We start from the raw sequence: 72,089 nt of genomic DNA, 5'->3' as shown, positions 1-72,089 counted from the left end.
CAGGGGTGCTAGTATACTCAGTCTTGCATGAGCGGAACAGTTGCCAGGGCGCTAGTATGCTCAGTCTTGCATGGGCGGCACAGTTGCCAGGGCGCTAGTATGCTCAGTCTTGCATGAGCGGCACAGTTGCCAGGGGTGCTAGTATGCTCAGTCTTGCATGAGCGGCACAGTTGCCAGGGTGCTAGTATGCTCAGTCTTGCATGGGCGGAACAGTTGCCAGGGGTGCTAGTATGCTCAGTCTTGCATGGGCGGAACAGTTGCCAGGGGTGCTAGTATACTCAGTCTTGCATGAGCGGAACAGTTGCCAGGGCGCTAGTATGCTCAGTCTTCCATGGGTGGAACAGTTGCCAGAGGTGCTAGTATGCTCAGTCTTGCAAGAGCGGAACAGTTGCCAGGGGTGCTACTATGCTCAGTCTTGCATGGGCGGAACAGTTGCCAGGGTGCTAGTATACTCAGTCTTGCATGGGCGGAACAGTTGCCAGGGGTGCTAGTATGCTCAGTCTTGCAAGAGCGGAACAGTTGCCAGGGGTGCTAGTATGCTCAGTCTTGCATGGGTGGAACAGTTGCAAGGTGCTAGTATGCTCAGTCTTGCATGGGCGGAACAGTTGCCAGGGGTGCTAGTATGCTCAGTCTTGCATGGGCGGAACAGTTGCCAGGGGTGTTAGTATGCTCAGTCTTGTAAGAGCGGAACAGTTGCCAGGGGTGCTAGTATGCTCAGTCTTGCATGGGTGGAACAGTTGCCAGGGTGCTAGTATGCTCAGTCTTCCATGAGCGGAACAGTTGCCAGGGGGCTAGTATGCTCAGTCTTGCAAGAGCGGAACAGTTGCCAGGGGTGCTAGTATGCTCAGTCTTGCATGGGTGGAACAGTTGCCAGGGTGCTAGTATGCTCAGTCTTCCATGAGCGGAACAGTTGCCAGGGTGCTAGTATGCTCAGTCTTGCAAGAGCGGAACAGTTGCCAGGGTGCTAGTATGCTCAGTCTTGCATGGGTGGAACAGTTGCCAGGGTGCTAGTATGCACAGTCTTCCATGAGCGGAACAGTTGCCAGGGGTGCTAGTATGCTCAGTCTTGCAAGAGCGGAACAGTTGCCAGGGTGCTAGTATGCTCAGTCTTCCATGAGCGGAACAGTTGCCAGGGTGCTAGTATGCTCAGTCTTGCATGGGTGGAACAGTTGCCAGGGTGCTAGTATGCTCAGTCTTCCATGAGCGGAACAGTTGCCAGGGTGCTAGTATGTTCAGTCTTGCAAGAGCGGAACAGTTGCCAGGGTGCTAGTATGCTCAGTCTTGCATGGGTGGAACAGTTGCCAGGGTGCTAGTATGCACAGTCTTCCATGAGCCAAACAGTTGCCAGGGGTGCTAGTATGCACAGTCTTGCATGAGCGGAACAGTTGCCAGGGTGCTAGTATGCTCAGTCTTGCAAGAGCGGAACAGTTGCCAGGGTGCTAGTATGCTCAGTCTTGCAAGAGCGGAACAGTTGCCAGGGTGCTAGTATGCTCAGTCTTGCATGAGCGGAACAGTTGTAAACACTCTAATATCACCTGCCAACGACACTTGCCGTAACAAGGGATCTTGATTAGACTTACACTTCTACACCCACATAACAATCACCAACATGAGAGACAAAAACTATTAAGGAACCTAAGTATACAAACACCATTTTTTCTCCACTATAGCACCCAGAGACGCCATAATAGGTTCTTCACAACATTCACTGACTCTTTCCTCTTCAGGGAGGGAGTCGAGAAATTCCATTCTCTCACAGGTTGTGATTGCTAATAATAATTTAATGTGATACTCCTTATTAGAATCAATAATTTAATGAGAATTATGCAAAATTAATTCTTGCCGACTACATTCCATTTCTTTAAGCAAGTGATAATTGTTGAAACAAGATCACTACCAATTTTGATATTTCTTTTAATCGTAACTCCAACCCAAACTGTGTCTCTTTATTTTCCACCACTCGTCCCCCAATCTTGTGTGCACCAGCGATCACACACTTTCATAACTAGACTGCGGACGTCTGTTCACATAATTAACAACTTTAAAACCTGTGAAAAATAGGAAGGTTTTTCTTCCTATTTTAAAATAGGAATCACAATAGGAAGAAAACTATCGATGTGACATTAACATCTTACCTGAAGGATCTGTCATCACAGAGCTCTTGTATTTTGTAAGTATTTAAACCATGTGGAAAAAGACTCTATTCTCTTTACATTCAAAACCAAATATTTGTTAGGTTATTGTTAAATATTTCAGTGTTGCGACACGAGGAATGTTTGTGCTGTGTATATCATACTTGTGTTGTGTATATCATACTTGTGCTGTGTATATCATACTTGTGCTGTGTATATCATACTTGTGCTGTGTATATCATACTTGTGTTGTGTATATCATACTTGTGCTGTGTATATCATACTTGTGCTGTGTATATCATACTTGTGCTGTGTATATCATACTTGTGTTGTGTATATCATACTTGTGCTGTGTATATCATACTTGTGCTGTGTATATCATACTTGTGCTGTGTATATCATACTTGTGTTGTGTATATCATACTTGTGCTGTGTATATCATACTTGTGCTGTGTATATCATACTTGTGCTGTGTATATCATACTTGTGCTGTGTATATCATACTTGTGCTGTGTATATCATACTTGTGCTGTGTATATCATACTTGTGCTGTGTATATCATACTTGTGCTGTGTATATCATACTTGTGCTGTGTATATCATACTTGTGCTGTGTATATCATACTTGTGCTGTGTATATCATACTTGTGTTGTGTATATCATACTTGTGCTGTGTATATCATACTTGTGCTGTGTATATCATACTTGTGCTGTGTATATCATACTTGTGCTGTGTATATCATACTTGTGCTGTGTATATCATACTTGTGCTGTGTATATCATACTTGTGCTGTGTATATCATACTTGTGTTGTGTATATCATACTTGTGCTGTGTATATCATACTTGTGCTGTGTATATCATACTTGTGCTGTGTATATCATACTTGTGCTGGGTATATCATACTTGTGCTGTGTATATCATACTTGTGCTGTGTATATCATACTTGTGCTGTGTATATCATACTTGTGCTGGGTATATCATACTTGTGCTGTGTATATCATACTTGTGCTGTGCATATCATACTTGTGTTGTGTATATCATACTTGTGCTGTGTATATCATACTTGTGCTGTGTATATCATACTTGTTCTGTGTATATCATACTTGTGCTGTGTATATCATAATTGTGCTGTGTATATCATACTTGTGCTGTGTATATCATACATGTGCTGTGTATATCATACTTGTGCTGTGTATATCATACTTGTGCTGTGTATATCATACTTGTGTTATGTATATCATACTTGTGCTGTGTATATCATACTTGTGCTGTGTATATCATACTTGTGTTGTGTATATCATACTTGTGCTGTGTATATCATACTTGTGATGTGTATATCATACTTGTGCTGTGTATATCATACTTGTGCTGTGTATATCATACTTGTGTTATGTATATCATACTTGTGCTGTGTATATCATACTTGTGCTGTGTATATCATACTTGTGCTGTGTATATCATACTTGTGCTGTGAATATCATACTTGTGCTGTGTATATCATACTTGAGCTGTGGATATCATACTTGTGCTGTGTATATCATACATGTGCTGTGTATATCATACTTGTGCTGTGTATATCATACTTGTGCTGTGTATATCATACTTGTGCTGTGTATATCATACTTGTGCTGTGTATATCATACTTGTGCTGTGAAAATCATACTTGAGCTGTGTATATCATACTTGGGCTGTGTATATCATACTTGAGCTGTGGATATCATACTTGTGCTGTGGACATCATACTTGTGCTGTGTATATCATACTTGTGCTGTGTATATCATACTTGTGCTGTGTATATCATACTTGTGCTGTGAAAATCATACTTGAGCTGTGTATATCATACTTGGGCTGTGAATATCATACTTGTGCTGTGTATATCATACTTGTGTTGTGTATATCATACTTGTGCTGTGTATGTCATACTTGTGCTGTGTATGTCATACTTGTGCTGTGTATATCATACTTGTGCTGTGTATATCATACTTGTGCTGTGAATATCATACTTGTGCTGTGTATATCATACTTGTGCTGTGTATATCATACTTGTGCTGTGAATATCATACTTGAGCTGTGTATATCATACTTGTGCTGTGTATATCATACTTGTGCTGTGTATATCATACTTGTGCTGTGTATATCATACTTGTGCTGTGTATATAATACTTGTGCTGTGGATATCATACTTGTGCCGTGGATGTCATACTTGAGCTGTGTATATCATACTTGAGCTGTGTATATCATACTTGTGCTGTGGATATCATACTTGAACTGTGTATATCATACGTGTGCTGTGTATATTATACTTGTGCTGTGGATTTCATACTTGAGCTGTGGATATCATACTTGTGCTGTGTATATCATACTTGTGCTTTGTATATCATACTTGTGCTGTGTATATCATACTTGTGCTGTGTATATCATACTTGTGCTGTGGATATCATACTTGTGCTGTGTATATCATACTTGAACTGTGTATATCATACTTGAGCTGTGTATATCATACTTGAGCTGGGTATATCATACTTGTGCTGTGGATATCATACTTGAGCTGTGTATATCATACTTGTGCTGTGTATATCATACTTGTGCTGTGGATATCATACTTGTGCTGTGGATATCATACTTGAGCTGTGTATATCATACTTGTGCTGTGAATATCGTACTTGAGCTGTGTATATCATACTTTTGATGTGTATATCATACTTGAGCTGTGGATATCATACTTGTGCTGTGGACATCATACTTGTGCTGTGTATATCATACTTGTGCTGTGTATATCATACTTGTGCTGTGTATATCATACTTGTGCTGTGTATATCATACTTGTGCTGTGTATATCATACTTGTGCTGTGTATATCATACTTGAGCTGTGGATATCATACTTGTGCTGTGGACATCATACTTGTGCTGTGTATATCATACTTGTGCTGTGTATATCATACTTGTGCTGTGTATATCATACTTGAGCTGTGGACATCATACTTGTGCTGTGGACATCATACTTGTGCTGTGTATATCATACTTGTGCTGTGGATATCATACTTGTGCTGTGTATATCATACTTGTGCTGTGGATATCATACTTGTGCTGTGTATATTATACTTGTGCTGTGAATATCATACTTGAGCTGTGTATATCATACTTGTGCTGTGGATATCATACTTGTGCTGTGGATATCATACTTGAGCTGTGGAAATCATACATGAGCTGTGTATATCATACTTGTGCTGTGGATATCATACTTGTGCTGTAGATATCATACTTGAGCTGTGTATATCATACTTGTGCTGTAGATATCATACTTGTGCTGTGTATATCATACTTGTGCTGTGGATATCATACTTGTGCTGTGGATATCATACTTGAGCTGTGTATATCATACTTGTGCTGTGGGTATCATACTTGAGCTGTGTATATCATACGTGTGCTGTAGATATCATACTTGTGCTGTGTATATCATACTTGTGCTGTGGATATCATACTTGTGCTGTGGATATCATACTTGAGCTGTGTATATCATACTTGTGTTGTAGATATCATACTTGTGCTGTGTATATCATACTTGTGCTGTGGATATCATACTTGTGCTGTGGATATCATACTTGAGCTGTGTATATCATACTTGTGCTGTGTACATCATACTTGAGCTGTGTATATCATACTTGTGCTATGTATATCATACTTGTGCTGTGGATATCATACTTGTGCTATGTATATCATACTTGTGCTGTGGATATCATACTTGTGCTGTGTATATCATACTTGTGCTGTGGATATCATACTTGAGCTGTGGATATCATACATGAGCTGTGTATATCATACTTGTGCTGTGGATATTATACTTGTGCTGTAGATATCATACTTGAGCTGTGTATATCATACTTGTGCTGTAGATATCATACTTGTGCTGTGTATATCATACTTGTGCTGTGGATATCATACTTGTGCTGTGGATATCATACTTGAGCTGTGTATATCATACTTGTGCTGTGGGTATCATACTTGAGCTGTGTATATCATACGTGTGCTGTAGATATCATACTTGTGCTGTGTATATCATACTTGTGCTGTGGATATCATACTTGTGCTTGGATATCATACTTGAGCTGTGTATATCATACTTGTGTTGTAGATATCATACTTGTGCTGTGTATATCATACTTGTGCTGTGGATATCATACTTGTGCTGTGGATATCATACTTGAGCTGTGTATATCATACTTGTGCTGTGGGTATCATACTTGAGCTGTGTATATCATACTTGTGCTATGTATATCATACTTGTGCTGTGGATATCATACTTGTGCTATGTATATCATACTTGTGCTGTGGATATCATACTTGTGCTATGTATATCATACTTGTGCTGTGGATATCATACTTGTGCTGTGTATATCATACTTGTGCTGTGGATATCATACTTGAGCTGTGGATATCATACATGAGCTGTGTATATCATACTTGTGCTGTGGATATCATACTTGTGCTGTAGATATCATACTTGAGCTGTGTATATCATACTTGTGCTGTAGATATCATACTTGTGCTGTGTATATCATACTTGTGCTGTGGATATCATACTTGTGCTGTGGATATCATACTTGAGCTGTGTATATCATACTTGTGCTGTGGGTATCATACTTGAGCTGTGTATATCATACGTGTGCTGTAGATATCATACTTGTGCTGTGTATATCATAATTGTGCTGTGGATATCATACTTGTGCTGTGGATATCATACTTGAGCTGTGTATATCATACTTGTGTTGTAGATATCATACTTGTGCTGTGTATATCATACTTGTGCTGTGGATATCATACTTGTGCTGTGGATATCATACTTGAGCTGTGTATATCATACTTGTGCTGTGGGTATCATACTTGAGCTGTGTATATCATACTTGTGCTATGTATATCATACTTGTGCTGTGGATATCATACTTGTGCTATGTATATCATACTTGTGCTGTGGATATCATACTTGTGCTGTGTATATCATACTTGTGCTGTAGATATCATACTTGCGCTTTGTAATTCATACTTGTGCTGGGTATATCATATTTGTGCTGTGTATATCATACTTGTGCTGTGGATATCATACTTGTGCTGTGGATATCATACTTGAGCTGTGTATATCATACTTGTGCTGTGGGTATCATACTTGAGCTGTGTATATCATACTTGTGCTGTAGATATCATACTTGTGCTGTGTATATCATACTTGTGCTGTGGATATCATACTTGTGCTGTGGATATCATACTTGAGCTGTGTATATCATACTTGTGCTGTAGATATCATACTTGTGCTGTGTATATCATACTTGTGCTGTGGATATCATACTTGTGCTGTGGATATCATACTTGAGCTGTGTATATCATACTTGTGCTGTGGGTATCATACTTGTGCTGTGTATATCATACTTGTGCTGTGGATATCATACTTGTGCTGTGGATATCATACTTGAGCTGTGTATATCATACTTGTGCTGTGGGTATCATACTTGAGCTGTGTATATCATACTTGTGCTATGTATATCATACTTGTGCTGTGGATATCATACTTGAGCTATGTGTATCATACTTGTGCTGTGGATATCATACTTGTGCTGTGTATATCATACTTGTGCTGAGTGTATCATATTTGTGCTGTGTATATCATACTTGTGCTGTAGATATCATACTTGTGCTGTGTATATCATACTTGTGCTGTGGATATCATACTTGTGCTGTGGATATCATACTTGAGCTGTGTATATCATACTTGTGCTGTGGGTATCATACTTGAGCTGTGTATATCATACGTGTGCTGTAGATATCATACTTGTGCTGTGTATATCATACTTGTGCTGTGGATATCATACTTGTGCTGTGGATATCATACTTGAGCTGTGTATATCATACTTGTGTTGTAGATATCATACTTGTGCTGTGTATATCATACTTGTGCTGTGGATATCATACTTGTGCTGTGGATATCATACTTGAGCTGTGTATATCATACTTGTGCTGTGTACATCATACTTGAGCTGTGTATATCATACTTGTGCTATGTATATCATACTTGTGCTGTGGATATCATACTTGTGCTATGTATATCATACTTGTGCTGTGGATATCATACTTGTGCTGTGTATATCATACTTGTGCTGTGGATATCATACTTGAGCTGTGGATATCATACATGAGCTGTGTATATCATACTTGTGCTGTGGATATTATACTTGTGCTGTAGATATCATACTTGAGCTGTGTATATCATACTTGTGCTGTAGATATCATACTTGTGCTGTGTATATCATACTTGTGCTGTGGATATCATACTTGTGCTGTGGATATCATACTTGAGCTGTGTATATCATACTTGTGCTGTGGGTATCATACTTGAGCTGTGTATATCATACGTGTGCTGTAGATATCATACTTGTGCTGTGTATATCATACTTGTGCTGTGGATATCATACTTGTGCTTGGATATCATACTTGAGCTGTGTATATCATACTTGTGTTGTAGATATCATACTTGTGCTGTGTATATCATACTTGTGCTGTGGATATCATACTTGTGCTGTGGATATCATACTTGAGCTGTGTATATCATACTTGTGCTGTGGGTATCATACTTGAGCTGTGTATATCATACTTGTGCTATGTATATCATACTTGTGCTGTGGATATCATACTTGTGCTATGTATATCATACTTGTGCTGTGGATATCATACTTGTGCTATGTATATCATACTTGTGCTGTGGATATCATACTTGTGCTGTGTATATCATACTTGTGCTGTGGATATCATACTTGAGCTGTGGATATCATACATGAGCTGTGTATATCATACTTGTGCTGTGGATATCATACTTGTGCTGTAGATATCATACTTGAGCTGTGTATATCATACTTGTGCTGTAGATATCATACTTGTGCTGTGTATATCATACTTGTGCTGTGGATATCATACTTGTGCTGTGGATATCATACTTGAGCTGTGTATATCATACTTGTGCTGTGGGTATCATACTTGAGCTGTGTATATCATACGTGTGCTGTAGATATCATACTTGTGCTGTGTATATCATAATTGTGCTGTGGATATCATACTTGTGCTGTGGATATCATACTTGAGCTGTGTATATCATACTTGTGTTGTAGATATCATACTTGTGCTGTGTATATCATACTTGTGCTGTGGATATCATACTTGTGCTGTGGATATCATACTTGAGCTGTGTATATCATACTTGTGCTGTGGGTATCATACTTGAGCTGTGTATATCATACTTGTGCTATGTATATCATACTTGTGCTGTGGATATCATACTTGTGCTATGTATATCATACTTGTGCTGTGGATATCATACTTGTGCTGTGTATATCATACTTGTGCTGTAGATATCATACTTGCGCTTTGTAATTCATACTTGTGCTGGGTATATCATATTTGTGCTGTGTATATCATACTTGTGCTGTGGATATCATACTTGTGCTGTGGATATCATACTTGAGCTGTGTATATCATACTTGTGCTGTGGGTATCATACTTGAGCTGTGTATATCATACTTGTGCTGTAGATATCATACTTGTGCTGTGTATATCATACTTGTGCTGTGGATATCATACTTGTGCTGTGGATATCATACTTGAGCTGTGTATATCATACTTGTGCTGTAGATATCATACTTGTGCTGTGTATATCATACTTGTGCTGTGGATATCATACTTGTGCTGTGGATATCATACTTGAGCTGTGTATATCATACTTGTGCTGTGGGTATCATACTTGTGCTGTGTATATCATACTTGTGCTGTGGATATCATACTTGTGCTGTGGATATCATACTTGAGCTGTGTATATCATACTTGTGCTGTGGGTATCATACTTGAGCTGTGTATATCATACTTGTGCTATGTATATCATACTTGTGCTGTGGATATCATACTTGAGCTATGTGTATCATACTTGTGCTGTGGATATCATACTTGTGCTGTGTATATCATACTTGTGCTGAGTGTATCATATTTGTGCTGTGTATATCATACTTGTGCTGTAGATATCATACTTGTGCTGTGTATATCATACTTGTGCTGTGGATATCATACTTGTGCTGTGGATATCATACTTGAGCTGTGTATATCATACTTGTGCTGTGGGTATCATACTTGAGCTGTGTATATCATACTTGTGCTATGTATATCATACTTGTGCTGTGGATATCATACTTTTGCTATGTATATCATACTTGTGCTGTGGATATCATACTTGTGCTGTGAATATCATACTTGTGCTGTAGATATCATACTTGCGCTTTGTAATTCATACTTGTGCTGAGTATATCATATTTGTGCTGTGTATATCATACTTGTGCTGTGTATATCATACTTGTGCTGTGTATATCATACTTGTGGTGTGTATGTCATACACGGAGCGTTGAGACTATTACCTGTGACCGGCCACCCATATCAATTTAATTATTTCTAATAATTATCAGTAATGACGACACTGAAAACATGCTTTGTTTCAGCACTTTACTGCTGATTGAGTCCCATGAAGGTTTTAAAGCGCACAGCAAATAACATTGCAGAATAAATTTGATTTCTTTATATTCTGTGATCAATAATTTCGACACAATGTTCTGCCAACGTGAAAAAGTTTGTTCCAGAATTTATTGGAATTAGTCAAACACAAAAAATGAAAAATGGAACACTTTAAGCTGAGCAGAGCAAGGGCAAATACGTACATTTACCGTAATGAAATATTCAGAAACAAGTAAACAAACTTTAAGACTCACAAGTGAGTTAAAATGCCAAAAAAAATAAAAGTGAACGAGATGTTATTTATATCGGATATATATATATATATATATATATATATATATATATATATATATATATATATATATATATATATATATATATATATATATATATATATATATATATATATATATATATATGTCGTACCTAGTAGCCAGAACGCACTTCTCAGCCTGCTATGCAAGGCCCGATTTGCCTAATAAGCCAAGTTTTCATGAATTAATTGTTTTTCGACTACCTAACCAACCTAACCTAACCTAACCTAACTTTTTCGTCTACCTAACCTAACCTAACCTATAAAGATAAGTTAGGTTAGGTTAGGTAGGGTTGGTTAGGTTCGGTCATATATCTATGTTAATTTTAACTCCAATAAAAAAAAAATTATCTCATACATAATGAAATGGGTAACTTTATCATTTCATAAGAAAAAAATTAGAGAAAATATATTAATTCAGGAAAACTTGGCTTATTAGGCAAATCGGGCCTTGCATAGCAGGCCGAGTACGACGTTCTGGCTACTAGGTACAACATATATATATATATATATATATATATATATATATATATATATATATATATATATATATATATATATATATATATATATATATATATATATATATATATATATATATATATGTCGTACCTAGTAGCCAGAACGCACTTCTCAGCCTACTATGCAAGGCCCGATTTGCCTAATAAGCCAAGTTTTCCTGAATTAATATATTTTCTCTAATTTTTTTCTTATGAAATGATAAAGCTACCCATTTCATTATGTATTAGGTCAATTTTTTTTATTGGAGTTAAAATAAACTCCCTGTGGCCCGCGGGTCACACGGGCCACAGGGATAAGAGCCTCGTTGGACGTAGAATCGCTGTTTACCAACGTACCTGTGGACGAGACAATCGGAATGATAGCCGACAGAGTGTATCGTGATCCAGCCTGTACTCCTCTTGACATGCCAGAAAGTATTCTGAGGAAACTACTCCAAGCTTGTACTAAAGAGGCACCCTTCTTGAGCCCGGATGGGCATATGTATAAGCAAGTAGATGGGGTCGCCATGGGTTCTCCCCTAGGTGTCCTGTTTGCAAACTTCTACATGGGTACCATCGAGCAAAAAGTCTTAGTCGACATGAACTTGAAACCGGCCATATACTGCAGGTATGTTGACGACATTTTTACACAGGTACCTGATGTCAGACATCTGCAGAAGGCATTTGAGCAGAGTTCCGTGCTGCGTTTCACTTACGAGACGGAAAAGGATGGGAAGCTGCCTTTTCTAGATGTAACAGTCATGGAAAAGGGCGGAGGTTTCCACACTGCAGTCTACACTAAGGAAACAAACATAGGAATGTGCCTAAATGCCAACAGCGACTGCCCTGACAGGTACAAGAGGAGTGTTGTTAACACATACGTCGACCGTGCTCTCAGCCACAGCTCAGAATGGAAGCAAGTCGACGAAGAACTCTGTAGGGTAAGGCAGGTCCTAGTCAATAACGGCTTCTCCAATGGTTTCATCGAAGACATCATAAGAAGGAAAGTGAAAAGCCATGCAACCTCTGAAGAGACAACTAACACAACACCTATACCCCCTATTAGACTATTTTACAGGAACTTCTTTTCCACAGCTCATAAAACGGAGGAAAGGGTCCTGAAAGATATTGTTAATAGAAACGTTATCCCTACAGACAAAAATCAGAAGATACAACTGACGATTTACTATAAAACCAGAAAAACGGCCAGCCTACTCATGAGAAACTCTCCAGACACAAAACAGAACGCTTTAAAAGAGACTAATGTCGTCTATGCCTTCAAATGCCCACTTGGGGACTGTAAGCTCCAAAAAACCCAGTATATAGGCAAGACAACAACATCTCTTTCTAGGCGTTTAACGATGCATAAGCAACAGGGCTCCATTAAGGAACATATAATCTCTTCCCATAACCAAACCATCGCCAGAGAAATCCTAGTAAGCAACACAGAAATCATCGATAGATACAGCGATAGCAGGCGGCTTGACGTTTGCGAGGCACTACACATCAAGAAGTCAACACCAGCAATCAACAGCCAATTATTGCACAACTATATTCTACCCACCTCAAAACTCCGCTCCAATATAGAAGCATCAAGAAATATGGACCAATAGGCTTTCTACAAACACTTCTATTCAATACCCATTGTTTCTGTTCTGTCTTGTGTTGATACTTTTAATACCCTATTAATATCCCCTCCTGTTCTGTCTTGTGTTAATGCCACATCACCCTTCCCACCTCACTCAAATGTAGATATAAAATCAGAGATACGTTCTAATCAGTTGTGTATTTGTGAAGTCTTTGAAAATGTAATAAGTTTTACGAAACGCGCCCGTGTCGCGTCAGACAGACTAGAAATAAAAATGAATTTTGGAGAAGTGATTTTTGATTTACCTCCAACAGTGAAGCGTAATGTACGAAAGATTGAGAAAATTCGTGTTAGAATTATTAATCTTACTTTTTCGGTCATATTTAATAATATATATATATATATATATATATATATATATATATATATATATATATATATATATATATATATATATATATATATATATATATATATATATATATATATATATAGATATATATATATATATATATATATATATAGATATATATATATATACCTCTGGCTGGAAGAAGGGGGACCCATAGCCTCGGAGGAAACCACACATAACGCACTGGAGGGAATGTAGGTCCGCCTCCAATACAGTTTCTGTGTGCTTCTCTCCTACCACCCCCTTCCCTTTTTTTTTTTTTTTTTTCCTTTATTGTGTATTTAAAGGTTACAAAACATACAAGACAAATGCCTAAAGGTTATGGATCTCTTGAAGCTCCTCCGCTTCTGGACAGGAACCGAGGACGCAGCAAGCATTTCCCCTCTGGATCGCCACACTTAGACGCTGAAACAAAAAACTGGAAGCCCTTGGGTCTCTGGTGACGTCAATGAGCTTGGAACCCAATTCCTTGAGAAATCCCAAGGCACTCTTGTCCCAGGGGCCATGCGTCTCAGACGCTATGGGAACAAAGAGGTATTGACCTTCCAGTCGCCTGTACTTGAGTCATTTAGCTGTATATATATATATATATATATATATATATATATATATATATATATATATATATATATATATATATATATATATATATATATTTATATTTATATATATATATATATATATATATATATATATATATATATATATATATATATAAATATAAATATAAATATATAGATATTTATATATATATATATATATATATATATATATAAATATAAATATAAATATATATATATTTATATATATATATATATATATATATATATATATATATATATATATATATATATATATATATATATATATGTATATATGGCCAGGAGTAACTTGCATCATCGGATTTCCAATAAATAATTCAATCACAACTGGGAATATTAAAATAGTTAAACAAAATTATTTTCACCAAAATATAATCGAAAATATTAGTTAAAATTTCCTTAAAACAATTTACATATAAGACAAAATATATTTAAAATGTTTAGGTGATTCTGGAGTAAAAATGTATATAAAGGAGGAGAAGAACATCCAGGAGTTACTCGTGTTGATAAATATGTGGAGCAGAAATATAAGGTGAACAGTTTAGAGATGTCTGCTTGGTGACTGTGCTGTGGGCGAGCCTTGGGAGATGTCTGCTTGGTGAACTGTGCGGTGGGCGAGCCTTGGGAGATGTCTGCTTGGTGACTGTGCGGTGGGCGAGCCTTGGGAGATGTCTGCTTGGTGAACTGTGCGGTGGGCGAGCCTTGGGAGATGTCTGCTTGGTGACTGTGCGGTGGGGGAGCCTTGGGAGATGTCTGCTTGGTGCAGTGTGCGGTGGGAGAGCCTTGGGAGATGTCTGCTTGGTGACTGTGCGGTGGGCGAGCCTTGGGAGATGTCTGCTTGGTGAACTGTGCGGTGGGCGAGCCTTGGGAGATGTCTGCTTGGTGACTGTGCGGTGGGCGAGCCTTGGGAGATGTCTGCTTGGTGAACTGTGCGGTGGGCGAGCCTTGGGAGATGTCTGCTTGGTGAACTGTGCGGTGGGCGAGCCTTGGGAGATGTCTGCTTGGTGCAGTGTGCGGTGAGCGAGCCTTGGGAGATGTCTGCTTGGTGACTGTGCGGTGGGCGAGCCTTGGGAGATGTCTGCTTGGTGAACTGTGCGGTAGGCGAGCCTTGGGAGATGTCTGCTTGGTGCAGTGTGCGGTGAGCGAGCCTTGGGAGATGTCTGCTTGGTGAACTGTGCTGTAGGCGAGCCTTGGGAGATGTCTGCTTGGTGACTGTGCGGTGGGCGAGCCTTGGGAGATGTCTGCTTGGTGCAGTGTGCGGTGGGCGAGCCTTGGGAGATGTCTGCTTGGTGCAGTGTGCGGTGGGAGAGCCTTGGGAGATGTCTGCTTGGTGCAGTGTGCGGTGGGAGAGCCTTGGGAGATGTCTGCTTGGTGCAGTGTGCGGTGGGCGAGCCTTGGGAGATGTCTGCTTGGTGCAGTGTGCGGTGGGAGAGCCTTGGGAGATGTCTGCTTGGTGACTGTGCTGTGGGCGAGCCTTGGGAGATGTCTGCTTGGGGCAGTGTGCGGTGGGAGAGCCTTGGGAGATGTCTGCTTGGTGACTGTGCGGTGGGAGAGCCTTGGGAGATGTCTGCTTGGTGACTGTGCTGTGGGCGAGCCTTGGGAGATGTCTGCTTGGTGCAGTGTGCGGTGGGCGAGCCTTGGGAGATGTCTGCTTGGTGCAGTGTGCGGTGGGAGAGCCTTGGGAGATGTCTGCTTGGTGACTGTGCTGTGGGCGAGCCTTGGGAGATGTCTGCTTGGTGCAGTGTGCGGGGGGCGAGCCTTGGGAGATGTCTGCTTGGTGCAGTGTGCGGTGGGCGAGCCTTGGGAGATGTCTGCTTGGTGCAGTGTGCGGTGGGAGAACCTTGGGAGATGTCTGCTTGGTGCAGTGTGCGGTGGGCGAGCCTTGGGAGATGTCTGCTTGGTGCAGTGTGCGGTGGGAGAGCCTTGGGAGATGTCTGCTTGGTGCAGTGTGCGGTGGGCGAGCCTTGGGAGATGTCTGCTTGGTGACTGTGCGGTGGGCGAGCCTTGGGAGATGTCTGCTTGGTGACTGTGCTGTGGGCGAGCCTTGGGAGATGTCTGCTTGGTGCAGTGTGCGGTGGGAGAGCCTTGGGAGATGTCTGCTTGGTGACTGTGCGGTGGGAGAGCCTTGGGAGATGTGTGCTTGGTGCAGTGTGCGGTGGGCGAGCCTTGGGAGATGTCTGCTTGGTGACTGTGCGGTGGGCGAGCCTTGGGAGATGTCTGCTTGGTGACTGTGCGGTGGGCGAGCCTTGGGAGATGTCTGCTTGGTGCAGTGTGCGGTGGGAGAGCCTTGGGAGATGTCTGCTTGGTGACTGTGCGGTGGGAGAGCCTTGGGAGATGTCTGCTTGGTGAGTGTGCTGTGGGCGAGCCTTGGGAGATGTCTGCTTGGTGCAGTGTGCGGTGGGAGAGCCTTGGGAGATGTCTGCTTGGTGACTGTGCTGTGGGCGAGCCTTGGGAGATGTCTGCTTGGTGCAGTGTGCGGTGGGAGAGCCTTGGGAGATGTCTGCTTGGTGCAGTGTGCGGTGGGAGAACCGGGAATTCCAGAAATGATTACTAATAGCGAAGGAAAAACTGTATTTTGATTGCAAGGTTTAATTTAATTTTATGTATTCGTACAATTAAACATTACACAACTTCTCAGATCTCTCATTACCAGACTAAACTAATGATGTAATATTATCCGAGTGTAACATATATCATAATTTAATGGACTGTGACACAACAATGGAATGAGATGGTTTGTCATGTCGAAACGGATTTTTGGATGAAAATTCTTTTATGCTTTCAAATTTTTACTTTGAAATTACAAAATATACAATCACTTTAATTGACATTACAGGCTGAATAACTGAACTGCTTCACTCTATTTACATTTAACATTGCAGGAATAAAGTATGAAGACTTTAAATGTTACCCAAAAGTATTAAAGATACAATAAATTATTAAAATATTCATTTTGTAGGAAAATACATATATGTAAGTTGGCTGTGATAGATGTATGCATCTATACATAGTATTTGTAAGTATGATATATAGTGCATGGACGATGTCATGTCCCTGATTGGATCTGTAGATTATTTCCCAGTTGTTGGTCAGAAAATAAAATAAAATAAAATAAAATGTTTATTTAGGTAAGGTACATACATACAATAAATTTTTACAAAGATTGGTTGACTTATAGGTAGAGCTAGTACATACAATGCCTAAAGCCACTATTACGCAAAGCGTTTCGGGCATAATATCAGAGACATGTTGGCTTCTCTCCTAAGAGTTATGATGACTCGAGTTGACAGTCACCAAGTGGGTGTATAAGCACATTGAAAGCATTTGTCTAGTTCAAGGTCCAATGGTTGGTGTCTAGAACATTCTCCAAGAGCAAGTTGAAGGTGTTCTTTCTCTGTAATAAATTGACAGCTGTATTTTGTAGAGGCGGCAATCCTGTTATTTTGTATTATGTCTGTCAGGACTCTTTTCTTTGTACTCACCTAGTTATACTCACCCAATAGTGCTTGCGGGGATTGAGCTCTGGCTCTTTGAGCCCGACTCTCAACTGTCAATCAATCAACTGATTTTTTACACACACACACACACACACACACACACACACACACACACACACACACACACACACACACACACACACACACACACACACACACACACACACACACACACACACACACACAGGAGGTCAAGAGACACCTGCTGGATCTGGATGTTAGAAAGGCTGTTGGTCCAGATGGGATCTCACCATGGGTACTGAAAGAGTGTGCAGAGGCACTTTGCTTGCCACTCTCCATAGTGTATAGTAAGTCACTGGAGACGGGAGACCTACCAGAAATATGGAAGACGGCGAATGTGGTCCCAATATACAAAAAGGGCGACAGGCATGAGGCACTGAACTACTGGCCAGTGTCCTTGACTTGTATACCATGCAAGGTGATGGAGAAGATCGTGAGAAAAACCCTGGTAACACATCTGGAGAGAAGGGACTTCATGACAAATCGCCAACATGGTTTCAGGGACGGTAAATCTTGCCTTACAGGCTTGATAGAATTCTACGATCAGGTGACAAAGATTAAGCAAGAAAGAGAGGGCTGGGCGGACTGCATTTTCTTGGATTGTCGGAAAGCCTTTGACACAGTACCGCATAAGAGGCTGGTACATAAGCTGGAGAGACAGGCAGGTATAGCTAGTAAGGTGCTCCAGTGGATAAGGGAGCATCTAAGCAATAGGAAGCAGAGAGTTACGGTGAGGGGTGAGACCTCCGATTGGCGTGAAGTCACCAGTGGAGTCCCACAGGGCTCTGTACTCGGTCCTATCTTGTTTCTGATATATGTAAATGATCTCCCGGAGGGTATCGATTCATTTCTCTCAATGTTTGCGGACGATGCTAAAATTATGAGAAGGATTAAAACAGAAGAGGACTGTTTGAGGCTTCAAGAAGACCTAGACAAGCTGAAGGAATGGTCGAACAAATGGTTGTTAGAGTTTAACCCAACCAAATGTAATGTAATGAAGATAGGTGTAGGGAGCAGGAGGCCAGATACAAGGTACCATCTGGGAGATGAAATTCTTCATGAGTCAGAGAGAGAAAAGGACTTGGGGGTTGACATCACACATCAGCCCATTCAAGAGGATAACATAAGCGGCATATGCCAGGCTGGCCAACATAAGAACGGCATTCAGAAACTTATGTAAGGAATCATTCAGAACTTTGTATACCACATATGTCAGGCTAATCCTGGAGCATGCAGCCCCAGCATGGAGTCCATATCTAGTTAAGGATAAGACCAAACTGGAAAAGGTTCAAAGGTTTGCCACCAGACTAGTACCCGAGCTGAGAGGTATGAGCTACGAGGATAAGCTACGGAAATTAAACCTCACTTCGCTGGAAGACAGAAGAGTTAGGGGGGAAATGATCACTACATTCAAGATTCTCAAGGGAATCGACAGGGTAGATGAAGAAAGGTTATTTAACACAAGGGGCACACGCATTAGGGAACACAGGTGGAAACTGAGTGCCCAAATGAGCCACAGAGATATTAGAAAGAACTTTTTTAGTGTCAGAGTGGTTGACAAATGGAATGCATTAGGAAGTGATGTGGTGGAGGCTGACTAAATACACAGTTTCAAGTGTAGATATGATAGAGCCCGATAGGCTCAGGAACCTGTACACCTGTTGATTGACGGTTGAGAGGCGGGACCAAAGAGCGAGAGCTCAACCCCCTGAAGCACAATTAGGTGAGTACACACACACACACACACACACAAACCAGGAAGCAGCCCGTAGCAGCTGTCTAACTCCCAGGTACCTCATAACTGCTAGATGAACAGGCGCATCAGCATGAAAGGAATACTTCCCATTTGTTTCCGCCTTTACCGGGAATCGATCCCCCTGACCCTAGGATTACGAATCCCGACCGCAGTCTACTCAGTCGTCAGCCCCCCCCCTCACCCCTCCTGGCTTCAAGTTGAGAGTTGACCTCCCATTCTGTGTTCAGCAGCTGAAGTGAAGCTCGTGTAAGAGAGGTTAATGGGTGGGAGGGATCCTGTAGTGATGACTTCTTACCCAGAGGTAGTGTGTCTGTTCATCTTTATTTTAATTTCCTCTTCGAGGTGACCATTACATCAACGGTTGATGTCAAAGACCAGCGTTACTCTGCGACATCAACGGTTGATGTCAAAGACCAGCGTTACTCTACTGAGGCCCTCGTCTACCTGCTTGAAGCTGTGGTTGTGTGGGAGGATGGTTGATGTAGTCATCAACAACCTACATGGTTGATGTAGTCATCAACAACCTACATGGTTGATGTAGTCATCAACAACCTACATGGTTGATGTAGTCATCAACAACCTACATGGTTGATGTAGTCATCAACAACCTACATGGTTGATGTAGTCATCAACAACCTACATGGTTGATGTAGTCATCAACAACCTACATGGTTGATGTAGTCATCAACAACACTACGATTGTACCCGTCACAACGCTCGCTAATATTACACAAACACACTTATATTTCACTTCTTAGTCGGAGAATGAAAACTCTCCTTGTAGAATGAATATGTGTTTATGTTGCATATATGTGTGTCTAGGTCGCATATATGTGTCTAGGTCGCATATATGTGTCTAGGTAACATATATGTGTGTCTAGGCCGCATATATGTGTGTGTCTAGGCCGCATATATGTGTCTAGGTCGCATATATGTGTCTAGGTCGCATATATGTGTCTAGGTAACATATATGTGTGTCTAGGCCGCATATATGTGTGTGTCTAGGCCGCATATATGTGTCTAGGTCGCATATATGTGTCTAGGTAACATATATGTGTGTCTAGGTCGCAAATATGTGTCTAGGTAACATATATGTGTGTCTAGGTCGCATATATGTGTGTCTAGGTCGCATATATGTGTCTCTAGTTTGCATATATATATATGTGTCTGGGTCGCATATATATATATGTGTTTGGTTCGCATATATATGTGTCTAGGTCGCATATATGTGTGTGTCTGGGTCGCATGTATATGTCTAGGTTGTATATATGTATCTTGGTCATATATATGTGTGTGTAGGTCACATATATGTGTCTAGTTCGCATTTATGTGTGTCTAGATTGCATATATATGTGTCTAGGTTCTATATGTGTCAGGTCGCATATATCTGTATTGGTAACATATATCTATGTTTAGGTCGCATATATGTGTCTAGGTCACATATGTATGTGTCTAGGTCGCATATATGTGTCTAGGTCACATATGTATGTGTCTAGGTCGCATATATGTGTCTTTCTAGGTCGCATATATATGAACTCACCTAATTGTGCTTGCTGGGGTTGAGCTCTGGCTCTTTGGTCCCACCTCTCAACCGTCAATCAACTGGTGTTCAGATTCCTGAGCCTACTGGGCTCTATCATATCTACATTTGAAACTGTGTATGGAGTCAGCCTCCACCACATCACTTCCTTGTGTATTCCATTTACTAACTACTCTGATGCTGCAAAAGTTCTTTCTAATGTCTCTGTGGCTCATTTGGGTACTCAGCTTCCATTTGTGTCTCCTTGCGCGTGTGCCACCCGTGTTAAATAACCCATCCTTGTCCATCCTGTCAATTTCCCTGAGAATATTGTATGTGGTGAACATGTTTCCCCTAGCTCTTCTGTCTTCCAGCGACGTGAGGTGCAGTTCACGTAGTCTGTCCTTATAACTCATGCCTCTTAGTTCCGGTACTAGCCTAGTGGCATACCTCTGAACTCTTTCCAGCTTCGTCTTGTGCTTGACTAGATACAGGCTCCATGCTGGGGCTGCATACTCCAGGATTGGTCTTACATATGTGGTTTACAAGGTTCTGAAGGATTCGTTACACAGGTTTCTGAAAGCAGTTCTGATGTTAGCCAGCCTCGCATAGACCGCTGATGTAATTCTTCTGATGTGGGCTTCAGGAGACAGGTTTGGCGTGATATCAACTCCCAGATCTTTATCTCTGTCCGTTTCGTGATGTACTTCATCTCCCATTCGGTATCCGGTAACTGGCCTCCTAGTTCCTCCTCCTAGTTTCATTACCTTACATTTACTTGGGTTGAACTTTAGTAGCCATTTGTAAGACCATTCCTTCAGTTTGTCTTGGTCTTCTTGTAGCCTCATACTATCCTCCTCTGTCTTGATCCTCCTCAAAATTTTTGCATCATTAGCAAACATCGAGAGGAACGAATCAATTCCTTCTGGGAGATCATTTACGTATAACAGAAACAATATAGGTCCAACGACTGATCCCTGTGGGACTCCTCTGGTGACTCCCCACCACTTCGAGACCTCACCCCTCACGGTTACTCGCTGTGTCCTGTTGCTTAGGTACTCTCTTATCCAGTGGTGTACCTTCCCATTCACTCCTGCCTGCATCTCCAGCTTGTGCACTAGTCTCTTATGTGGTACTGTGTCAAAAGCTTTCTGGCAATCCAGAAATATGCAGTCTACCCAACCCTCTCTCTCTCTCTTGCCTGATTTTTGTTGCCTGGTCATTGAACTCAATTAATCCTGTTAGGCATGATTTGCCATCTCTGAACCCATGCTGATATTGTGTTACAAAGTTCTTCCGCTCCAGATGTTCCACTAGCTAGTGTGTGTCTAGGTCGCATATATGTGTGTCTAGGTGACACATATGTGTGTCTAGGTGACACATATGTGTGTCTAGGTGACACATATGTGTGTCTAGATGGCATATATGTGTGTCTAGGTCACTTATATATGTGTCTAGGCCGCATAAGTGTGTCTAGGCCGCATATATGTGTCTTGGTCGGATATATGTGTGTCTGGGTCGCATATATGTGTGTGTGTCTCGGTCACATATATGTGTGTCTGGGTCGCATATATGTGTGTGTGTCTCGGTCACATATATGTGTGTGTGTCTCGGTCACATATATGTGTGTCTGGGTCGCATATATGTGTGTCTGGGTCACATATATATATGTGTGTCTGGGTCACATATATATATGTGTGTCTGGGTCACATATATGTGTCTGGGTCGCATATATGTGTCTGGGTCACATATATATGTGTCTGGGTCACATATATATGTGTGTCTGGGTCACATATAGATGTGTGTCTGGGTCGCATATATATGTGTCTAGGTCGCATATATATGTGTGTCTGGGTCACATATATATATATATATATATATATATATATATATATATATATATATATATATATATATATATATATATATATATATATATATATATATGTGTGTGTGTCTAGGTCACATATATATGTGTGTCTGGGTCACATATATATATATATATATATATATATATATATATATATATATATATATATATATATATATATATATATATATATATATATATATATATATATATATATATATATATATATATATATATATATATGTGTGTGTCTAGGTCACATATATAAAAACATCAGAGGGCCCATGAGTAGGGAAGTAAACAATCAGGAGAGAGTGCCAAGCCATGACGACTATATAGCACTGGGAAGGGGTCAGGATAAGGAGTTGGGATGGGACGGGGGGACAGGAATTGTGCCCAACCACTTGGACGGTCGGGGGAGATTGAACGTCGACCTGCATGAAGCGAGTGCGTCGCTCTACCGTCCAGCCCGAGTGGTTGGGCCCCTGGAGAGAGCCCCTTGGTTCCTCATTGGCGACGGATTATGACTATCATCTAATTTTATGCTAACACTCTCTTTTTTATTATTTCCATTTTGCGCCTCTTGATGGTCGGACAATCGAAGTTGTATTAGAAATTCCCTTTTCTGAAATCGTTTGCATATGGCTGTTCTCAGATATAAGGTAGCTTATAGGAGGTGTTCACATATGTTGGTGAACACCTGCCAGGGGTAGATGACTGGTTGGTGGACACCTGTCAGAGGTAGATGACAGGTTGGTGAATACCTGTCAGAGGTAGATGACTGGTTGGTGAACACCTGTAAGAGGTAGATGACAGGTTGGTGAACATCTGTCAGAGGTAGATGACAGGTTGGTGAACACCTGTCAGAGGTAGATGACTGGTTGGTGAACACCTGTAAGAGGTAGATGACAGGTTGGTGAACATCTGTCAGAGGTAGATGACTGGTTGGTGAACACCTGTAAGAGGTAGATGACAGGTTGGTGAACACCTATAAGAGGTAGATGACAGGTTGGTGAACACCTGTCAGAGGTAGATGACTGGTTGGTGAACACCTGTAAGAGGTAGATGACAGGTTGGTGAACACCTATAAGAGGTAGATGACAGGTTGGTGAACACCTGTCAGAGTTAGATGACAGGTTGGTGAACACCTGTAAGAGGTAGATGACAGGTTAGTGAACATCTGTCAGAGGTAGATGACTGGTTGGTGAACACCTGTAAGAGGTAGATGACAGGTTGGTGAACATCTGTCAGAGGTAGATGACAGGTTGGTGGACATCTGTCAGAGGTAGATGATAGGTTGGTGAATACCTGTCAGAGGTAGATGACAGGTTGGTGAACACCTGTCAGAGGTAGATGCCAGGGTACTCACGGCTCAGAGGTGAAGGAACGTGTTCTGGCAGTTAAGCTGTGGCGGCCACCTGAAGGTTTAGACACACTGAACATAGGAACACAAGAGTAAGTAAATCAGCAGAAGGCCAACTGGGCAAGGCGAAGGTCAACTGGGCAAGGCGAAGGTCAACTGGGCAAGGCGAAGGTCAACTGGGCAAGGCGAAGGTCAACTGGGCAAGGCGAAGGTCAACTGGGCAAGGCGAAGGTCAACTGGGCAAGGCGAAGGTCAACTGGGCAAGGCGAAGGTCAACTGGGCAAGGCGAAGGCCAACTGGGCAAGGCGAAGGTCAACTGGGCAAGGCGAAGGCCAACTGGGCAAGGCGAAGGTCAACTGGGCAAGGCGAAGGTCAACTGGGCAAGGCGAAGGTCAACTGGGCAAGGCGAAGGCCAACTGGGCAAGGCGAAGAAAATGGTGTTCATCCCTCTGCCAAACGTATATATTACCCGATAATTTGTTCCATATATCTTCAACACTTTGTAAAAGCTGTCTGTATGATAAGACCCTTAAGACAGCAGAACAGCCTAAAGAACAGTAAATTGGAAATCATCGAATTACCAATATCAATCTTCTATCATTTAGGCCTATGCCTAACAGCTGAAGCTAGTCCTTCATATACTCAAAGGTGTTAACACATATACGCAGAAACTTTATAGGAAGAAGACGTAAGTTGTCACTCTGCTTTTTTAGGCTCTGGATGAAATTCTGCAGAAAATTACCCAAGATTACGACCCAAATGGTGACTGATGAGGGCTGGGTCCAGGGGAGAGCTGCTGGCCAGAATGGTAATGAGTTCCCCAGGGGAAGGTGGAGTTGTTGTTGTTGTTGTTTAAGATTCGCTACCTGGAACAAAATGTTGTAAGTAGCACGGGCTATGGTGAGCCCGTCGTGGAGTTATTACTAAGTGAGAAGAAGCATAATAGGCGACGGAGAGGAAGTATCAGAGCAGTGAATTCGGTGCTCATCTGTCACAGACAACATGTAGGTCAGGTATAGTGCTTTGTGCAACGGTACTGTTGTACCTGTTGTGTTGTAGTGTCACCGTTCTCACGCCTCCGGGTTTGTGCCATTGGGGCTCCTATGGGGCACTGCATTGGGGTGTTAAAATCCCCTCTGGAGTTCCTGAATTGCTGGAGTGGGGTTCCCCATTCCCCTCAGGGTGTGCTGGGATGGAGGCTGATCCCTGGCTCACTTCCCTCTCCCTGCACCTTTTCCTTGCATTTGCTGCCTGTATTATCTCATCCCTGGTCATGTCCCTCTGAATGAATGCCTCTCTGTATTTTCCTAACATTTTTCAGTTTGCTCTTCTTTACTAGAATGTCCTCTTTGGTGGCCTCGTTCCTGAATACTACCTTGTATGTGTGTGTGTGTGTGTGTGTGTGTGTGTGTGTGTGTGTGTGTGTGTGTGTGTGTGTGTGTGTGTGTGTGTGTGTACTCACCTAGTTGTACTCACCTAGTTGTGTTTGCGGGGGTTGAGCTCTGGCTCTTTGGTCCCGCCTCTCAACCGTCAATCAACAGGTGTACAGATTCCTGAGCCTATCGGGCTCTGTCATATCTACACTTGAAACTGTGTATGGAGTGAGCCTCCACCACATCACCCCCTAATGCATTCCATTTGTCAACCACTCTGACACTAAAAAAGTTCTTTCTAATATCTCTGTGGCTCATTTGGGTACTCAGTTTCCACCTGTGTCCCCTTGTGCGTGTTCCCCTTGTGTTAAATAGACTGTCTTTATCTACCCTATCAATCCCCTTCAGAATCTTGAATGTGGTGATCATGTCCCCCCTAACTCTTCTGTCTTCCAGCGAAGTGAGGTTTAATTCCCGTAGTCTCTCCTCGTAGCTCATACCTCTCAGCTCGGGTACTAGTCTGGTGGCAAACCTTTGAACCTTTTCCAGTTTAGTCTTATCCTTGACTAGATATGGACTCCATGCTGGGGCTGCATACTCCAGGATTGGCCTGACATATGTGGTATACAAAGTTCTGAATGATTCTTTACACAAGTTTCTGAATGCCGTTCGTATGTTGGCCAGCCTGGCATATGCCGCTGATGTTATCCGCTTGATATGTGCTGCAGGAGACAGGTCTGGCTTGATATCAACCCCCAAGTCTTTTTCCTTCTCTGACTCCTGAAGAATTTCCTCTCCCAGATGATACCTTGTATCTGGCCTCCTGCTCCCTACACCTATCTTCATTACATTACATTTGGTTGGGTTAAACTCTAACAACCATTTGTTCGACCATTCCTTCAGCTTGTCTAGGTCTTCTTGAAGCCTCAAACAGTCCTCTTCTGTTTTAATCCTTCTCATAATTTTAGCATCGTCCGCAAACATTGAGAGAAATTAATCGATACCCTCCGGGAGATCATTTACATATATCAGAAACAAGATAGGACCGAGTACAGGGCCCTGTGGGACTCCACTGGTGACTTCACGCCAATCGGAGGTCTCACCCCTCACCGTAACTCTCTGCTTCCTATTGCTTAGAAACTCCCTTATCCACTGGAGCACCTTACCAGCTACACCTGCCTGTCTCTCCAGCTTATGTACCAGCCTCTTATGCGGTACTGTGTCAAAGGCTTTCCGACAATCCAAGAAAATGCAGTCCGCCCAGCCCTCTCTTTCTTGCTTAATCTGTGTCACCTGATCGTAGAATTCTATCAAGCCTGTAAGGCAAGATTTACCCTCCCTGAATCCATGTTGGCGATTTGTCACGAAGTCCCTTCTCTCCAGATGTGTTACCAGGTTTTTTCTCACGATCTTCTCCATCACCTTGCATGGTATACAAGTCAAGGACACTGGCCTGTAGTTCAGTGCCTCTTGTCTGTCGCCCTTTTTGTATATTGGGACCACATTCGCCGTCTTCCATATTTCTGGTAGGTCTCCCGTCTCCAGTGACTTACTATACACTATGGAGAGTGGCAAGCAAAGTGCCTCTGCACACTCTTTCAGTACCCATGGTGAGATCCCATCTGGACCAACCGCCTTTCTAACATCCAGATCCAGCAGGTGTCTCTTGACTTCCTCTCTCGTAATTTCGAACTCCTCCAAGGCCGCCTGGTTTACCTCCCTTTCTCCTAGCACAGTGACCTCACCCTGTTCTATTGTGAAGACCTCCTGGAACCTCTTGTTGAGTTCCTCACACACCTCTCTGTCATTCTCTGTATACCTGTCCTCGCCTGTTCTAAGTTTCAATACCTGTTCTTTCACTGTTGTTTTCCTTCTGATGTGACTGTGGAGTAGCTTTGGTTCGGTCTTGGCTTTGTTTGCTATATCATTTTCAAAATTTTTCTCTGCTTCTCTTCTCACCCTGACGTACTCATTCCTGGTTCTCTGGTATCTCTCCCTGCTTTCTGGTGTTCTGTTATTCCGGAAGTTCCTCCACGCCTTTTTGTTCAGTTTCTTCGCTTCCATACATGCCCTATTATACCATGGATTCTTCTGTTGCTTCTCGGATTTTTCCCTTTGGGCCGGGATGAACCTGTTTACTGCCTCCTGACACTTTTGGGTAACATAGTCCATCATACCCTGTACAGACTTGTCTCTGAGGTCTGTGTCCCAAGGTATTTCACTTAGGAAACTTCTCATCTGTTCATAATTCCCCTTTCGGTATGCCAGCCTTTTGATTCCTAGTTCTTTTTGGGGGGAGATAAGTCCTAGCTCTACCAGGTACTCAAAGTTCAATACACTGTGGTCACTCATTCCCAAGGGCGCTTCCATCTTAACTTCCCTTATATCCCATTCATTTAGGGTAAATATCAAATCAAGCATTGCTGGTTCATCTTCTCCTCTCATTCTTGTTGGCTCTTTGGTATGCTGGCTTAGAAAGTTTCTTGTTGCCACGTCCAGCAGCTTAGCTCTCCATGTTTCTGGTCCTCCATGCGGGTCTCTGTTCTTCCAATCTATCTTCCCATGGTTGAAGTCTCCCATAATTAGTAGTCCAGATCCATTCCTGCTAGCAACAGAAGCTGCTCTTTCTATTATGTTAATGGTGGCCATGTTGTTTCTATCATATTCCTGTCTAGGTCTTCTGTCATTTGGTGGTGGATTATATATGACTGCGACTATAATTTTTTTCCCTCCATTTGTTACAGTACCTGCTATGTAGTCACTGAAACCTTCACAGCCCTGAATATCCATCTCCTCAAAATCCCAGCCTTTTCTTACCAGCAGAGCTACACCACCCCCACCTCTTCCTTCCCTCTCTTTCCGCATAACATAATAGTCCTGTGGAAACACTGCATTTGTTATTGTTTTCGTGATCTTTGTTTCTGTGAGGGCTATTATGTCTGGGTTTTCCTCTAGTACCAGTTCTCCAAGCTCATTTGCTTTATTTGTAATTCCATCTATGTTAGTGTACATCGCTTTGAGGCTCACTTTCTTCTGTCCCTTCTCAAATCGCCTCCTTGGTGAGTGTTCTGCTGGTGGGGGAGGCTGTTCCATGGGTGTGAGGACCTGTGAGGTGGGTAACAGGATCTCAGAGGATACTGGAATGAGGGGCGGGGGATCCAGTGAAGGGGGAGGGACAGGGAGGGTATGGGGTGAAAGGGGAGGGAGGACGGGAAGGAAAGGGGGGGAGGGAGGACTCGGGAGGAGGGGAGGGGTAGAAGGGTGGGGATTGGGTGTGGGGGGAGGGAGATTTGGCTGAACTTTTGAGTGGGGGCAGGGAGGGTTTGGGGTAGGGGGGTTTTCTATGCAGAGGAGGGAGGCGGGGTTGTCCTCCCTTCTGGTGTTACTGGGTAGCTGGTTGTGGGTTCCCCCCTCGCCTCTGGGGGTGTTGTGTTGGGAGCTGTGACTTCCTGGTTTTCCCCTCTCGCCCTGCGCCTCTTCCTTGCTTCTGCCGCCACGGCTCTCTCCTCCCTTGTCATGTCTCGCTGGAGGAATACATTTTTTAATTTTCCCACGTTTTTCAGGGAGCTCTTCCTTGATAGGATCCTCTCCTTTGTGTTCTCGTTTGCAAACACTATCTTTATCATTCGGTCTCGGTTCTTTGTTGTGTGTGTGTGAGTGTGTGTATGTGTGTGTGTGTGTGTGTGGACATGATAAATATATGTAGCAGACACATTAGAGGAACAATAGATTGGTTAGAAAGGCGGGGTCCAAGAGCTAATAGCTAAATCTGCAGATACAAAGAGTAAATACAAAAATAGTAACTACAGCTGTCACACAAGTGTTGCAACACAGGTGTCACATAAGTGTTGCAACACAGGTGTCACACAAATGTTGCAACACAGCTGTCACATAAGTGTTGCAACACAGGTGTCACATAAGTGTTGCAACACAGGTGTCACACAAGTGTTGCAACACAGGTGTCACATAAGTGTTGCAACACAGGTGTCACACAAGTGTTGCAACACAGGTGTCACACAAGTGTTGCAACACAGGTGTCACACAAGTGTTGCAACACAGCTGTCACATAAGTGTTGCAACACAGGTGTCACACAAGTGTTGCAACACAGGTGTCACACAAGTGTTGCAACACAGGTGTCACACAAGTGTTGCAACACAGGTGTCACACAAGTGTTGCAACACAGGTGTCACACAAGTGTTGCAACACAGGTGTCACATAAGTGTTGCAACACAGGTGTCACACAAGTGTTGCAACACAGGTGTCACATAAGTGTTGCAACACAGGTGTCACACAAGTGTTGCAACACAGGTGTCACATAAGTGTTGCAACACAGGTGGCACACAAATGTTGCAACACAGGCGTCACATAAGTGTTGCAACACAGGAGGCACACAAATGTTGCAACACAGGTGTCTCCCAAGTGTTGCAACAAAGGTGGCACACAAATGTTGCAACACAGGTGTCACACAAGTGTTGCAACACAGGTGTCACACAAGTGTTGCAACACAGGTGTCACACAAGTGTTGCAACACAGGTGTCACACAAGTGTTGCAACACAGGTGTCACACAAGTGTTGCAACACAGGTGTCACACAAGTGTTGCAACACAGGTGTCACACAAGTGTTGCAACACAGCTGTCACACAAATGTTGCAACACAGGTGTCACATAAGTGTTGCAACACAGGTGGCACACAAATGTTGCAACACAGGTGTCTCCCAAGTGTTGCAACACAGGTGGCACACAAATGTTGCAACACAGGTATCACATAAGTGTTGCAACACAGGTGGCACACAAATGTTGCAACACAGGTGGCACACAAGTGTTGCAACACAGGTGTCACACAAGTGTTGCAACACAGGTGTCACACAAGTGTTGCAACACAGGAGGCACACAAATGTTGCAACACAGGTGTCTCCCAAGTGTTGCAACAAAGGTGGCACACAAATGTTGCAACACAGGTGTCACACAAGTGTTGCAACACAGGTGTCACACAAGTGTTGCAACACAGGTGTCACACAAGTGTTGCAACACAGGTGTCACACAAGTGTTGCAACACAGGTGTCACACAAGTGTTGCAACACAGGTGTCACACAAGTGTTGCAACACAGCTGTCACACAAATGTTGCAACACAGGTGTCACATAAGTGTTGCAACACAGGTGGCACACAAATGTTGCAACACAGGTGTCTCCCAAGTGTTGCAACACAGGTGGCACACAAATGTTGCAACACAGGTATCACATAAGTGTTGCAACACAGGTGGCACACAAATGTTGCAACACAGGTGGCACACAAGTGTTGCAACACAGGTGGCACACAAGTGTTGCAACACAGGTGTCACACAAGTGTTGCAACACAGGTGTCACACAAGTGTTGCAACACAGGTGTCACACAAGTGTTGCAACACAGGTGTCACACAAGTGTTGCAACACAGATGTCACACAAGTGTTGCAACACAGCTGTCACACAAATGTTGCAACACAGGTGTCACTTAGGTGTTGCAACACAGGTGTCACATAAGTGTTGCAACACAGGTGTCACATAAGTGTTGCAACACAGGTGTCACATAAGTGTTGCAACACAGGTGGCACACAAGTGTTGCAACACAGGTGTCACATAAGTGTTGCAACACAGGTGTCACACAAGTGTTGCAACACAGGTGTCACATAAGTGTTGCAACACAGGTGTCACATAAGTGTTGCAACACAGGTGTCACACAAGTGTTGCAACAAAGGTGTCTCCCAAGTGTTGCAACACAGGTGTCACACAAGTGTTGCAACACAGGTGTCACATAAGTGTTGCAACACAGGTGGCACACAAGTGTTGCAACACAGGTGTCACATAAGTGTTGCAACACAGGTGGCACACAAGTGTTGCAACACAGGTGTCTCCCAAGTGTTGCAACACAGCTGTCACACAAGTGTTGCAACACAGGTGTAACACAAGTGTTGCAACACAGGTGTAACACAAGTGTTGCAACACAGGTGTCTCCCAAGTGTTGCAACACAGGTGTCACATAAGTGTTGCAACACAGGTGGCACATAAGTGTTGCAACACAGGTGTCTCCCAAGTGTTGCAACACAGCTGTCACACAAGTGTTGCAACACAGGTGTAACACAAGTGTTGCAACACAGGTGTAACACAAGTGTTGCAACACAGGTGTAACACAAGTGTTGCAACACAGGTGTCTCCCAAGTGTTGCAACACAGGTGTCACATAAGTGTTGCAACACAGGTGTCACATAAGTGTTGCAACACAGGTGTCACACAAGTGTTGCAACACAGGTGTCACATAAGTGTTGCAACACAGGTGGCACACAAGTGTTGCAACACAGGTGTCACATAAGTGTTGCAACACAGGTGGCACACAAGTGTTGCAACACAGGTGTCACACAAGTGTTGCAACACAGGTGTCACATAAGTGTTGCAACACAGGTGTCACACAAGTGTTGCAACACAGGTGTCACATAAGTGTTGCAACACAGGTGGCACACAAGTGTTGCAACACAGGTGTCACATAAGTGTTGCAACACAGGTGGCACACAAGTGTTGCAACACAGGTGTCACACAAGTGTTGCAACACAGGTGTCACATAAGTGTTGCAACACAGATGTCACATAAGTGTTGCAACACAGGTGTCACATAAATGTTGCAACACAGGTGTCTCCCAAGTGTCGCAACACAGCAGTCACACTAGCGTTGCAACACATGTGACCCTCAAATGTTGCAAGACAAGTTTCACACAAACGTTGCTCCACCTGTCAGTTCCAATTGATGACTGTTCCATTATGAACAGAGAATCACAGCTCCATCAGTCAGTTCACAATGAACAATGTTCTATGGTGAGCAACGCATTACCAAACAAAAAAAATCTTGTGTTCGTGCATTAACAAATCTGGGACGAGACTGGGAGGGGGGAAATGTTCTCAATTTAACCAAGTTACGAAAATGTTGATGTATTGGGATGGTTTTGTGGCCCAACATTGTTAATAACATTTGATTCAGGCTTTTGTAGTAACGTTGTTATTGTGTTAACTTTTAGCAAGTTGTCTTTCTTCAACGTGGGATAAATTTAGTGTAATTTTCCTTATTTTGTTATAAATATCCCTATGGTTATACAGTCTTGTTTGTTGTGTATGGCTGGTGTATGGTTATACACTCGTGTTTGTTGTGTATGGGTGGTGTATGGTTATACACTCGTGTTTGTTGTGTATGGGTGGTGTATGGTTATACACTAGTGTTTGTTGTGTATGGCTGGTGTATGGTTATACACTCGTGTTTGTTGTGTATGGGTGGTGTATGGTTATACACTCGTGTTTGTTGTGTATGGGTGGTGTATGGTTATACACTAGTGTTTGTTGTGTATGGCTGGTGTATGGTTATACACTCGTGTTTGTTGTGTATGGGTGGTGTATGGTTATACACAAGTGTTTGTTGTGTATGGGTGGTGTATGGTTATACAATCGTGTTTGTTGTGTATATCTGGTGTATAGTAATACACTCGTGTTTGCTGTGTATGGCTGGTCTAACCCAGCCCACACTGAGCTGATCGTTCACAATAACCCAGCCCACATACAGGTGACGATTCGTTCAGATAAGCTATCAACAACAGGATGATTGCCAGTCAGACCCAGAATTGAACATGCTAAATGTTATGACCAGCAGCGCCAGGCTGCTAACTCACTCGGAAACTCACCAGCTACCTGAACTTTTTTATTCAAATCAATGTTGAAAAGTCCCGATTTTTCCCACAAAAATAAAAATGTAAATGAAGGTACTTTTTTGAGCTGTTTAGGAAGTTAGGAAGAACGGGAGTAGAGTTGCTTGACATATCCAAATTATGAGTTCTCTGGAACACATATATCTTTATGTGACTCAGAATTTTGTTGGTAATTTAAAATTACTAAGTATAAAGAAGTTCCAGACCCAGAATCTCATGACAATATCATGTACTGAGGGAACACTTATCTTTGGTATTGGAAAATTATAAAAGAAGAACTTTCTTAACTGAAATATAACCAAAAAATTTCTCCACAGCCGGAGGAAGCATTTTTGGTTATTTTTGGTTAAATAATAATATTTAAAGGCCGTGATAGCTATACTGATATTGTGAAACAAGTGTTTGTGTGAGTCTCAGGATGGTATCAAGTGTTTGTGAGTGTCTCAGGGAGGGTATCAAGTGTTTGTGAGTGTCTCAGGATGGTATCAAGTGTTTGTGAGTGTCTCAGGATGGTATCAAGTGTTTGTGAGTGTCTCAGGGAGGGTATCAAGTGTTTGTGAGTGTCTCAGGATGGTATCAAGTGTTTGTGAGTGTCTCAGGATGGTATCAAGTGTTTGTGAGTGTCTCAGGGAGGGTATCAAGTGTTTGTGAGTGTCTCAGGATGGTATCAAGTGTTTGTGAGTGTCTCAGGATGGTATCAAGTGTTTGTGAGTGTCTCAGGATGGTATCAAGTGTTTGTGAGTGTCTCAGGATGGTATCAAGTGTTTGTGAGTGTCTCAGGGAGGGTATCAAGTGTTTGTGAGTGTCTCAGGGAGGGTATCAAGTGTTTGTGAGTGTCTCAGGATGGTATCAAGTGTTTGTGAGTGTCTCAGGATGGTATCAAGTGTTTGTGAGTGTCTCAGGGAGGGTATCAAGTGTTTGTGAGTGTCTCAGGATGGTATCAAGTGTTTGTGAGTGTCTCAGGATGGTATCAAGTGTTTGTGAGTGTCTCAGGATGGTATCAAGTGTTTGTGAGTGTCTCAGGATGGTATCAAGTGTTTGTGAGTGTCTCAGGATGGTATCAAGTGTTTGTGAGTGTCTCAGGATGGTATCAAGTGTTTGTGAGTGTCTCAGGGAGGGTATCAAGTGTTTGTGAGTGTCTCAGGATGGTATCAAGTGTTTGTGAGTGTCTCAGGATGGTATCAAGTGTTTGTGAGTGTCTCAGGATGGTATCAAGTGTTTGTGAGTGTCTCAGGATGGTATCAAGTGTTTGTGAGTGTCTCAGGATGGTATCAAGTGTTTGTGAGTGTCTCAGGATGGTATCAAGTGTTTGTGAGTGTCTCAGGATGGTATCAAGTGTTTGTGAGTGTCTCAGGATGGTATCAAGTGTTTGTGAGTGTCTCATGGATGGTATCAAGTGTTTGTCAGTGTCTCAGGGAAGGTATTAAGTGTTTGTGAGTGTCTCAGGATATTATCAAGTGTTTGTGAGTGTCTCAGGATGGTATCAAGTGTTTGTGAGTGTCTCAGGGAGGGTATCAAGTGTTTGTGAGTGTCTCAGGATGGTATCAAGTGTTTGTGAGTGTCTCAGGATGGTATCAAGTGTTTGTGAGTGTCTCAGGATGGTATCAAGTGTTTGTGAGTGTCTCAGGATGGTATCAAGTGTTTGTGAGTGTCTCAGGATGGTATCAAGTGTTTGTGAGTGTCTCAGGATGGTATCAAGTGTTTGTGAGTGTCTCAGGATGGTATCAAGTGTTTGTGAGTGTCTCAGGATGGTATCAAGTGTTTGTGAGTGTCTCATGGATGGTATCAAGTGTTTGTCAGTGTCTCAGGGAAGGTATTAAGTGTTTGTGAGTGTCTCAGGATATTATCAAGTGTTTGTGAGTGTCTCAGGATGGTATCAAGTGTTTGTGAGTGTCTCAGGATGGTATCAAGTGTTTGTGAGTGTCTCAGGATGGTATCAAGTGTGTTCCTCTCCACAAGATAACTGTACTGGGCCCCACACAGTGTGGGGTAACAGCCGTTATCTTAAACTTTATAGCTTTGATGAATCCTACAATGTTACGACAGGTCAACAGTAGTGGTGGTGGTGGCCAGGACAGGTCAACAGTAGTGGTGTTGGTGGTGGTGGTGGCCTGGACAGGTCAACAGTAGTGGTGTTGGTGGTGGTGGTGGCCTGGACAGGTCAACAGTAGTGGTGGTGGTGGTGGTGGCCTGGACAGGTCAACAGTAGTGGTGGTGGTGGTGGTGGTGGCCAGGACAGGTCAACAGTAGTGGTGGTGGTGGTGGTGGTGGCCAGGACAGGTCAAAAGTAGTGGTGGTGGTGGTGGTGGTGGCCTGGACAGGTCAACAGTAGTGGTGGTGGTGGTGGCCAGGACAGGTCAACAGTAGTGGTGGTGGTGGCCTGGACAGGTCAACAGTAGTGGTGGTGGCCAGGACAGGTCAACAGTAGTGGTGGTGGCCAGGACAGGTCAACAGTAGTGGTGGTGGTGGGGGTGGCCTGGACAGGTCAACAGTAGTGGTGGTGGTGGTGGCCTGGACAGGTCAACAGTAGTGGTGGTGGCCAGGACAGGTCAACAGTAGTGGTGGTGGTGGTGGTGGTGGCCTGGACAGGTCAACAGTAGTGGTGGTGGTGGCCTGGACAGGTCAACAGTAGTGGTGGTGGCCAGGACAGGTCAACAGTAGTGGTGGTGGCCAGGACAGGTCACCAGTAGTGGTGGTGGTGGTGGCCAGGACAGGCCAACAGTAGTGGTGGTGGTGGTGGCCTGGACAGGTCAACAGTAGTGGTGGTGGCCAGGACAGATCAACAGTAGTGGTGGTGGTGGTGGCCAGGACAGGTCAACAGTAGTGGTGGTGGTGGTGGCCAGGACAGGTCAACAGTAGTGGTGGTGGTGGTGGTGGTGGTGGCCAGGACAGGTCAACAGTAGTGGTGGTGGTGGTGCTGGCCTGGACAGGTCAACAGTAGTGGTGGTGGTGGTAGCCTGGACAGGTCAACAGTAGTGGTGGTGGCCTGGACAGGTCAACAGTAGTGGTGGTGGTGGTGGTGGTGGCCAGGACAGGTCACCAGTAGTGGTGGTGGTGGTGGCCAGGACAGGTCAACAGTAGTGGTGGTGGTGGTGGCCTGGACAGGTCAACAGTAGTGGTGGTGGCCAGGACAGATCAACAGTAGTGGTGGTGGTGGTGGCCAGGACAGGTCAACAGTATTGGTGGTGGTGGTGGCCTGGACAGGTCAACAGTAGTGGTGGTGGTGGTGGCCAGGACAGGTCAACAGTAGTGGTGGTGGTGGTGTCCTGGACAGGTCAACAGTAGTGGTGGTGGCCAGGACAGATCAACAGTAGTGGTGGTGGTGGTGGCCAGGACAGGCCAACAGTAGTGGTGGTGGTGGTGGCCAGGACAGGTCAACAGTAGTGGTGGTGGTGGTGGTGGCCAGGACAGGTCAACAGTAGTGGTGGTGGTGGTGGCCAGGACAGGTCAACAGTAGTGGTGGTGGTGGTGGTGGCCAGGACAGGTCAACAGTAGTGGTGGTGGTGGTGGTGGCCAGGACAGGTCAACAGTAGTGGTGGTGGTGGTGGCCAGAACAGGTCAACAGTAGTGGTGGTGGTGGTGGCCTGGACAGGTCAACAGTAGTGGTGGTGGCCTGGAAAGGTCAACAGTAGTGGTGGTGGTGGTGGCCTGGACAGGTCAACAGTAGTGGTGGTGGCCTGGACAGGTCAACAGTAGTGGTGGTGGCCTGGACAGGTCAACAGTAGTGGTGGTGGCCTGGACAGGTCAACAGTAGTGGTGGTGGCCTGGACAGGTCAACAGTAGTGGTGGTGGCCTGGACAGGTCAACAGTTGTGGTGGTGGCCTGGACAGGTCAACAGTAGTGGTGGTGGCCTGGACAGGTCAACAGTAGTGGTGGTGGCCTGGACAGGTCAACAGTAGTGGTGGTGGTGGCCAGGACAGGTCAACAGTAGTAGTGGTGGTGGCCTGGATAGGTCAACAGTAGTGGTGGTGGTGGTGGCCAGGACAGGTCAACAGTAGTGGTGGTGGTGGTGGTGGCCACGACAGGTCAACAGTAGTAGTGGTGGTGGCCTGGACAGGTCAACAGTAGTGGTGGTGGTGGCCAGGACAGGTCAACAGTAGTGGTGGTGGTGGCCTGGATAGGTCAACAGTAGTGGTGGTGGTGGTGGCCAGGACAGGTCAACAGTAGTGGTGGTGGTGGTGGCCAGAACAGGTCAACAGTAGTGGTGGTGGTGGTGGCCTGGACAGGTCAACAGTAGTGGTGGTGGCCTGGAAAGGTCAACAGTAGTGGTGGTGGTGGTGGCCTGGACAGGTCAACAGTAGTGGTGTTGGCCAGGACAGGTCAACAGTAGTGGTGGTGGTGGTGGCCTGGACAGGTCAACAGTAGTGGTGGTGGTGGTCGTGGCCAGGACAGGTCAACAGTAGTGGTGGTGGTGGTGGTGGCCAGGGCAGGTCAACAGTAGTGGTGGTGGCCTGGACAGGTCAACAGTAGTGGTGGTGGTGGTGGTGGTGGCCAGGACAGGTCAACAGTAGTGGTGGTGGTGGCCTGGACAGATCAACAGTAGTGGTGGTGGTGGCCAGGACAGGTCAACAGTAGTGGTGGTGGTGGTGGTGGCCAGGACAGGTCAACAGTAGTGGTGGTGGTGGTGGTGGCCTGGACAGGTCAACAGTATTGGTGGTGGTGGTGGTGGCCTGGACAGGTCAACAGTAGTGGTGGTGGCCTGGACAGGTCAACAGTAGTGGTGGTGGCCTGGACAGGTCAACAGTAGTGGTGGTGGCCTGGACAGGTCAACAGTAGTGGTGGTGGCCTGGACAGGTCAACAGTAGTGGTGGTGGCCTGGACAGGTCAACAGTAGTGGTGGTGGCCTGGACAGGTCAACAGTAGTGGTGGTGGCCTGGACAGGTCAACAGTAGTGGTGGTGGTGGCCAGGACAGGTCAACAGTAGTAGTGGTGGTGTCCTGGATAGGTCAACAGTAGTGGTGGTGGTGGTGGCCAGGACAGGTCAACAGTAGTGGTGGTGGTGGTGGTGGCCACGACAGGTCAACAGTAGTAGTGGTGGTGGCCTGGACAGGTCAACAGTAGTGGTGGTGGTGGCCAGGACAGGTCAACAGTAGTGGTGGTGGTGGCCTGGATAGGTCAACAGTAGTGGTGGTGGTGGTGGCCAGGACAGGTCAACAGTAGTGGTGCTGGTGGTGGCCAGAACAGGTCAACAGTAGTGGTGGTGGTGGTGGCCTGGACAGGTCAACAGTAGTGGTGGTGGCCTGGAAAGGTCAACAGTAGTGGTGGTGGTGGTGGCCTGGACAGGTCAACAGTAGTGGTGTTGGCCAGGACAGGTCAACAGTAGTGGTGGTGGTGGTGGCCTGGACAGGTCAACAGTAGTGGTGGTGGTGGTCGTGGCCAGGACAGGTCAACAGTAGTGGTGGTGGTGGTGGTGGCCAGGGCAGGTCAACAGTAGTGGTGGTGGCCTGGACAGGTCAACAGTAGTGGTGGTGGTGGTGGTGGTGGCCAGGACAGGTCAACAGTAGTGGGGGTGGTGGCCTGGACAGGTCAACAGTAGTGGTGGTGGTGGCCAGGACAGGTCAACAGTAGTGGTGGTGGTGGTGGTGGCCAGGACAGGTCAACAGTAGTGGTGGTGGTGGTGGTGGCCTGGACAGGTCAACAGTAGTGGTGGTGGTGGTGGTGGCCTGGACAGGTCAACAGTAGTGGTGGTGGCCTGGACAGGTCAACAGTAGTGGTGGTGGCCTGGACAGGTCAACAGTAGTGGTGGTGGCCTGGACAGGTCAACAGTAGTGGTGGTGGCCTGGACAGGTCAACAGTAGTGGTGGTGGCCTGGACAGGTCAACAGTAGTGGTGGTGGTGGCCTGGACAGGTCAACAGTAGTGGTGGTAGTGGTGGTGGCCAGGACAGGTCAACAGTAGTGGTGGTGGTGGCCTGGACAGATCAACAGTAGTGGTGGTGGTGGTGGCCAGGACAGGTCAACAGTAGTGGTGGTGGCCAGGACAGGTCAACAGTAGTGGTGGTGGTGGTGGTGGCCTGGACAGGTCAACAGTAGTGGTGGTGGTGGTGGTGGCCTGGACAGGTCAACAGTAGTGGTGGTGGCGGTGGCCTGGACACGTCAACAGTAGTGGTGGTGGCCTGGACACGTCAACAGTAGTAATGGTGGCCAGGACAGGTCAACAGTAGTGGTGGTGGTGGTGGCCTGGACAGGTCAACAGTAGTGGTGGTGGTGTTGGCCAGGACAGGTCAACAGTAGTGTTGGTGGTGGCCAGGACAGGTCAACAGTAGTGGTGGTGGGGGTGGTGGTGGCCTGGACAGGTCAACAGTAGTGGTGGTGGTGGTGGTGGTGGCCTGGACAGGTCAACAGTAGTGGTGGTGGTGGTGGTGGTGGTGGCCTGGACAGGTCAACAGTAGTGGTGGTGGTGGCCAGGACAGGTCAAAAGTAGTGGTGGTGGTGGGGGTGGTGGTGGCCAGGACAGGTCAACAGTAATGGTGGTGGTGGTGGTGGTGGCCTGGACAGGTCAACAGTAGTGGTGGTGGTGGCCTGGACAGGTCAACAGTAGTGGTGATGGTGGTGGTGGTGGCCAGGACAGGTCAACAGTAGTGGTGGTGGTGGTGGCCAGGACAGGTCAAAAGTAGTGGTGGTGGTGGCCAGGACAGGTCAACAGTAGTGGTGGTGGTGGTGGCCAGGACAGGTCAAGAGTAGTGGTGGTGGTGGCCAGGACAGGTCAAGAGTAGTGGTGGTGGTGGCCAGGACAGGTCAACAGTAGTGGTGGTGGTGGCCTGGACAGGTCAACAGTAAGTAGTGGTGGTGGTGGTGGTGGCCAGGACAGGTCAACAGTAGTGGTGGTGGTGGTGGTGGTGGCCAGGACAGGTCAACAGTAGTGGTGGTGGTGGTGGTGGTGGTGGCCTGGACACGTCAACAGTAGCGGTGGTGGCCTGGACACGTCAACAGTAGTGGTGGTGGCCAGGACAGGTCAACAGTAGTGGTGGTGGTGGTGGCCTGGACAGGTCAACAGTAGTGGTGGTGGTGGTGGTGGCCTGGACAGGTCAACAGTAGTGGTGGTGGTGGCCAGGACAGGTCAACAGTAGTGGTGGGGGTGGCCTGGACAGGTCAACAGTAGTGGTGGTGGTAGTGGCCAGGACAGGTCAACAGTAGTGGTGGTGGCGGCCAGGACAGGTCAACAGTAGTGGTGGTGGTGGTGGCCAGGACAGGTCAACAGTAGTGGTGGTGGTGGTGGCCAGGACAGGTCAACAGTAGTGGTGGTGGTGGTGGCCAGGACAGGTCAACAGTAGTGGTGGTGGTGGTGGCCTGGACAGGTCAACAGTAGTGGTGGTGGTGGTGGCCTGGACAGGTCAACAGTATTGGTGGTGGTGGTGGTGGCCTGGACAGGTCAACAGTAGTGGTGGTGGTGGTGGCCAGGACAGGTCAACAGTAGTGGTGGTGGCCTGGACAGGTCAACAGTATTGGTGGTGGTGGTGGTGGTGGCCAGGAGAGGTCAACAGTAGTGGTGGTGGCCTGGACAGGTCAACAGTAGTGGTGGTGGCCTGGACAGGTCAACAGTAGTGGTGGTGGTGGTGGCCTGGACAGGTCAACAGTATTGGTGGTGGTGGTGGTGGCCTGGACAGGTCAACAGTAGTGGTGGTGGTGGTGGCCAGGACAGGTCAACAGTAGTGGTGGTGGCCAGGACAGGTCAACAGTAGTGGTGGTGGTGGTGGCCTGGACAGGTCAACAGTAGTGGTGGTGGTGGTGGTGGCCTGGACAGGTCAACAGTAGTGGTGGTGGTGGCCAGGACAGGTCAACAGTAGTGGTGGGGGTGGCCTGGACAGGTCAACAGTAGTGGTGGTGGTAGTGGCCAGGACAGGTCAACAGTAGTGGTGGTGGCGGCCAGGACAGGTCAACAGTAGTGGTGGTGGTGGTGGCCAGGACAGGTCAACAGTAGTGGTGGTGGTGGTGGCCAGGACAGGTCAACAGTAGTGGTGGTGGTGGTGGCCAGGACAGGTCAACAGTAGTGGTGGTGGTGGTGGCCTGGACAGGTCAACAGTAGTGGTGGTGGTGGTGGCCTGGACAGGTCAACAGTATTGGTGGTGGTGGTGGTGGCCTGGACAGGTCAACAGTAGTGGTGGTGGTGGTGGCCAGGACAGGTCAACAGTAGTGGTGGTGGCCTGGACAGGTCAACAGTATTGGTGGTGGTGGTGGCCAGGAGAGGTCAACAGTAGTGGTGGTGGCCTGGACAGGTCAACAGTAGTGGTGGTGGCCTGGACAGGTCAACAGTAGTGGTGGTGGTGGTGGCCTGGACAGGTCAACAGTATTGGTGGTGGTGGTGGTTGCCTGGACAGGTCAACAGTAGTGGTGGTGGTGGTGGCCAGGACAGGTCAACAGTAGTGGTGGTGGCCTGGACAGGTCAACAGTATTGGTGGTGGTGGTGGCCAGGAGAGGTCAACAGTAGTGGTGGTGGTGGTGGCCAGGACAGGTCAACAGTAGTGGTGGTGGCCTGGACAGGTCAACAGTAGTTTTTTTATTATTTTCTACCACAGACGTGGCCACACATTTCCAATGCTAACCAGCATATATACATTTTCTTCTGTCCTCCATGGACAGCGTTAGAGAAGTGTTAAACATACAGTTCAAGGGTTTATTGAACACTCAACCACAGAAGGTGATTCTGTGTTTTTAAAATGCTAAGCTAACCTACATACGTAAATACATAGATACACAGATTTACGTATGCCCTACATAAAGTGTTTCATGTGTCTTTTACCTAGTGTCAATAATGTGCATTTACAAAGGTGAAATGTAATTCTGATCACCTTCCATATATACTTTATTCACATACATATACATACACACACACGCACACACATATACGTACACATACATATATACACACACATATGCATTCACATACATTTGTCTCTTTTACCCTGACAGGGTGAGATAGCTGATAGAGAAGCTAGTGTGCAATGAAGCACTTAATCACTGAAGGTGATGAAGGTGCTTTTACAAGCTCAGGTTATATAGTTACATCGTATATATACATTTTATAATTGATACATTACATGGTTAATCTAGGGTACAAGTCCAATATATCATCAAGTGTTCCAGTACTCTTATAGTAACTACAGAGTTCAGCATACCTTAGCCCAGGACAGGTCAACAGGACAGGAGGGCGAAAGTCAGTCAGTATGAGACATTCTACAATATAATGTTCAAGAGAGTGCATGTTTTCTCTTTCACAAAGTTGACACATTGTGTACTCGACATTTGGGTTTTGAGAAAGCTGCCAGATACGTCTATATCCCAGGCGTATTCTGGCCACTATAACATCACATTGCCGGGTTCTTGTTCTATTAGTCCTATATGTGAATGTCTCCTCACGATATCTATCATAATATTTAATGCTACAACTTTCAGGTCTTTGTGAATTTGTTAGGTCGGTGAGATCTTCATTAGATATTTGTTTAAGTATTCTCTTTGTCACTGCTAATGAAACACCCATATCAATTTCTACCACTGGTTTTCTGCAGGCTGTCTTTGCAAGCATATCAACAGCGTCATGCCTTGAGATGCCAACATGTGATGGTATCCATAGGAATTTAATTTTAAATCTGTTTTCTTTAGCAGCTAAAACATTCATTCGAATATCACTGACTATTTTCTGGGTGTCACTACTATGTGCGTTCAATGCCAGGAGTGCACTCTGCGAGTCACAGTATATAAGTCCACTGCCTTAGTCTTGGCCTGAACCTTGGCCTGTGGTGGCCAGGACAGGTCAACAGTAGTGGTGGTGGTGGTGGCCTGGACAGGTCAACAGTAGTGGTGGTGGTGGTGGTGGTGGCCTGGACAGGTCAACAGTAGTGGTGGTGGTGGTGGCCAGGACAGGTCAACAGTAGTGGTGGTGGTGGTGGCCAGGACAGGTCAACAGTAGTGGTGGTGGTGGTGGTGGCCTGGACAGGTCAACAGTAGTGGTGGTGGTGGTGGCCAGGACAGGTCAACAGTAGTGGTGGTGGTGGTGGCCAGGACAGGTCAACATTAGTGGTGGTGGTGGTAGTGGCCTGGACAGGTCAACAGTAGTGGTGGTGGCCAGGACAGGTCAACAGTAGTGGTGGTGGTGGTAGTGGCCTGGACAGGTCAACAGTAGTGGTGGTGGTGGTGGCCTGGACAGGTCAACAGTAGTGGTGGTGGTGGTGGTGGTGGCCAGGACAGGTCAACAGTAGTGGTGGTGGCCAGGACAGGTCAACAGTAGTGGTGGTGGTGGTGGCCAGGACAGGTCAACAGTAGTGGTGGTGGCCTGGAAAGGTCAACAGTAGTGGTGGTAGTGGTGGCCAGGACAGGTCAACAGTAGTGGTGGTGGTGGTGGTGGCCAGGACAGGTCAACAGTAGTGGTGGTGGTGGTGGTGGCCTGGACAGGTCAACAGTAGTGGTGGTGGTGGTGGTGGCCAGGACAGGTCAATAGTAGTGGTGGTGGTAGTGGCCAGGACAGGTCAACAGTAGTGGTGGTGGTGGTGGTGGCCAGGACAGGTCAATAGTAGTGGTGGTGGTGGTGGCCTGGACAGGTCAACAGTAGTGGTGGTGGTGGTGGTGGCCAGGACAGGTCAACAGTTGTGGTGGTGGTGGTGGCCAGGACAGGTCAACAGTAGTGGTGGTGGTGGTGGTGGCCTGGACAGGTCAACAGTAGTGGTGTTGGTGGCCTGGACAGGTCAACAGTAGTGGTGGTGGTGGTGGTGGCCAGGACAGGTCAACAGTAGTGGTGGTGGTGGTGGTGGCCTGGATAGGTCAACAGTAGTGGTGGTGGTGGTGGCCAGGACAGGTCAACAGTAGTGGTGGTGGCCAGGACAGGTCAACAGTAGTGGTGTTGGTGGCCTGGACAGGTCAACAGTAGTGGTGGTGGTGGTGGTGGCCAGGACAGGTCAACAGTAGTGGTGGTGGTGGTGGTGGCCTGGATAGGTCAACAGTAGTGGTGGTGGTGGTGGCCAGGACAGGTCAACAGTAGTGGTGGTGGCCAGGACTGGTCAACAGTAGTGGTGGTGGTGGTGGTGGCCATGACAGGTCAACAGTAGTGGTGGTGGTGGTGGCCAGGACAGGTCAACAGTAGTGGTGGTGGTGGTGGCCAGGACAGGTCAACAGTAGTGGTGGTGGTGGTGGTGGTGGCCTGGACAGGTCAACAGTAGTGGTGGTGGTGGTAGCCAGGACAGGTCAACAGTAGTGGTGGTGGTGGTGGCCAGGACAGGTCAACAGTAGTGGTGGTGGTGGTGGTGGCCTGGACAGGTCAACAGTAGTGGTGGTGGTGGTGGCCAGGACAGGTCAACAGTAGTGGTGGTGGTGGTGGCCAGGACAGGTCAACAGTAGTGGTGGAGGTGGTAGTGGCCTGGACAGGTCAACAGTAGTGGTGGTGGTGGTGGCCTGGACAGGTCAACAGTAGTGGTGGTGGTGGTGGTGGTGGCCAGGACAGGTCAACAGTAGTGGTGGTGGCCAGGACAGGTCAACAGTAGTGGTGGTGGTGGTGGCCAGGACAGGTCAACAGTAGTGGTGGTGGCCTGGAAAGGTCAACAGTAGTGGTGGTAGTGGTGGCCAGGACAGGTCAACAGTAGTGGTGGTGGTGGTGGTGGCCAGGACAGGTCAACAGTAGTGGTGGTGGTGGTGGTGGCCTGGACAGGTCAACAGTAGTGGTGGTGGTGGTGGTGGCCAGGACAGGTCAATAGTAGTGGTGGTGGTAGTGGCCAGGACAGGTCAACAGTAGTGGTGGTGGTGGTGGTGGCCAGGACAGGTCAATAGTAGTGGTGGTGGTGGTGGCCTGGACAGGTCAACAGTAGTGGTGGTGGTGGTGGTGGCCAGGACAGGTCAACAGTTGTGGTGGTGGTGGTGGCCAGGACAGGTCAACAGTAGTGGTGGTGGTGGTGGTGGCCTGGACAGGTCAACAGTAGTGGTGTTGGTGGCCTGGACAGGTCAACAGTAGTGGTGGTGGTGGTGGTGGCCAGGACAGGTCAACAGTAGTGGTGGTGGTGGTGGTGGCCTGGATAGGTCAACAGTAGTGGTGGTGGTGGTGGCCAGGACAGGTCAACAGTAGTGGTGGTGGCCAGGACAGGTCAACAGTAGTGGTGTTGGTGGCCTGGACAGGTCAACAGTAGTGGTGGTGGTGGTGGTGGCCAGGACAGGTCAACAGTAGTGGTGGTGGTGGTGGTGGCCTGGATAGGTCAACAGTAGTGGTGGTGGTGGTGGCCAGGACAGGTCAACAGTAGTGGTGGTGGCCAGGACAGGTCAACAGTAGTGGTGGTGGCCAGGACAGGTCAACAGTAGTGGTGGTGGTGGTGGTGGCCATGACAGGTCAACAGTAGTGGTGGTGGTGGTGGCCAGGACAGGTCAACAGTAGTGGTGGTGGTGGTGGCCAGGACAGGTCAACAGTAGTGGTGGTGGTGTTGGCCAGGACCGGTCAACAGTAGTGGTGGTGGTGGTGGCCAGGACAGGTCAACAGTAGTGGTGGTGGTGTTGGCCAGGACAGGTCAACAGTAGTGGTGGTGGTGGTGGCCTGGACAGGTCAACAGTAGTGGTGTTGGTGGCCTGGACAGGTCAACAGTAGTGGTGGTGGTGGCCTGGACAGGTCAACAGTTGTGGTGGTGGTGGTGGCCAGGACAGGTCAACAGTAGTGGTGGTGGTGGTGGCCAGGACAGGTCAACAGTAGTGGTGGTGGTGGTGGTGGCCAGGACAGGTCAACAGTAGTGGTGGTGGTGGTGGCCAGGACAGGTCAACAGTAGTGGTGGTGGTGGTGGTGGCCTGGACAGGTCAACAGTAGTGGTGGTGGTGGTGGCGGCCAGGACAGGTCAACAGTAGTGGTGGTGGTGGTGGCCAGGACAGGTCAACAGTAGTGGTGGTGGTGGTGGCCAGGACAGGTCAACAGTAGTGGTGGTGGTGGTGGTGGCCTGGACAGGTCAACAGTAGTGGTGGTAGTGGTGGCCAGGACAGGTCAACAGTAGTGGTGGTAGTGGCCTTGACAGGTCAACAGTAGTGGTGGTGGTGGCCAGGACAGGTCAACAGTAGTGGTGGTGGTGTTGGCCAGGACAGGTCAACAGTAGTGGTGGTGGTGTTGGCCAGGACAGGTCAACAGTAGTGGTGGTGGCCAGGACAAGTCAACAGTAGTGGTGGTGGTGTTGGCCAGGACAGGTCAACAGTAGTGGTGGTGGTGGTGGCCAGGACAGGTCAACAGTAGTGGTGGTGGTGGTGGCCTGGACAGGTCAACAGTAGTAATGGTGGTGGTGGTGGCCAGGACAGATCAACAGTAGTGGTGGTGGTGGTGGTGGCCTGGATAGGTCAACAGTAGTGGTGGTGGTGGTGGCCAGGACAGGTCAACAGTAGTGGTGGTGGCCAGGACAGGTCAACAGTAGTGGTGTTGGTGGCCTGGACAGGTCAACAGTAGTGGTGGTGGTGGTGGTGGCCAGGACAGGTCAACAGTAGTGGTGGTGGTGGTGGTGGCCTGGATTGGTCAACAGTAGTGGTGGTGGTGGTGGCCAGGACAGGTCAACAGTAGTGGTGGTGGCCAGGACAGGTCAACAGTAGTGGTGGTGGTGGTGGTGGCCATGACAGGTCAACAGTAGTGGTGGTGGTGGTGGCCAGGACAGGTCAACAGTAGTGGTGGTGGTGGTGGCCAGGACAGGTCAACAGTAGTGGTGGTGGTGTTGGCCAGGACCGGTCAACAGTAGTGGTGGTGGTGGTGGCCAGGACAGGTCAACAGTAGTGGTGGTGGTGGTGGCCAGGACAGGTCAACAGTAGTGGTGGTGGTGTTGGCCAGGACAGGTCAACAGTAGTGGTGGTGGTGGTGGCCTGGACAGGTCAACAGTAGTGGTGTTGGTGGCCTGGACAGGTCAACAGTAGTGGTGGTGGTGGCCTGGACAGGTCAACAGTTGTGGTGGTGGTGGTGGCCAAGACAGGTCAACAGTAGTGGTGGTGGCCAGGACAGGTCAACAGTAGTGGTGGTGGTGGTAGCCAGGACAGGTCAACAGTAGTGGTGGTGGTGGTGGTGGCCAGGACAGGTCAACAGTAGTGGTGGTGGTGGTGGCCAGGACAGGTCAACAGTAGTGGTGGTGGTGGTGGTGGCCAGGACAGGTCAATAGTAGTGGTGGTGGTAGTGGCCAGGACAGGTCAACAGTAGTGGTGGTGGTGGTGGTGGCCAGGACAGGTCAATAGTAGTGGTGGTGGTGGTGGCCTGGACAGGTCAACAGTAGTGGTGGTGGTGGTGGTGGCCAGGACAGGTCAACAGTTGTGGTGGTGGTGGTGGCCAGGACAGGTCAACAGTAGTGGTGGTGGTGGTGGTGGCCTGGACAGGTCAACATTAGTGGTGTTGGTGGCCTGGACAGGTCAACAGTAGTGGTGGTGGTGGTGGTGGCCAGGACAGGTCAACAGTAGTGGTGGTGGTGGTGGTGGCCTGGATAGGTCAACAGTAGTGGTGGTGGTGGTGGCCAGGACAGGTCAACAGTAGTGGTGGTGGCCAGGACAGGTCAACAGTAGTGGTGTTGGTGGCCTGGACAGGTCAACAGTAGTGGTGGTGGTGGTGGTGGCCAGGACAGGTCAACAGTAGTGGTGGTGGTGGTGGTGGCCTGGATAGGTCAACAGTAGTGGTGGTGGTGGTGGCCAGGACAGGTCAACAGTAGTGGTGGTGGCCAGGACTGGTCAACAGTAGTGGTGGTGGTGGTGGTGGCCATGACAGGTCAACAGTAGTGGTGGTGGTGGTGGCCAGGACAGGTCAACAGTAGTGGTGGTGGTGGTGGCCAGGACAGGTCAACAGTAGTGGTGGTGGTGGTGGTGGTGGCCTGGACAGGTCAACAGTAGTGGTGGTGGTGGTAGCCAGGACAGGTCAACAGTAGTGGTGGTGGTGGTGGCCAGGACAGGTCAACAGTAGTGGTGGTGGTGGCCTGGACAGGTCAACAGTAGTGGTGGTGGTGGTGGCCAGGACAGGTCAACAGTAGTGGTGGTGGTGGTGGCCAGGACAGGTCAACAGTAGTGGTGGAGGTGGTAGTGGCCTGGACAGGTCAACAGTAGTGGTGGTGGTGGTGGCCTGGACAGGTCAACAGTAGTGGTGGTGGTGGTGGTGGTGGCCAGGACAGGTCAACAGTAGTGGTGGTGGCCAGGACAGGTCAACAGTAGTGGTGGTGGTGGTGGCCAGGACAGGTCAACAGTAGTGGTGGTGGCCTGGAAAGGTCAACAGTAGTGGTGGTAGTGGTGGCCAGGACAGGTCAACAGTAGTGGTGGTGGTGGTGGTGGCCAGGACAGGTCAACAGTAGTGGTGGTGGTGGTGGTGGCCTGGACAGGTCAACAGTAGTGGTGGTGGTGGTGGTGGCCAGGACAGGTCAATAGTAGTGGTGGTGGTAGTGGCCAGGACAGGTCAACAGTAGTGGTGGTGGTGGTGGTGGCCAGGACAGGTCAATAGTAGTGGTGGTGGTGGTGGCCTGGACAGGTCAACAGTAGTGGTGGTGGTGGTGGTGGCCAGGACAGGTCAACAGTTGTGGTGGTGGTGGTGGCCAGGACAGGTCAACAGTAGTGGTGGTGGTGGTGGTGGCCTGGACAGGTCAACAGTAGTGGTGGTGGTGGTGGTGGCCAGGACAGGTCAACAGTAGTGGTGGTGGTGGTGGTGGCCTGGATAGGTCAACAGTAGTGGTGGTGGTGGTGGCCAGGACAGGTCAACAGTAGTGGTGGTGGCCAGGACAGGTCAACAGTAGTGGTGTTGGTGGCCTGGACAGGTCAACAGTAGTGGTGGTGGTGGTGGTGGCCAGGACAGGTCAACAGTAGTGGTGGTGGTGGTGGTGGCCTGGATAGGTCAACAGTAGTGGTGGTGGTGGTGGCCAGGACAGGTCAACAGTAGTGGTGGTGGCCAGGACAGGTCAACAGTAGTGGTGGTGGCCAGGACAGGTCAACAGTAGTGGTGGTGGTGGTGGTGGCCATGACAGGTCAACAGTAGTGGTGGTGGTGGTGGCCAGGACAGGTCAACAGTAGTGGTGGTGGTGGTGGCCAGGACAGGTCAACAGTAGTGGTGGTGGTGTTGGCCAGGACCGGTCAACAGTAGTGGTGGTGGTGGTGGCCAGGACAGGTCAACAGTAGTGGTGGTGGTGTTGGCCAGGACAGGTCAACAGTAGTGGTGGTGGTGGTGGCCTGGACAGGTCAACAGTAGTGGTGTTGGTGGCCTGGACAGGTCAACAGTAGTGGTGGTGGTGGCCTGGACAGGTCAACAGTTGTGGTGGTGGTGGTGGCCAGGACAGGTCAACAGTAGTGGTGGTGGTGGTGGCCAGGACAGGTCAACAGTAGTGGTGGTGGTGGTGGTGGCCAGGACAGGTCAACAGTAGTGGTGGTGGTGGTGGCCAGGACAGGTCAACAGTAGTGGTGGTGGTGGTGGTGGCCTGGACAGGTCAACAGTAGTGGTGGTGGTGGTGGCGGCCAGGACAGGTCAACAGTAGTGGTGGTGGTGGTGGCCAGGACAGGTCAACAGTAGTGGTGGTGGTGGTGGCCAGGACAGGTCAACAGTAGTGGTGGTGGTGGTGGTGGCCTGGACAGGTCAACAGTAGTGGTGGTAGTGGTGGCCAGGACAGGTCAACAGTAGTGGTGGTAGTGGCCTTGACAGGTCAACAGTAGTGGTGGTGGTGGCCAGGACAGGTCAACAGTAGTGGTGGTGGTGTTGGCCAGGACAGGTCAACAGTAGTGGTGGTGGTGTTGGCCAGGACAGGTCAACAGTAGTGGTGGTGGCCAGGACAAGTCAACAGTAGTGGTGGTGGTGTTGGCCAGGACAGGTCAACAGTAGTGGTGGTGGTGGTGGCCAGGACAGGTCAACAGTAGTGGTGGTGGTGGTGGCCTGGACAGGTCAACAGTAGTAATGGTGGTGGTGGTGGCCAGGACAGATCAACAGTAGTGGTGGTGGTGGTGGTGGCCTGGATAGGTCAACAGTAGTGGTGGTGGTGGTGGCCAGGACAGGTCAACAGTAGTGGTGGTGGCCAGGACAGGTCAACAGTAGTGGTGTTGGTGGCCTGGACAGGTCAACAGTAGTGGTGGTGGTGGTGGTGGCCAGGACAGGTCAACAGTAGTGGTGGTGGTGGTGGTGGCCTGGATAGGTCAACAGTAGTGGTGGTGGTGGTGGCCAGGACAGGTCAACAGTAGTGGTGGTGGCCAGGACAGGTCAACAGTAGTGGTGGTGGTGGTGGTGGCCATGACAGGTCAACAGTAGTGGTGGTGGTGGTGGCCAGGACAGGTCAACAGTAGTGGTGGTGGTGGTGGCCAGGACAGGTCAACAGTAGTGGTGGTGGTGTTGGCCAGGACCGGTCAACAGTAGTGGTGGTGGTGGTGGCCAGGACAGGTCAACAGTAGTGGTGGTGGTGGTGGCCAGGACAGGTCAACAGTAGTGGTGGTGGTGTTGGCCAGGACAGGTCAACAGTAGTGGTGGTGGTGGTGGCCTGGACAGGTCAACAGTAGTGGTGTTGGTGGCCTGGACAGGTCAACAGTAGTGGTGGTGGTGGCCTGGACAGGTCAACAGTTGTGGTGGTGGTGGTGGCCAAGACAGGTCAACAGTAGTGGTGGTGGCCAGGACAGGTCAACAGTAGTGGTGGTGGTGGTAGCCAGGACAGGTCAACAGTAGTGGTGGTGGTGGTGGTGGCCAGGACAGGTCAACAGTAGTGGTGGTGGTGGTGGCCAGGACAGGTCAACAGTAGTGGTGGTGGTGGTGGTGGCCTGGACAGGTCAACAGTAGTGGTGGTGGTGGTGGCGGCCAGGACAGGTCAACAGTAGTGGTGGTGGTGGTGGCCAGGACAGGTCAACAGTAGTGGTGGTGGTGGTGGCCAGGACAGGTCAACAGTAGTGGTGGTGGTGGTGGTGGCCTGGACAGGTCAACAGTAGTGGTGGTAGTGGTGGCCAGGACAGGTCAACAGTAGTGGTGGTGGTGGCCTTGACAGGTCAACAGTAGTGGTGGTGGTGGCCAGGACAGGTCAACAGTAGTGGTGGTGGTGTTGGCCAGGACAGGTCAACAGTAGTGGTGGTGGTGTTGGCCAGGACAGGTCAACAGTAGTGGTGGTGGCCAGGACAAGTCAACAGTAGTGGTGGTGGTGTTGGCCAGGACAGGTCAACAGTAGTGGTGGTGGTGGTGGCCAGGACAGGTCAACAGTAGTGGTGGTGGTGGTGGCCTGGACAGGTCAACAGTAGTAATGGTGGTGGTGGTGGCCAGGACAGATCAACAGTAGTGGTGGTGGTGGTGGCCTGGACAGGTCAACAGTAGTGGTGGTGGTGGTGGTGGCCAGGACAGGTCAACAGTAGTGGTGGTGGTGGTGGCCTGGACAGGTCAACAGTAGTGATGGTGGCCTGGACAGGTCAACAGTAGTGGTGGTGGTGGTGGCCTGGACAGGTCAACAGTAGTGGTGGTGGTGGTGGCCTGGACAGGTCATCAGTAGTGGTGGTGGTGGCCAGGACAGGTCAACAGTAGTGGTGGTGGTGGTGGTGGCCAGGACAGGTCAACAGTAGTGGTGGTGGTGGCCTGGACAGGTCAACAGTAGTGGTGGTGGCCTGGACAGGTCAACAGTAGTGGTGGTGGTGGTGGCCTTGACAGGTCAACAGTAGTGGTGGTGGTTGCCAGGACAGGTCAACAGTAGTGGTGGTGGTGGTGGCCAGGACAGGTCAACAGTAGTGGTGGTGGTGGCCAGGACAGGTCAACAGTAGTGGTGGTGGTGGTGGTGGCCAGGACAGGTCAACAGTAGTGGTGGTGGTGATGGTGGCCAGGACAGGTCAACAGTAGTGGTGGTGATGGTGGCCAGGACAGGTCAACAGTAGTGGTGGTGGTGGTGGCCAGGACAGGTCAATAGTTGTGGTAGTGGTGGTGGCCAGGACAGGTCAACAGTAGTGGTGGTGGTGGTGGTGGTGGTGGCCTGGACAGGTCAACAGTAGTGGTGGTGGTGGTGGCCAGGACAGGTCAACAGTTGTGGTGGTGGTGGTGGTGGCCAGGACAGGTCAACAGTAGTGGTGGTGGCCAGGACAGGTCAACAGTAGTGGTGGTGGCCAGGACAGGTCTACAGTAGTGGTGGTGGCCAGGACAGGTCAACAGTAGTGGTGGTGGCCAGGACAGGTCAACAGTAGTGGTGGTGGTGGTGGTGGCCAGGACAGGTCAACAGTAGTGGTGGTGGTGTTGGCCAGGACAGGTCAATAGTAGTGGTGGTGGCCTGGACAGGTCAACAGTAGTGGTGGTGGTGGTGGCCTGGACAGGTCAACAGTAGTGGTGGTGGTGGCCTGGACAGGTCAACAGTAGTGGTGGTGGTGGTGGCCTGGACAGGTCAACAGTAGTGGTGGTGGTGGTGGCCTGGACAGGTCAACAGTAGTGGTGGTGGTGGTGGCCAGGACAGGTCAACAGTAGTGGTGGTGGTGGTGGCCAGGACAGGTCAACAGTAGTGGTGGTGGTGGTGGCCAGGACAGGTCAACAGTAGTGGTGGTGGTGTTGGCCAGGACTGGTCAACAGTTGTGGTGGTGGTGGTGGCCAGGACAGGTCAACAGTTGTGGTGGTGGTGGTGGCCAGGACAGGTCAACTGTTGTGGTGGTGGTGGCCAGGACAGGTCAACAGGGTTGGTGGTGGCCAGGACAGGTCAACAGTAGTGGTGGTGGTGGCCAGGACAGGTCAACAGTAGTGGTGGTGGTGGCCTGGACAGGTCAACAGTAGTGGTGGTGGTGGTGGCCAGGACAGGTCAACAGTAGTGGTGGTCTCCTGGACAGGTCAACAGTTGTGGTGGTGGTGGTGGCCTGGACAGGTCAACAGTAGTGGTGGTGGTGGCCAGGACAGGTCAACAGTAGTGGTGGTCTCCTGGACAGTTTAACAGTTGTGGTGGTGGTGGTGGACAGGACAGGTCAACAGTAGTGGTGGTCTCCTGGACAGGTCAACAGTTGTGGTGGTGGTGGCCTGGACAGGTCAACAGTAGTGGTGGTGGTGGTGGCCAGGACAGGTCAACAGTAGTGGTGGTGGTGGCCAGGACAGGTCAACAGTAGTGGGGGTAGTGGGCTGGACAGGTCAACAGTAGTGGTGGTGGTGGCCTGGACAGGTCAACAGTAGTGGTGGTGGTGGTGGTGGCCTGGACAGGTCAACAGTAGTGGTGGTGGTGGTGTTGGCCAGGACAGATCAACAGTAGTGGTGGTGGTGGTGGCCAGAACAGGTCAACAGTAGTGGTGGTGGTGGTGGCCTGGACAGGTCAACAGTAGTAATGGTGGTGGTGGTGGCCAGGACAGATCAACAGTAGTGGTGGTGGTGGTGGCCTGGACAGGTCAACAGTAGTGGTGGTGGTGGTGGTGGCCAGGACAGGTCAACAGTAGTGGTGGTGGTGGTGGCCTGGACAGGTCAACAGTAGTGATGGTGATGGTGGCCTGGACAGGTCAACAGTAGTGGTGGTGGTGGTGGTGGCTTGGACAGGTCAACAGTAGTGGTGGTGGTGGTGGCCTGGACAGGTCATCAGTAGTGGTGGTGGTGGCCAGGACAGGTCAACAGTAGTGGTGGTGGTGGTGGTGGCCAGGACAGGTCAACAGTAGTGGTGGTGGTGGCCAGGACAGGTCAACAGTAGTGGTGGTGGTGGTGACCAGGACAGGTCAACAGTTGTGGTGGTGGTGGTGGTGGCCAGGACAGGTCAACAGTAGTGGTGGTGGCCAGGACAGGTCAACAGTAGTGGTGGTGGCCAGGACAGGTCTACAGTAGTGGTGGTGGCCAGGACAGGTCAACAGTAGTGGTGGTGGCCAGGACAGGTCAACAGTAGTGGTGGTGGTGGTGGTGGTGGCCAGGACAAGTCAACAGTAGTGGTGGTGGTGGTGGCCTGGACAGGTCAACAGTAGTGGTGGTGGTGGCCAGGACAGGTCAACAGTAGTCGTGGTGGTGGTGGTGGCCTGGACAGGTCAACAGTAGTGGTGGTGGTGGTGGCCAGGACAGGTCAACAGTAGTGGCGGTGGTGGTGGTGGCCAGGACAGGTCAACAGTAGTGGTGGTGGTGGTGTTGGCCAGGACAGGTCAACAGTAGTGGTGGTGGTGGTGGTGGTGGCCAGGACAGGTCAACAGTAGTGGTGGTGGTGGTGACCAGGACAGGTCAACAGTAGTGGTGGTGGTGGCCAGGACAGGTCAACAGTAGTGGTGGTGGTGGTGGCCAGGACTGGTCAACAGTAGTGGTGGTGGTGGTGGTGGTGGTGGCCAGGACAAGTCAACAGTAGTGGTGGTGGTGGTGGCCTGGACAGGTCAACAGTAGTGGTGGTGGTGGCCAGGACAGGTCAACAGTAGTCGTGGTGGTGGTGGTGGCCTGGACAGGTCAACAGTAGTGGTGGTGGTGGTGGCCAGGACAGGTCAACAGTAGTGGTGGTGGTGGTGGCCAGGACAGGTCAACAGTAGTGGTGGTGGTGGTGGCCAGGACAGGTCAACAGTAGTGGTGGTGTTGGTGGCCAGGACAGGTCAACAGTAGTGGTGGTGGTGGCCAGGACAGGTCAACAGTAGTCGTGGTGGTGGTGGTGGCCTGGACAGGTCAACAGTAGTGGTGGTGGTGGTGGCCAGGACAGGTCAACAGTAGTGGTGGTGGTGGTGGCCAGGACAGGTCAACAGTAGTGGTGGTGGTGGTGGCCAGGACAGGTCAACAGTAGTGGTGGTGTTGGTGGCCAGGACAGGTCAACAGTAGTGGTGGTGGTGGTGGCCTGGACAGGTCAACAGTAGTGGTGGTGGTGGTGGCCAGGACAGGTCAACAGTAGTGGTGGTGGTGGTGGTGGCCAGGACAGGTCAACAGTAGTGGTGGTGGTGGTGGCCAGGACAGGTCAACAGTAGTGGTGGTGGTGGCCTGGACAGGTCAACAGTAGTGGTGGTGGTGGTGGCCAGGACAGGTCAACAGTAGTGGTGTTGGTGGCCTGGACAGGTCAACAGTAGTGGTGGTGTTGGTGGCCTGGACAGGTCAACAGTAGTGGTGGTGGTGGTGGCGAGGACAGGTCAACAGTAGTGGTGGTGGTGGCCAGGACAGGTCAACAGTAGTGGTGGTAGTGGCCTGGACAGGTCAACAGTAGTGGTGGTGGTGGCCTAGACAGGTCAATAGTAGTGGTGGTGGTGGTGGCCTGGACAGATCAACAGTAGTGGTGGTGGTGGTGGTGACCTGGACAGATCAACAGTAGTGGTGTTGGTGGCCAGGACAGGTCAACAGTAGTGGTGTTGGTGGCCTGGACAGGTCAACAGTAGTGGTGGTGGTGGTGGCCAGGACAGGTCAACAGTAGTGGTGGTGGCCAGGACAGGTCAACAGTAGTGGTGGTGGCCAGAAAGAACGCCTCTCTGACTTTCAGTTTGATACAGAACTGGTTATTAACCAATGCTCTCTAGTGTCGTGGTGGTGGAAACTATTCAGTATGTACTGATCTCTCTCTCTCTCTCTCTGGATGCTTCCTAAGCTTTTTGACAAAGTTGAACTCGTCAAACTTTTCAGATAATTGCTTAGTAGAAACGTATATCTTGCCATTGCTAGATATATATATATTTATTTATGGGTATTCAAATTTGCTGTGAAATGGAGAATTGTCCTTTTAAACTTTCTCCCTAAAAATGGGGACAAACAAGGTAGTGTTCTTAGTCAAAGTTTGTTTGCTATCTCTCTTGATCCCTTGTTATAAGAGTTAAGAACCAGCAATAGTGCAGAATACATCCTAACGACCAACCTTGCAAAATGTGCTGTAGTGTCTTTAACTCAAAGAACTCTTCTTATCGAGATCTCAGTCTGGAACTATTTGGCAAAGGGATTCCAGCAAAGTGTCCTGTGAAGCATCTGGAGCATATTGTAGCTGGGGCAATTTTGTTGCAATTTGATCTGATCTGAAGGTGAGAAGAATTGTCTTCATTATTGAATTTGATCATCTTGAAACGAGGTCGATAGTGAAGTTACGCCACAGTCAATGTCTAAGCTGTTATAGCTGTAAACTATAGCACGTATGTAATGCTGACCTTGGTAAGCTGAATTGTGAATGGAGGAAAATTTTAAGATATATCTTGCGTATCCATTCTCGCAGTCATAGCAAGAGGTTGAACTCCTACCTGGTCTGACGTCCACATTAAGAAAATAATTCACAAATGAAATCATTTTGTCAAGACGGATTCAACCACTCGGTAAACTCAATGAACCTTTTTTATCAGGCAACACGTGTCACTAACCACTCCTACTCGTCCAGAAATATAAACTTAATTGATAGGAAATAGAACTTAAGAATGAGTGATATTGTGATGATATCGACTCCATCTGTTGAGCGCACTCGACCCCACTAACTGTTCCCGGTGGAAGGCTGTGATGGTATTGACACCTGTGCAGTTTCTTTCTTACTAACCATATTTTTAATCCCTAGAAGTGATGCTGGTGGTGTCTTGATCAAAAGGAATCAGTTCAACAAGATCAGTCCTGAACTCAAGAGGAGTTGCCGGAGACCCTAGCCAATGTTGCTGGAGACCCCTGCCAGTGTGTTGCTGGAGACCCCAGCCAGTGTGTTGCTGGAGACCCCAGCCAGTGTGTTGCTGGAGACCCCAGCCAGTGTGTTGCTGGAGACCCTAGCCAGTATGTTGCTGGAGACCCCAGCCAGTGTGTTGCTGGAGACCCCTGCCAGTGTGTTGCTGGCGACCCCTGCCAGTGTGTTGCTGGAGACCCCTGCCAGTGTGTTGCTGGAGACCTCTGCCAGTGTGTTGCTGGCGACCCCTGCCAGTGTGTTGCTGGAGACCCCTGCCAGTGTGTTGCTGGAGACCCCTGCCAGTGTGTTGCTGGAGACCCCTGCCAGTGTGTTGCTGGAGACCCCTGCCAGTGTGTTGCTGGCGACCCCTGCCAGTGTGTTGCTGGAGACCCCTGCCAGTGTGTTGCTGGAGACCTCTGCCAGTGTGTTGCTGGCGACCCCTGCCAGTGTGTTGCTGGAGACCCCTGCCAGTGTGTTGCTGGAGACCCCTGCCAGTGTGTTGCTGGAGACCCCTGCCAGTGTGTTGCTGGAGACCCCTGCCAGTGTGTTGCTGGAGACCTCTGCCAGTGTGTTGCTGGCGACCCCTGCCAGTGTGTTGCTGGAGACCCCAGCCAGTGTGTTGCTGGAGACCTCTGCCAGTGTGTTGCTGGCGACCCCTGCCAGTGTGTTGCTGGTGACCCCTGCCAGTGTGTTGCTGGAGACCTCTGCCAGTGTGTTGCTGGAGACCCCTGCCAGTGTGTTGCTGGAGACCCCAGCCAGTGTGTTGCTGGAGACCTCTGCCAGTGTGTTGCTGGCGACCCCTGCCAGTGTGTTGCTGGTGACCCCTGCCAGTGTGTTGCTGGAGACCCCAGCCAGTGTGTTGCTGGAGACCCCTGCCAGTGTTGCTGGAGACCCCTGCCAGTGTGTTGCCGGAGACCCCAGCCAGTGTGTTGCTGGAGACCCCTGCCAGTGTGTTGCTGGAGACCTCTGCCAGTGTGTTGCTGGCGACCCCAGCCAGTGTGTTGCTGGAGACCCCTGCCAGTGTGTTGCTGGAGACCCCTGCCAGTGTGTTGCTGGAGACCCCTGCCAGTGTGTTGCTGGAGACCCCTGCCAGTGTGTTGCTGGAGACCCCCTACCAGTGTGTTGCTGGAGACCCCTGCCAGTGTGTTGCTGGAGACCTCTGCCAGTGTGTTGCTGGAGACCCCTGCCAGTGTGTTGCTGGCGACCCCTGCCAGTGTGTTGCTGGAGACCCCTGCCAGTGTGTTGCTGGAGACCCCTGCCAGTGTGTTGCTGGAGACCCCCTACCAGTGTGTTGCTGGAGACCCCTGCCAGTGTGTTGCTGGAGACCTCTGCCAGTGTGTTGCTGGAGACCCCTGCCAGTGTGTTGCTGGCGACCCCTGCCAGTGTGTTGCTGGAGACCCCTGCCAGTGTGTTGCCGGAGACCCCAGCCAGTGTTGCTGGAGACCCCTGCCAGTGTGTTGCTGGAGACCCCTGCCAGTGTGTTGCTGGAGACCCCTGCCAGTGTGTTGCTGGAGACCCCTGCCAGTGTGTTGCTGGAGACCCCTGCCAGTGTGTTGCCGGAGACCCCAGCCAGTGTTGCTGGAGACCCCTGCCAGTGTGTTGCTGGAGACCCCCTGCCAGTGTTGCTGGAGACCCCTGCCAGTGTGTTGCCGGAGGATACAAGTAGTGTTGTGGCACCGTAACAATACAGTGGAGGACTGGTCCGTGATGTACTGTGAAAGGTGAACTCGTCGGCGTGAGGACCACAGAAGACAGACTCAGGGAGGCAAGCAAGAGTGGTGGACGAGAGAAGAGAGAAGTGGACTCGCCGGGAGGGAAGACTACAGAAGGTTCATAGTGTCGTGTGTGCAAGTGACTCCTGGTGTGTTATGTGTAGTACACATGTGTATATATTGTTAATAAGTACACTTGGTGATGGTTCGCTTTAGTGTTGTTTGCCATCTTTCCCTTTAGAGCGATTATTACTGCCAGTTGTTAATAACTTATCAATGACTCGGCTGTAACAGATATGTATATTGAGCAGCGCATGTGCGTTGCCCAGTCCTCTCCTCCATCCCTCACTCCACTGTCCCCCCGTCCTCCCACCCATTCCCCAGTCCCCCGTTCTCTCGTCTTTACCACCATTTTCCCCCTCCACATCTCCTTGTAATCCCCACCATCTCCCTCTCCCGTCACCTCGTCCTCCCCACCATTTCCCCTCCATCATGCGATGCATTCCCAAATGATCTGTTGTTCCAATCAGAAATTTGGGAACACCAAATGATCTGATGTTCCCAGCACTCAAATATAAGAAAAACTTTAAAAAAAATTAAAGATAAACTATACTCACGAAATGAATGGCATGATAAATAACCCAGCTCAATTCCAACGCAATGTCCCACAAAATAATGAAATAAAAATGAAAATAAATTGATATCTATGAAAATTCTATTCATCAATGCAATCAGAAACACTGAAAAGGAATTTTAACATATTAAGTATAGCGTGTGTTGCTATTGCGTGCAACAGATGGCACTGTTTAAATAAAAACAAACGTGTTTTTACCTGTCAAAGGTGTGGCATCTATATAGTAGGTATATAAAAGCACGCGCTTATTCAAATAGAAAGTTGTGTCAAAATTTCAAAGCAATCGGTGAAGAACTTTCGGAGATTACAGTGTGTGTTGCTCATACGTCCAACAGATGGCGCTGTTTAAAAAAGACATGTTTTTTCCTCTTACTGGTGAGGCATGTATAAAGTTGGTTTATAGAAAACACGCGCCTATTCGAATGCAACAAATTTCAAAGCAATAGGTACAGAGGTTTCAAAGATTTCCCTCACACGAAAAACACAGTATAAAAAAAAAAAAATCCGTCACAGACGTAAAATATATATAGTATGTATATAAAAACCTGCTCGGATGCGAATGGAACATTGTGTGAAAATTTCAAAGCAATCGGTGAAGAACTTTCGGAGCAAATTTTGAACAAATGAACATTTCCCTTTTTATTTATATAGATGACGGGGTAGCGAGTCTACTGGACAGAACAAAACAACTTGCCAACATACAAATCTGGAACATCGACAGCTGGATATTTGTAATTATTAAAGAACAAGTGTCACAGAGAGGCGGATTATTGGCAGGCATTTAGAATTCAATTAAAGTTAAACGATTTTATGAGGTGTGTGTTAGGAGAGGTTTTGGGCAAGGATAGTCCCAGACTCTGGTGGTGTAGAATGCTCACATTACGGAAATAAATACCATAGTCAGGGGCCTGACAGCTGAGTGGAGAGCGCTCGGGATTCGTAGTCCTTAGGTTCCGGGTTCGACCCCTGCTAAAGGCGAAACATATGGGCGGAGTTTCTTTCACCCTGATGCTTCTGTTCGCCTAGCAGTAAATAGGTGCCTGGTAGTTAGACAGCTGCTACGGGTTGCTTCCTGGGGTGTGTAACAAAAAGGATACCTAGAGGTCCGGGCCGCGGGGACGCTAAACCCCGAAATCACCTCAAGATAACCATGGTATATATTTGGTATGATTAGTTTATATTTGTTCTACTTTTAATTGTCTCATCATCTTACTCTTGTATATAAGTAAAAATGTAAATGTTCGTTTGTTCAAACCCGCTAATCTCCGAAAGTTCTTCATCGATTGCTTTGAAATTTTGCCACAACGTTCCGTTTGCATCCGAGCGCGTTTTTATATACATACTATATAGATGTCACGTCTGTGATGGGAAAAAAACATACTTTTTTAAAACTGTGTTTTTTCATGTGTTTTTCATGTGAGGGAAATCTTCGAAACCTCTTTACCGATTGCTTTGAAATTTAGACACAACATTCCACTCGAATATGCGGGTGTTTTTATATACCTACTATATAGATGTCACACCTGTGACAGCCAAAAACATGTTTATTTTGAAAAACAGTGCTCTCTGATGCACGTAATAGCAACACACTGTATTCTAAATATGTTACGATTCCATTTCGTTGTTTCCGATTGCATTGACAAATGGAATTTTCATAGATTTCGAATTTATTTTCATTTTGATTTAATTATTTTTCGTGACACTGCATTGGAATTGAGCTGTATTGTTTACCATACCGTTCATTTCGTGAGTGTAGTTTATTTTTTTCATTGTTTTTCATTTCTTTTTTTTAATTCTACTAATTAATTCAATATTCTAATTCTTAATTATTTTGTTCTACTTTTTTTCAGTGATGGGAACATCAGATCATTTGAGAACGCATCGGACGAGGGAGAGGGGAATGGTGGGGAGGACTAGGGGATGGGAGTGGGGAATGGTGGGAGGACGAGGGGACGGGGGGTGGGGTAATGGTGGGGAGGAAGAGGGGACGGGGGAATGGAGAATGATGAGGAGGACAAGGGGACAGTGGAGTTGGGTATGGTGTGGAGGATGAGGGGACGGGGGAGGGGGAAATGGTGGGGAGGACAAGGGGGGTGGGGAAGGTTGCTGTGGCTGGGTATAGCAGTTTTGATATAAAAGTTGTCTTTGCAAATTATCATATCCCCAATGGTTAGCTAAATGTCACTCACTTTATGCCTAAAATGTAATTTCTGATTTAGATTGCTATACACCTGTTTAGTCCAGTCAGTGTTGTAATGAACTGTATAAGTCGTTACCAATTAAGTTTCTAACTGTATTATTGACAATGTGTACTTGTTGTGTTGTAACTGTGACTCTCTTATGTAATCAATGTACTGTATTTTTTATTCAAACTTTCCCAGTTATAAATATAATACAATATATGAATCAATTATACAATTTGATTTTATTGATTGGTTAATATACTTCACTAAAGTTTATAGAGCTGACAGGTTTGACAGAGTTTACATATAGATGGATGGATAGGAGGATAGATTGATGGATTGACAGACTGATAGATAAATGGAGGGATAGATATATAGATGAGTGGATATATGGGGGAGATTGAAAGAGAGATAGATGGATGGATATACGGATAAATATAGATAGATAACAAGCTGCATATATGGATGGATAGAAGGATGAATAAATGAATAGATAAATGGGGTAAATAGGTGCATTGTTGGATAGATGGACAGACATATGGAGAGATGGATAAACATTAGGATATGTGGATGGATAGATAGTTGGATAGAGAGATGGAGAAATAGATGGAAAGCTAGGATGGATTAATGTATGCATAAATAAATAGATGAAGGGATAGATAGATGGACAGATTAGAGACAAACCTGAACAATTCCAGGCACCCCCCCCCCTCAACCCTAGTATACATAAATACATACACATACACAAAACATATACATATATCAATAGTCATTATAAATCACACGTTGATCAAGAAGTTACCAACAAGGCTCAACTCGAGACAGTTTAGTTGTGCGGTTGGGCAGAGACTCAGTTACTGATCCCACACAGCCGCTCCCTGGCCGGCAGCAACACAGACACCAGCTTGCATTACCTGGGAAAAACAAACACCCGGCTAAGATTTCTGGAAGAACATCACTGTGAACACCACTAATGGAGCAGTCCGTCCTCCTAAGGTTTGCCAATGTCAAGAAAACTGTCAATTTAAAGTGGTCTCTCCTAATCTACTAGAGGAGCCAAAACAGAAAACGGGATAGTACGTCATTTTCGCGAGCTGCTTCTATTTTCTAGTACGGCAATGTTTGGCGTTATGTAACGCATACGAGTGAAAAGCGACGTTCTTTGAATAAGGACAGATTGGTTAGAGTTTTCTCTGAATTCCCTTATTTTTTCGTTTTCGATTATATAAAGATGCAAAGCCTGTGAAGAGTTCTGTTCATGGTTTACATTAAAACAAGTGTGCATCAGCAGGTAGTGTAAACTGTCAGAGGTACTCGTAGACTAAGCCTAGCAGTGGTAACATCTAGACGTCTGCTGACCTTACGGGATGACGCATAGACGTGCTGGTCTTCCTGGACAACACAAGGTGAGACACCCACAGACGTGCGGGCCTTCCTGGACAACACAAGGTGAGACACCCACAGACGTGCGGGCCTTCCTGCACAACACAAGGTGAGACACCCACAGACGTGCGGGCCTTCCTGCACAACACAAGGTGAGACACCCACAGACGTGCGGGCCTTCCTGCACAACACAAGGTGAGACACCCACAGACGTGCGGGCCTTCCTGCACAACACAAGGTGAGACATGGGGGTAAATGATGTGAATTTCACTTTACCTCAAGTCGGGAAGATTTTGCTGCCGTTCCTGGATTATTGCTGTCTTGAGGCTCCTCAATGGCACTGGGAGAGGGTAATCAATTCCTTCTTCACGAGCCAATGTTTTGGCTAATTCACAGGAGACAAACTCTGACTGTATCATTTATTACTTCATTATATGTGTCTAGCTTCAGACACAAGCACGTCACAGTTATACCTTCGGGAGGTGAGGGCAGTCAACAATGACAAGGAGCCTCATGCAATTAACGTGTCGAGTTTGGATTCATGTACTCGTTCGAGTGCAAGGATGATGACAACCAATTCCGTTTCAACAGCGCAGGGCATAGTTTGCACAGATGACAACTGTCAACAGAGATGACATTCTGTTAACATAGATGATATTCTGTCAACAGAGAAGACATTCTGTCAACAGAAAGAACAACTGTCAACAGACATGGCATTCTGTCAACATAAGTTGACAGAAGCTGTCCCTGGTGAGTCTCTTATGACGTCTTGGTCCTTGATGAACCGTACGTGCCTCAGAGCCAGAGTGCACTCATGTACCTGTGCTGGCGAAGTGTTCGCTCTCACACACAGCCGAAGACTGAGCCACAGTCACTCCCAGTTGGACGAATTCCCCTTTTAACCCAAAAATTATTGTATTTAGTGAATGTGAGTCGTAGTTTACAGGCTGGCAGATAGTGACTGAGACTGGCAGATGGTGGGTGAGGCTGGCAGATGGTGGGTGAGGCTGGCAGATGGTGGGTGAGGCTGGCAGATGGTGGGTGAGGCTGGCAGATGGTGGGTGAGGCTGGCAGATGGTGGGTGAGGCTGGCAGATGGTGGGTGAGGCTGGCAGATGGTGGGTGAGGCTGGCAGATGGTGGGTGAGGCTGGCAGATGGTGGGTGAGGCTGGCAGATGGTGGGTGAGGCTGGCAGATGGTGGGTGAGGCTGGCAGATGGTGGGTGAGGCTGGCAGATGGTGGGTGAGGCTGGCAGATGGTGGGTGAGGCTGGCAGATGGTGGGTGAGGCTGGCAGATAGTGACTGAGACTTGCAGATGGTGGGTGAGGCTGGCAGATGGTGGGTGAGGCTAGCAGATGGTGGGTGAGGCTGGCAGATGGTGGGTGAGGCTAGCAGATGGTGGGTGAGGCTGGCAGATGGTGGGTGAGGCTGGCAGATGGTGGGTGAGGCTGGCAGATGGTGGGTGAGGCTGGCAGATGGTGGGTGAGGCTGGCAGATGGTGGGTGAGGCTGGCAGATGGTGGGTGAGGCTGGCAGATGGTGGGTGAGGCTGGCAGATGGTGGGTGAGACTGGCAGATGGTGGGTGAGGCTGGCAGATGGTGGGTGAGGCTGGCAGATGGTGGGTGAGGCTGGCAGATGGTGGGTGAGGCTGGCAGATGGTGGGTGAGGCTGGCAGATGGTGGGTGAGACTGGCAGATGGTGGGTGAGGCTGGCAGATGGTGGGTGAGGCTGGCAGATGGTGGGTGAGGCTGGCAGATGGTGGATGAGGCTGGCAGATGGTGGGTGAGGCTGGCAGATGGTGGGTGAGGCTGGCAGATGGTGGGTGAGGCTGGCACATGCTGGGTGAGGTTGGCAGATGGTGGGTGAGGCTGGCAGATGGTGGGTGAGGCTGGCAGATGGTGGGTGAGGCTGACAGATGGTGGGTGAGGCTGGCAGATGGTGGGTGAGGTTGGCAGATGGTGGGTGAGACTGGCAGATGGTGGGTGAAGCTGGCAGATGGTGGGTGAGGCTGGCAGATGGTGGGTGAGACTGGCAGATGGTGGGTGAGGCTGGCAGATGGTGGGTGAGGCTGGCAGATGGTGGGTGAGGCTGGCAGATGGTGGGTGAGGCTGGCAGATGGTGGGTGAGGCTGGCAGATGGTGGGTGAGGCTGGCTGATGGTGGGTGAGGCTGGCCGATGGTGGGTGAGGCTGGCAGATGGTGGGTGAGGCTGGCAGATGGTGGGTGAGGCTGGCAGATGGTGGGTGAGGCTGGCAGATGGTGGGTGAGGTTAGCAGATGGTGGGTGAGGCTGGCAGATGGTGGGTGAGGCTGGCAGATGGTGGGTGAGGCTGGCAGATGGTGGGTGAGGCTGGCAGATGGTGGGTGAGGCTGGCAGATGGTGGGTGAGGCTGGCAGATGGTGGGTGAGGCTGGCAGATGGTGGGTGAGGCTGGCAGATGGTGGGTGAGGCTGGCAGATGGTGGGTGAGGCTGGCAGATGGTGGATGAGGCTGGCAGATGGTGGGTGAGGCTGGCAGATGGTGGGTGAGGCTGGCAGATGGTGGGTGAGGTTAGCAGATGGTGGGTGAGGCTGGCAGATGGTGGGTGAGGCTGGCAGATGGTGGGTGAGGCTGGCAGATGGTGGGTGAGGCTGGCAGATGGTAGGTGAGGCTGGCAGATGGTGGGTGAGGCTGGCAGATGGTGGGTGAGGCTGGCAGATGGTGGGTGAGGCTGGCAGATGGTGGGTGAGGCGCGCAGGACACAAGAGTCCTCCCCAAGAGAGGAATAATTTCCTTATTATGACCACCCAATAGTTCAGTTGATAGAGCTTCGACCTCACATGCTTGGGGACCAGGGTTCGAGTCTCCTAGAGCCCAGGTGAATGCATAATGGTGCTGCACCATCTTGCTCAGAATCACGGCGACATCACATGCTATTTCAATTCTGATACGAGAACCGGTTCGGTTCCCGCTGACTTTACAGGGCCATCGCCGCCGAAGCGACTGTAACAGCCGCGAAATACGACCGATATTTTGACGCAGAACTGCACCCGTTTGTCAGTAAGGTGAGCTGGGGACGTGGTACAATATGTAGAGTTGGTACAATATGTAGAGTTGGTACAATATGTAGAGTTGGTACAATATGTAGAGTTGGTACAATATGTAGAGTTGGTACAATATATAGTGTTGGCACAATATGTAGAGTTGTTACAATATGTAGAGTTGGTACAGTATGTAGAGTTGGTACAATATGTAGAGTTGGTACAATATGTAGAGTTGGTACAATATGTAGAGTTGGTACAGTATGTAGAGTTGGTACAATATGTAGAGTTGGCACAATATGTAGAGTTTTTGAATCATATTACCACCACACAACTACTGAGGACACTGGAGGGCTGGGTGAGGGGAGACTGGTGGAACACTGGAGGCTGGGTGAGGGGAGACTGGTGGAACACTGGTGGCTGGGTGAGGGGAGACTGGTGGAACACTCGTGGCTGGGTGAGGGGAGACTGGTGGAACACTGGAGGCTGGGTGAGGGGAGACTGGTAGAACACTCGTGGCTGGGTGAGGGGAGACTGGTGGAACACTGGTGGCTGGGTGAGGGGAGACTGGTGGAACACTGGAGGCTGGGTGAGGGGAGACTAATGGAACACTGGAGGCTGGGTGAGGGGAGACAGGTGGAACACTGGAGGCTGGGTGAGGGGAAACTGGTGGAACACTGGAGGCTGGGTGAGGGGAGACTGGTGGAACACTGGAGGCTGGGTGAGGGGAGACTGGTGGAACACTGGAGGCTGGGTGAGGGGAGTCTGGTGGAACACTGGAGGCTGGGTGAGGGGAGACTGGTGGAACACTGGAGGCTGGGTGAGGGGAGACTGGTGGAACACTGGAGGCTGGGTGAGGGGAGACTGGTGGAACACTGGAGGCTGGGTGACGGGAGACTGGTGGAACACTGGAGGCTGGGTGAGGGGAGACTGGTGGAACACTGGAGGGCTGGGTGAGGGGAGACTGGTGGAACACTGGAGGCTGGGTGACGGGAGACTGGTGGAACACTGGAGGCTGGGTGAGGGGAGACTGGTGGAACACTGGAGGCTGGGTGACGGGAGACTGGTGGAACACTGGTGGCTGGGTGAGGGGAGACTGGTGGAACACTGGAGGCTGGGTGAGGGGAGACTGGTGGAACACTGGAGGCTGGGTGAGGGGAGATTGGTGGAACACTGGAGGCTGGGTGAGGGGAGACTGGTGGAACACTAGAGGCTGGGTGAGGGGAGACTGGACGAACATTGGAGGCTGGGTGAGGGGAGACTGGTGGAACACTGGAGGCTGGGTGACGGGAGACTGGTGGAACACTGGTGGCTGGGTGAGGGGAGACTGGTGGAACACTGGAGGCTGGGTGAGGGGAGACTGGTGGAACACTGGTGGCTGGGTGAGGGGAGACTGGTGGAACACTGGAGGCTGGGTGAGGGGAGACTGGTGGAACACTGGAGGCTGGGTGAGGGGAGACTGGTGGAACACTGGAGGCTGGGTGAGGGGAGACTGGAGGAACACTGGAGGCTGGGTGAGGGGAGACTGGTGGAACACTGGAGGCTGGGTGAGGGGAGACTGGTGGAACACTGGAGGCTGGGTGAGGGGAGACTGGTGGAACACTGGAGGCTGGGTGACGGGAGACTGGTGGAACACTCGTGGCTGGGTGAGGGGAGACTGGTGGAACACTGGAGGCTGGGTGAGGGGGAGACTGGTTTAACACTGGAGGCTGGGTGACGGGAGACTGGTGGAACACTCGTGGCTGGGTGAGGGGAGACTGGTGGAACACTGGAGGCTGGGTGAGGGGAGACTGGTGGAACACTGGAGGCTGGGTGAAGGGAGACTGGTGGAACACTGGAGGCTGGGTGAGGGGAGACTGGTGGAACACTGGAGGCTGGGTGAGGGGAGACTGGTGGAACACTGGAGGCTGGGTGAGGGGAGACTGGTGGAACACTGGAGGCTGGGTGAGGGGAGACTGGTGGAACACTGGAGGCTGGGTGAGGGGAGACTGGAGGAACACTGGAGGCTGGGTGAGGGGAGACTGGTGGAACACTGGAGGCTGGGTGAAGGGAGACTGGTGGAACACTGGAGGCTGGGTGAGGGGAGACTGGTGGAACACTGGAGGCTGGGTGAGGGGAGACTGGTGGAACACTGGAGGCTGGGTGACGGGAGACTGGTGGAACACTCGTGGCTGGGTGAGGGGAGACTGGTGGAACACTGGAGGCTGGGTGAGGGGAGACTGGTTTAACACTGGAGGCTGGGTGACGGGAGACTAGTGGAACACTCGTGGCTGGGTGAGGGGAGACTGGTGGAACACTGGAGGCTGGGTGAGGGGAGACTGGTGGAACACTGGAGGCTGGGTGAGGGGAGACTGGTGGAACACTGGAGGCTGGGGGAGGGGAGACTGGAGGAACACTGGAGGCTGGACCAGTACATCAGCTCCAGGAAGCGACTCAAGACATTGGGTGGAGTCGACCAAAGTTGTCCCAAGTTACTGGCTCAGTTCCAGCCTCCCTGAGAGTTGAGACGTACACAGGGAGGCTAAACCACGCTAAATAAGGGGATAAAGTGGCAGAAGTGATGGAGGAGGATTAAGAGTATGCTTAAAGTTACGTAGAAGGAGAGAGGAGATGGAAGTACTGGGAAGGAGAAGGAGGAGGGAAGGTAACATATAGGCATGTTAGAGAGCCGTCAACTTTTACTGATAAATCAGCTTCTAGTCCTGACAGGGAAAAATGTTCCTCGAATTCAACTGAAGTTTGAGTGACGGAGGCCGGAGACCTGGCCGAGATATCCGCTGTTTTTCCGAATATTTTTTAGTGTCCCGCGTCGATGTCACGTTATCTTGAGGTTATCTTGAGATGATTTCGGGGCTTTTAGTGTCCCCGCGGCCCGGTCCTCGACCAGGCCTCCACCCCCAGGAAGCAGCCCGTGACAGCTGACTAACACCCAGGTACCTATTTTACTGCTAGGGAACAGGGGTATAGGGTGAAAGAAACTCTGCCCATTGTTTCTCGCCGGCGCCTGGGATCGAACCCAGGACCACAGGATCACAAGTCCCGCGTGCTGTCTGCTCGGCCGACCGGCTCCCTTAACACAGATGATGAGCCGTACAGATGATGTACGTGTGTACATCTGCGGTCAGTGTTTCTCGGGGATGTGTACAAAGTGTCAGTGATGTGTACACTGTGTCAGCAAAGTGTACAATGTATCATCAATGAGTACAATGTGTCAGCAACGTGTACAATGTATCATCAATGAGTACAATGTGTCAGCAACGTGTACAATGTATCATCAATGAGTACAATGTGTCAGCAACGTGTACAATGTATCATCAATGAGTACAATGTGTCAGCAACGTGTACAATGTCTCAGCCATCGATACAATGTGATAGCTGTGCTCCACAGTTTTCACAGTTAAATGATCAAAGTGCTACAAACTATAATTATATTTTTATTTGAATGTTAGTGAAGAATGTTTAATTCTTCACTTCACTTCAGTTCTTCACAAAGATTAAATTTTTTATTTCTTATGTGAAAAAGTCCTCGCCTAAAATTATATAATTAATCTTTTATACTTAATCTATAATTAATCTTATTTAGTGTAATATGGCTTCTGACTTTTCAAGAGATTGACGGTTCAAAAGACTGACTTAAGGAGACTGACTGTTCAAAAGACTGACAGCTCAAAAGACTGACTGTTAAGGAGACTGACTGTTCAAAAGACTGACAGCTCAAAAGACTGACTGTTAAGGAGACTGACTGTTCAAAAGACTGACAGCTCAAAAGACAGACTGTTCAAAAGCCCGACAGCTCAAAAGACTAACTGTTCAAAGGATTGACTGGTTCAAAAGACTAATTGTTCAAGAGACTGATAAAAGACTGACTGTTCTCGGTGACAATTTTAGGCACAGACACTTCATCACATCACCTCTCATGCTGGGGCCTCTTGAGTCCTTTGGTCCCCAAGCCAATATGCATCACAAAACTTCTCACCCCTGATGGATTCGAACCCAGGCAGGCAGGGTGTTCGTGCACCTTGGCGTGTCCTGTACTTTACCCATATTGAAGTATTATTAGTTTCTTAATATTACCCAATATTAGCTTGGTAACCATTCTTGCTTCACAGCACAGCTGTTACTCACCTGACCCCAGCATGAGAGGGGTTACTCACCTGACCCCAGCATGAGAGGGGTTACTCACCTGACCCCAGCATGAGAGGGGGTTACTCACCTGACCCCAACATGAGAGGGGTTACTCATGTGACCCCAACATGAGAGGGGTTACTCACCTGACCCCAGCATGAGAGGGGTTACTCATGTGACCCCAACATGAGAGGGGTTACTCACCTGACCCCAGCATGAGGGGGTTACTCACCTGACCCCAGCATGAGAGGGGTTACTCACCTGACCCCAGCATGAGAGGGGGTTACTCACCTGACCCCAGCATGAGAGGGGTTACTCACCTGACCCCAGCATGAGAGGGGTTACTCACCTGACCCCAGCATGAGAGGGGGTTACTCACCTGACCCCAGCATGAGAGGGGTTACTCACCTGACCCCAGCATGAGAGGGGTTACTCACCTGACCCCAGCATGAGAGGGGTTACTCATGTGACCCCAACATGAGAGGGGTTACTCACCTGACCCCAGCATGAGAGGGGTTACTCACCTGACCCCAGCATGAGAGGGGTTACTCACCTGACCCCAGCATGAGAGGGGTTACTCATGTGACCCCAACATGAGAGGGGTTACTCACCTGACCCCAGCATGAGAGGGGTTACTCACCTGACCCCAGCATGAGAGGGGGTTACTCATGTGACCCCAACATGAGAGGGGGTTACTCACGTAACCCCCAACATGAGAGGGGTTACTCATGTTGACCCCAACATGAGAGGGGTTACTCACGTAACCCCCAACATGAGAGGGGTTACTCACGTGACCCCAACATGAGAGCGGTTACTCACGTAACCCCCAACATGACAGGGGTTACTCACGTGACCCCAACATGAAAGGGGTTACTCATGTGACCCCAACATGAGAGGGGTTACTCACGTGACCCCAACATGAGAGGGGTTACTCATGTGACCCCAACATGAGAGGGGGGTTACTCACGTGACCCCAGCATGAGAGGGGGTTACTCACGTGACCCCAGCATGAGAGGGGGTTACTCATGTGACCCCAGCATGAGAGGGGGTTACTCATGTGACCCCAGCATGAGAGGGGGTTACTCATGTGACCCCAACATGAGAGGGGGTTACTCATGTGACCCCCAACATGAGAGGGGTTACTCATGTGACCCCCAACATGAGAGGGGTTACTCATGTGACCCCCAACATGAGAGGGGTTACTCATGTAACCCCCAACATGAAAGGGATTACTCATGTGACCCCAACATGAGAGGGGTTACTCACGTGACCCCAACATGAGAGGGGTTACTCATGGGACCCCAACATGAGAGGGGTTACTCACGTGACCCCAACATGAGAGGGGTTACTCATGTGACCCCAACATGAGAGGGGTTACTCACGTGACCCCAGCATGAGAGGGGGGTTACTCACGTGACCCCAGCATGAGAGGGGGTTACTCATGTGACCCCAGCATGAGAGGGGGTTACTCATGTGACCCCAGCATGAGAGGGGGTTACTCATGTGACCCCAGCATGAGAGGGGGCTACTCATGTGACCCCAACATGAGAGGGGTTACTCATGTTGACCCCAACATGAGAGGGGTTACTCACGTAACCCCCAACATGAGAGGGGTTACTCACGTGACCCCAACATGAGAGGGGTTACTCATGTGACCCCAGCGTGAGAGGGGTTACTCATGTGACCCCCAACATGAGAGGGGTTACTCATGTGACCCCCAACATGAGAGGGGTTACTCATGTGACCCCAGCATGAGAAGGGGTTACTCATGTGACCCCCAACATGAGCGGGGTTACGATTAAATATCTGTGCCTAAAAGGGTTTGTGAAAGCTGTCGGGAATTGGGTTTCGGGTTACCTAGCAGTAAAATAGGTACCTGGGTGTTAGTCAGCTGTCACGGGCTGCTTCCTGGGGGTGGAGGCCTGGTCGAGGACCGGGCCACGGGGACACTAAAAGCCCCGAAATCATCTCAAAATAACCTCAAGATAACGGGTCAGATGACTTCATTCTTTTAAACAGTTAGTGTGGTTCTACCAGTCACCAGGGTACCTGGTTGATGGGGTTCTGGGAGTTTTTCTACTCCCCAAGCCCGGCCCGAGGCCAGGCTTGACTTGTGAGAGTTTGGTCAACCAGGCTGTTGCTTGGAGCGGCCCGCAGGCCCACATACCCACCACAGCCCGGTTGGTCCGGCACTCCTTAGAGGAGACAAACTAGTTTTTTGTTTCGGCAATATTTCTTATGCTTGCTAGGAGGACGTTGAACAAACGTGGACATCTGATGTTTATACAGTGTTCTCTGATTGTGCCTATGGCACCTCTGCTCTTCACTGGTTCAATTCTGCATTTTCTTCCATACCGTTCACTCCAGTACGTTGTTATTTTACTGTGTTGTGTTGGGATTTGGCCCTCCAGTATTGTCCATGTG

General features: G+C 48.6%; 1 protein-coding gene across 1 annotated transcript; it reads right to left on the bottom strand.

Annotated features, from left to right (window-relative positions):
- Positions 1 to 14,578: 14,578 nt before the first annotated feature.
- On the bottom strand, positions 14,579 to 62,942 carry LOC123759206 (putative uncharacterized protein ENSP00000383309). Its single transcript, XM_069325099.1, has 3 exons — positions 62,800 to 62,942; positions 23,512 to 23,703; positions 14,579 to 16,652 (listed from the first exon to the last, which is right to left on the bottom strand). The coding sequence occupies exons 1-3, from the start codon at positions 62,940 to 62,942 to the stop codon at positions 14,579 to 14,581; spliced, it is 2,409 nt and encodes an 802-aa protein (XP_069181200.1).
- Between the last annotated feature and the right edge of the window lie 9,147 nt (positions 62,943 to 72,089).

Source organism: Procambarus clarkii, chromosome 15 (assembly GCF_040958095.1).
Source record: "Procambarus clarkii isolate CNS0578487 chromosome 15, FALCON_Pclarkii_2.0, whole genome shotgun sequence".
NCBI lineage: Eukaryota > Metazoa > Arthropoda > Malacostraca > Decapoda > Cambaridae > Procambarus > Procambarus clarkii.
Note: the sequence above shows the minus strand (reverse complement) of the source record. Positions and strands in the feature narration are given on the sequence as shown.

Bases quoted from the DNA above. Each gene is read 5' to 3' on its own strand.
- LOC123759206 (XM_069325099.1), bottom strand. From the start codon at position 62,942: ATGATACAGTCAGAGTTTGTCTCCTGTGAATTAGCCAAAACATTGGCT. The intron at 23,704-62,799 runs GTAAAGTGAAAT...TACCTCTTACAG, and splicing joins CAAAATCTTCCCGACTTGAG to GTGTTCACCAACCAGTCATC. The intron at 16,653-23,511 runs GTATTCACCAAC...ATCAAAATACAG, and splicing joins CAGTCATCTACCTCTGACAG to TTTTTCCTTCGCTATTAGTA.